Source organism: Labrus bergylta, chromosome 17 (genome assembly GCF_963930695.1).
Source record: "Labrus bergylta chromosome 17, fLabBer1.1, whole genome shotgun sequence".
Taxonomy (NCBI): domain Eukaryota; kingdom Metazoa; phylum Chordata; class Actinopteri; order Labriformes; family Labridae; genus Labrus; species Labrus bergylta.
The window spans coordinates 25,974,971-26,046,489 of record NC_089211.1 but is presented as its reverse complement, the minus strand read 5'-3'; the positions used below and the strand labels follow the sequence as shown (position 1 = coordinate 26,046,489).

General features: G+C 43.1%; 5 protein-coding genes across 6 annotated transcripts in view; 2 read left to right on the top strand and 3 right to left on the bottom strand.

The window, feature by feature from the left end:
• Positions 1-14,359, bottom strand: part of grk3 (G protein-coupled receptor kinase 3) — a gene marked incomplete in the record, with an annotated part of 65,673 nt that extends 51,314 nt beyond the window's left edge. Inside the window, 1 exon segment of the mRNA XM_065965490.1 lies at positions 12,710-14,359. Coding sequence (XP_065821562.1) covers positions 12,710-12,822 — 113 coding nt within the window.
• Positions 14,360-19,928: 5,569 nt separating this feature from the next.
• cryba4 (crystallin, beta A4) lies at positions 19,929-22,962 on the bottom strand. Its single transcript, XM_020657992.3, has 6 exons — positions 22,853-22,962; positions 22,093-22,136; positions 21,676-21,794; positions 20,579-20,720; positions 20,337-20,479; positions 19,929-20,187 (listed from the first exon to the last, which is right to left on the bottom strand). Exons 2-6 carry the CDS (start codon positions 22,129-22,131, stop codon positions 20,040-20,042), a joined length of 591 nt encoding a protein of 196 aa, XP_020513648.1. The 5' UTR covers positions 22,132-22,136; positions 22,853-22,962; the 3' UTR covers positions 19,929-20,039.
• A 4,852-nt stretch (positions 22,963-27,814) lies between these two features.
• Positions 27,815-33,817, top strand: crybb1 (crystallin, beta B1). Its single transcript, XM_029282186.2, has 6 exons — positions 27,815-27,973; positions 28,242-28,385; positions 29,536-29,654; positions 29,822-29,954; positions 30,893-31,035; positions 33,431-33,817. The coding sequence occupies exons 2-6, from the start codon at positions 28,263-28,265 to the stop codon at positions 33,606-33,608; spliced, it is 696 nt and encodes a 231-aa protein (XP_029138019.1). The 5' UTR covers positions 27,815-27,973; positions 28,242-28,262; the 3' UTR covers positions 33,609-33,817.
• A 1,488-nt stretch (positions 33,818-35,305) lies between these two features.
• acads (acyl-CoA dehydrogenase short chain) lies at positions 35,306-44,275 on the top strand. Of its 2 annotated transcripts, none has more exons than XM_065965567.1 (10): positions 35,306-35,464; positions 36,655-36,815; positions 37,687-37,836; positions 37,922-38,033; positions 38,168-38,319; positions 38,429-38,599; positions 38,826-38,963; positions 39,064-39,159; positions 42,071-42,127; positions 42,217-44,275. In XM_065965567.1, exons 1-10 carry the CDS (start codon positions 35,437-35,439, stop codon positions 42,367-42,369), a joined length of 1,218 nt encoding a protein of 405 aa, XP_065821639.1. In that variant the 5' UTR covers positions 35,306-35,436; the 3' UTR covers positions 42,370-44,275. The 2 variants fall into 2 exon arrangements, with proteins under 2 accessions (XP_065821639.1, XP_065821640.1); XM_065965568.1 differs by lacking the exon at positions 35,306-35,464 and adding an exon at positions 35,473-35,627.
• Positions 44,276-44,851: 576 nt separating this feature from the next.
• On the bottom strand, positions 44,852-48,168 carry LOC136183170 (nuclear factor 7, ovary-like). The gene has a single exon (XM_065965566.1). It carries the CDS (start codon positions 47,890-47,892, stop codon positions 46,504-46,506), a length of 1,389 nt encoding a protein of 462 aa, XP_065821638.1. The 5' UTR covers positions 47,893-48,168; the 3' UTR covers positions 44,852-46,503.
• Positions 48,169-71,519: the final 23,351 nt, after the last annotated feature.

Sequence of the window (71,519 nt, the reverse complement as noted above, 5' to 3'; positions counted from 1 at the left end):
CAAAGAGGCTCCTGCTGTGACAATGCACTTTGAGTGACAGAGTGACTGCTGGCACACAGTGATAAATAAGGCAATATTATCTACAGGGGATTGCCATGACGCTGGGAATGTGGTGGGCTGTCACGAAGTGGATGAATGTGGAACAAATGCTGGCATTCATCTTCTGTTATGTGGGGGGGAAAAACCCTCACTTTCCCTGAATCATAAAGAGATGAATGAATGCTCAAATGGGTCATTTACATGTAAACTAATCCTTCAACGACGACACTATCACTGCTTCCACCACGGAGGGTTGTCACAACACCAGGATGTGTAGAAGTACTAGGCCCCTGATATGTGGTCATCGCTTGTTTTTAGTAACAAAAAAAAATCCCATGCAAGATCACAGACATGAGGACAGTTTTTTTTTTTTACTTTTATTCACCAAAACGTGCATACACACACCCACACAATAAGTGTTTTGCAAGCAGATTTAGACAAAAACAAACAAACAAACAAAACAAAAGGAAAAGGGTCAGTAAATAAAATGAATGAATTAGAAAGAGGGACAAAATAAGTAAATGAGCAAACAGGACAAAGAAAAATATGGAGGACAGTATAGTAGCACAATCTTTATCTAGTAGACAAGATAAAGTGACAAGTGATGATTAAAGTGACTTGGTATGATAAATAGCAGCAAGTAATGTAAAGAGCAGAGAAGAGAGGCCGTGTTGTACCAGTGTTGTATGGGTGCTAACAGGATGATTGCCAAATACAGGCTGTTTGTAAATGATATTCAAATTGTTGTGCTGATTCCCTCTCTCCTCCTCGTTTAGCTGCCTGGTTCTGCCGTGGCATCAACTCACCGGCATCAAAATGGTGGTGAGAATTGTGGATTATATTTTGTTGAATTCTGTGAGTTGGTTTTTGTGTGTGGCTGATGAGGACGGTTTTTAACATTATAATCCTCTGAGCGCGCACACGAGACGATTCCGACCGCGAGTCACTAGTCACAATCTCACAGAACTACAAACATGGAGGACGATGGACGTGGTCAGCTGGCTGTGCGGTTTGTCTTCATGAGACGTTATAAAGACATTCATGTTGTTGCCATAGTTACACCAGCTGCTCCTCTTCTTCAGTATCTCACTCGGCTCAGGGTTCAGTTGTGTCTGCTCGCTCTCATTGGCTGCTGCGGGTATTCAGTTGTGGGGAAAGCCGGATCTACGATTCCAGATCCGGCTTTCCCCCGGAAATTGTAGATCTCAAACATTTTTGATATTTAGGATCCCAGGTCCGTGAGGCCCTGACTCGATCAGGAACACCAAAAACACTTGAGGATTATTTTGGAAAAAATACGTCGAGACAATCGTCAACATGCAGAAGAGGAGCCGCAGGCCGGATTCAAAACCTAGGCCGCCTGCTTGAAGGACTATAACCTCCGTACACGGGCCATGCTAGCTAACTCTCCTACACACCTGCCCTGTGAAGTAGTTTCTGTGCTTTTTATTCTATCGATCATTTAAATAACAGTTTTGTTTTTAAACTCGTGATATCCATTTTTTGGAGACCCTTACAAGCCGAGTGTTTGCTGCAGGGTTTGAGCTCCTTGTCCCCCGATAATCAGTTTGTAAAAGGAGAAAAGTTCAGTGTTGACAACGTCACATGGACCTGAGTTTAGGTTAGCACGCATCAGCTCAAGTTGGAAGCAACGAGCATCGGTATGTCCTGGAGCTTTGTTTGAGATCAACAGTCCAGCTTTATATGTCAGTATGTTCCTGATGTTTACATCATGTGCTGCAGTCTCTCTCTCTCTCTATATATATATATATATATATATATATAAAAAATATCATATATAATATCTCTTCATGTGTCCCATGGCTGCGGGCGAGTCTGACTCAAGTCACGGTTACACCAACTGACTTTGTAAGCCGTGGTGGAGCTCTGCAGGTTTCTTGTTTGTTTGGTGTTATGATGACTTGTCGTTAATCCTGAAGTTAATTTCCATCAGGAGCATGATGGGAAATAATGTCAACTCCAATGTGGACCCTTCAAGATACCCAGACTTTAACAAATCTTATATCTATCAGGGGAGTGATTGTTAGAGGATGAAAAGGCAGAAAGAAGACCCTCCTACCTTCCCACACACACCAATGTACAAATACATATTTAATATTTTAGTGCACAAATGCTGTGCTTTTAAATGAAGTAAATCAAAGCCCGTCGTTTTGAACGCGACAGCAGATCTTCTTCATGGAGAGAAACTCTTTTCTGCATTATAAATCTCTTAATAAGAACCTTTGGCACCATGTGAGTGTGCAGCTGTACTGATAGAAAAACAAGTCAATGAACTGAAACACGTCTCTGGAAGTTGTCGGCGTAAACAGATGGCGAGCTACGGGGACGGCAGAGCGGCGATGTGTTAAATCTGCGAGCATGTCGGGAGCGTCGCTGGTCATTAGGTGACTGCAGGGGGGGCAGGTTAGGAAATAGAAACAGATTCTGAAGCGTCCTTGAGCGACTCGGTTTATTTCTGTCTGAGGGAAACGAGGAGTCGTGACACTGTCCTGTTCTGGTACCAGCTGTACCACACACACACACACACACACACACACACACACACACACACACGAGGTCCGTAAGAAACACACTGTGCACCTTCCTCTCGGCTGCAGTTACATAAGTCTGCCTTCATTACATCTGCTTCAGCCTGAACCAGCTGTTAGCTCAGTGAGAGGAGAGCGTGTTTACCTCGCCAACAAAACGACTACAAGCCAAAAGCTGTGAGCATGACTTTACTGTTCCTCTGCTGACCTTTTCAAACCCCTCACAGCTGATGTCATAAATGTGAGACACTCTGACCTACTTACATGTCGTCTGTAATACTGTTGAAGGACCCTTCTTAAAGTCTTTATATGTGATGTTTTGATCCAGCAGATGTCGCCCTTGAGCACCAGCATGAAACCAAAACAACTGGCGCTGCATTGTTGTGTTAGCATGCTAATGCTAGCGATCTTTATCATGCTGGTATCTTCACACTGCATGTAAATTTACCTGAAATGAGCGTGATCTAGAAACACAGTTAAGCAGTGAGTACAGTATGTTATTCTTCTAAGTGAAGATAGGACTCTGAAAACTCTGAAAACATCACAGACAGTGGGACTCGGGTGTTACACCCATTGTACACAGTCATGACTCACAGAGTTATTATAGAGGAGATACTTGATTTCTATTTAAGTGTGAAAAATCACATTTAAAGACTTTAAGCTTCTAAACATGGCCACTACTTGTTTTGTACATTTAAAAAGCTTATGGGTCGTCATGTGAAAGACTTCAACGGCTGCAACATAATCTTTAGTAAGAATGCTCGTTGTTGCCACTGATGACTAGGATACCAGATTTTCAAACTTCTGTGCAGTAATTTTTTTACAGAAAGGATCCTGACAGAGCCCTCAGGACGCCATCGATAAAAACTTGGACTTTTTCCTCACAGAACATGGAAGTAACTGGTCAACTTCAGCAGAGGTTTTTATTCTTACGTCAGTGTTTCCACACAGACGAGACTCGGGCAGGACACACAGGTATATTTCCTAAACTCTCTTTTATCCATAGCCTTTCATCGCCATCCTGACCTCAAGAGCGTGCAAGAGAAAGAAACAAAGAGAGAGGGAGAGACAGAGAGAGAGAGACAGAGAGAGAGACAGAGAGACAGAGGGAGAGAGAGAGACAGAGAGAGAGACAGAGAGAGAGAGACAGAGAGAGAGAGAGAGAGACAGAGAGAGACAGAGAGAGACAGAGAGAGACAGAGAGAGAGAGAGAGAGAGACAGAGAGAGACAGAGAGAGACAGAGAGAGACAGAGAGAGAGAGAGAGAGACAGAGAGACAGAGGGAGAGAGAGAGACAGAGAGAGAGAGAGAGACAGAGAGAGACAGAGAGAGACAGAGAGAGAGAGAGAGAGAGAGAGACAGAGAGAGAGAGAGACAGAGAGACAGAGAGAGAGAGAGACAGAGAGAGAGAGAGACAGAGAGAGAGAGAGAGACAGAGAGAGAGAGAGACAGAGAGAGAGACAGAGAGAGAGAGAGAGACAGAGAGAGAGAGACAGAGACAGAGAGAGAGACAGAGAGACAGAGAGAGAGAGACAGAGACAGAGAGAGAGAGAGACAGAGAGAGAGACAGAGAGAGAGAGAGAGACAGAGAGAGAGAGACAGAGACAGAGAGAGAGAGAGACAGAGAGAGAGAGAGAGACAGAGACAGAGAGAGAGACAGAGAGAGAGAGAGAGAGACAGAGACAGAGAGAGAGACAGAGAGAGAGACAGAGAGAGAGAGACAGAGAGAGAGAGAGAGAGAGAGAGAGAGAGAGAGAGAGAGAGAGAGAGAGAGAGAGAGAGAGAGAGACAGAGAGAGACAGAGAGAGAGACATGAAAAGATTCCAGCAGCAGCTCAAAGTGTAAAGACACGGCGAGCTCAGCTGTCATGAGCTGCTGATCTCCACACCGACTGCTGGAACAACATTGTGTTGGAGACTATTTAACGCTGCAGGAAGTATGCTGATGTGTAAATATTTAACATATTAACAGGATGTCACTGACATGTCTGTGGGCATGTAATTGAACAGTGTTGATAAGAGTGTCAGAAGCCGAGGTGCTGACCCGCCGCTGTGTGTTTTAGACTCCTCTTTAATCCCTGCTTATTGATTCTGAACCTCTGTGTTTCTCACCATCGGCAGCTCCGTGTTTGTCTGCAGCTCAGAGCGAAGCCGACATACAAACATGTATGAGCACAGGAGGAGGACGCTTTATTTGAGCTCATTTAAGCCTCCAGACATGCTATTACATCGGCACCTGGGAAACTAGTCGGACTCGCAAACCGGTTTGTCCAGCTACCGCTTGGCGTCTGACTGCAACAGGTGGAGGATTTAAGGGGGTGTGAGTGGAGACGAGCAATTTTCAAACAAGCGATCATTTCCTCCTGATTCACAAAGGGACACAAATGATGCTTAAGTTTGTGAGTGAAAACGTCCTCAGCTCTCAATGGATTCCAGATTTCTCTATTTCTGCATCTTTAAACAACTTAATAATAATAATTTATACTTTATTGATCCTGCGAGGGGAAATTCGTTTTTACACTGTCTAGTTAACATGCTACACAAAGATAGGCTGAAATACACACACATGCACAAACAGGATCCTATGGACATGCACTAATGGAGAGGTCTCAGAGTGAGGGGGCTGCCCACAGTGGGCGCTCCTGAGCTGGTGGGGGGGTTAGATGCCTTGCTCAAGGGCACCTCGGCAGTGCTCAGGAAGTGGACTGGCACCTCTCCAGCTACCAGGCCAATTTCCGGACTTGGACCGTGCCGGGACTTGAACCAGTGACCCTCCGATTCCCAACCCAATGACCCAATGACTCAAAGGTTAACTGAGTTTGGTAATGCTCCAGCGAATCGCTTTAGCTGGAAGCCATCAGAATCAGAAATACTTTATTAAATTCAATCATTACAGTTGCTCCAAAATATACTGTATAGCAGTAGAAATATAGTAATACAAATATTAATCAAATAGAATAGGAATGTAAGTAAGATATCAATAATAGGTACAAGAAATATTTACAGGAATAAGAGTAAAATGGAATATAAACACACATTATCAAGATTATTGAACTGTTTGTTTCAATATTTCACTTTGTTATCATTAACATATTATTCATTATTATTATATTGCAGTTTTAATAAATAATGAGTTATGATGGAGGTTACAGGCTGAAATAGTGCAGGGTCAGACGGAGTGTTTGTCACTCAAAGGGAGGAGTTATAAAGTTTGATGGCCACAGGCAGGAATGACTGCGGTGTAATTCAAACCCTGACGTTCTCAGTCTGAGACAGTCTCAGACAACTTTTCAGACGGTGTCACAGAGAATCTTTCACTCTCTATAAAGCCACCAGACTGCTACTCATACTCAGCATCGTTTTATACATGACTGTATAAACAGTTACACGCCGTGTGGCCGATAGCTTCTATAGAGTTTACTCGCCAAATGGAAAATCAACAGATCAAAGTTGGTCCATCATCCATACGGACTGAACTGTAAAGAAGAGCCCATAAATGGTCTCCATGACGACCTTCAGACGACATGGATCAGCTCCTTCTATGTGATCAAAAGTATGATTTTTTTTACACTTCAGTTTAACACTTTTAATTTGTTGCTGCTTCCTGTTTGCATGTGAAGCCAGAGCAACGTTCAGATAAAGTTCTCTGGGAATCGTTTTAATTTGAATATCAACAACAGGAACTGATCTGGAGTCTGTAGCTGTAACTTCAGCCAAACAAAAGTCTCCCTAAGTGAAGATGTGGTCCCTAAACACTCCCTCTGCGTTCACACACACCACGCGCTGAAAGAGCCGCCATCGCAAATACACACACACACATCGGCTACATGGTCAGTGTGTGAGGGAATCTGAGAAACAACTCGATCCATGAAGAGAATCTATGATCCGATACACGGCCAGTTATTACCACATAAAGACAGAACACAGTGCAGGTAAAAGAAGTGGTTTTATAAAAGACGTCTGGCAGGATTAAAGAAAACGATGTAACAGCTGTTTCCTGTTTTTAGAAAAACAACATGTAACTGTTAGACAGAGAGGTCTTATCTTTTTCTCTCTCTGAAATGTTGTCACACACTCTGAATATCTGAGCAGGACCAGCACTTTCTGAGGACCGTCTTTCTTTTAGAGGTAACCTTAAAAACCTGATGTTCTGTTCCCAGAGCTCAAACAGGAGCTCTTCAGAGGAACAGTGCGACGTCAGAGTGTTGGCTGGAAAAACGGCAGCAGGAGTAACAATGTTAGTTTTAGGATTTAGCGCCCTGTTTGATTACAACACGATGGCACCGTCCACATTCATTCTCCAGCAAGCAAGATTATGCAATTACAAAAACAAACACGGGCTGTCCTAATTCGCTGCACTTCAAAATGAAATCTGTGAATTCCTCCACTGTTGCAGTGATTCCCCGGGATGCCCGCTCTGCTCTCGGTTTCCTTTTGTTGCAGTTGTTCTTTTACTGGTTTGTGAACAATAATGTATCCGTTATATAATTCATCATGAGGGGCTGGAAAAGTAAAAAAGAAGCCTTCATACAGAGTGTGTCAAATCCTGACAGAACACCTGATGACTGTTTGATGGATTTATACGTGCAGAGTTAGCACAGCTCTGTTTCTATTGTTCGGGGCGGGATCGCCTTTGAGGGGTCCAATGAGCCCGTCGGCACTTCTCTAATGAGTCATCGCTGCATCTCAACATCCCGCGAGTGCAACAGAATAATATTAAAAATGTTACGAGTTTATTAGATACATAAATTACAGTTATAGATCACACTGGTGAAGCAGGGTGATTTGAGAGTTATTATTCTATTGTGCTGCTACATATTTAACTGTCAGTACTTTCGATCAAGAAAACCAGACATGTTTAGACGTTCCATCGCCAGCCTTCCAGCCAGTGTGTGTGTGTGTGTGTGTGTGTGTGTGTGTGTGTGTGTGTGTGTGTGTGTGTGTGTGTGTGTGTGTGTGTGTGTGTGTGTGTGTGTGTGTGTGTGTGTCTGACTCTGTATGTGCCGCTCCCTGCTGTGCCATGAACTCACAGACTGAGACACCGCTATAACACCGTCGGGGAATCAGTATGACCGTACAACGGTGGGATGATGGCTGAACTTAGTTACAGCGCTCTTTCACCTCATTGTGCTTGAAGGTATAAATGTGGCTTTCTATTGGATGAAAAAGGGGTACAATCTTTTTCAGCGTTAACACACAGCTCTACAGGATCCTACTAAGTCAGAGCGGTGCTGTGTCTATCACCTAGCTTACAGTATTAACATAGAAAATACGTATTGACTGTATGGTGATATTTATTGTGCTGCCTGAGTCTCACATCTAAAGAAGGTCAGTTTCCAAATGGCTCCGACCATCTGGGAGCCGGCCTCGCAGAGTCTCCGTCTTCACTTGTATCTCCACCTCCTGGAGAACTTGGTCACGTCTCGTCTCCTCAACAGCGGGTCCTCCTCTCGCCCTCGCCCCCCCCCCCCCCCCCATCTCATCTCAACAGCCTCCAGTGTTGCTGTCAAAGTCTCACCTCGCTGCCAGAGGACACAGCCTCGGCCCGCCGAGAATGTGGCAGCACCACGCTATCTCCAAAGTGCCACATTTAACTGCCCCCCCGCCCACCCCCCTTCCTTCACCCGACAGCTAGCATGTGGCTTCAACCTTCCCACACGCCCCACTGCTACTGCTAAAACTGTGCATGTGTAAAAAGTTTGTCAGTTTTGTACACTATTTCTGCAGCTTTTGTTATTTTCAGAAACTGATTTCACAGATTGAATCCACACACGTCCGTCTCCTCTCACGTTTCCATCCCAAATTAAACTTGTTGCTCTAAAGCAAGACAACGAGATATGGATGGGATGAGGCTCTCCCACAAAGCGACCGTGTCGTCCAGTTATACTGGAGGCATTATTGTAATAATAATGACCTCACTGACATGTTTTAGCTGAAGTTTCCCATTACTGTGAGCCCTGCTAACTGATATACTCAGCAGCGGTGTATTCATGCTTTTACACGTCCATTAGCCGAGGCTTTTATCTCTGCAGCTCCAGCATCACGATGAGCAATAAATAAAAAAGCTCATATCCAGAAGAAATCATTTCATAAACCACATGCACAGAAGGATAACACATCACTGCTTGTTTTGATGCATCAATGTAGACACACCTGTTCCTGGTGCCTTCTTTTTAAACCTACAATGACCGTTTGTGCAGCCTAAATGACCTTCTCCTATCCCGCTGCTAATCTGATGAAGGAGGTTTTATCAACCGATAATCAGTGTTTTGTTCAGGTGGAGTTAAAGTGAATGTTGTCAGCAGCTCCTCACTGGTACTCGGTAGCCAATCGTTGGGATTAACGTCCGGCATCAGTCAGGGTTTGTGTGCATCTAATGAGGAGCGGCGAACTCAATTAGCATGGTGGCAACAAGCTTTACAGCCCAACGAGATGATCCTGATTATGTTCTCAAAGGTTAAAAACAAACCAACTGGACTAAATACCAATGATTTTTATTCTGCATGTGAGGCAGGATGCACACGGCAAGCAACACGATGTCGCTCAGTATTACCTCAAAGGATATTTCATAAAAGACTTCAGTTGTGTAGGAACACTTTAAAGTAAGTGAAGACAAGACAAAGGCAGCGTGCGATAGAGACGGTTTTGCTCGGTCAGGCGGCGTGCGCCCATTCACACTGGATCCGTTACTGGATGGTAATGGTATTCGGGACAGCCCTTGAAATAATACTAGGGTGTCTGGCCGGAGGAACTCAAGGTGAAGTCTGAGCGGAAAATGCGGATGTTTGCGTTCACACATGCAGCTCCTCCTGGAGATCTTCAGGAGATTCCTGCAAGTGTGAAAGCTATAAACTATTAGAGGAAGATTTGAGTATAATTTAATAGTGAGTGGTATCCAGTGAAGTCCAGGTACAGGTCTTTGTGTTGTGTGTTTGGGTGTAGCACTAAGCCTCTCGTGGTGTAAAGATCTTCATGTTGATGGACTCTTTATCTAAAGGATTAAAGGCTGCTGACTTATTTACTTCTCACGAGGGTTGTGTGTGTCTTAAAGCTAGAGAGGTGTGCTTCGGCACGCTACAGTATCTCATGCACGAGTACGCGACATGGACATGAAGTGTAATCGATCTGCAGAGTAACTCAACTATTAGTATTTATTATCATCCTTCTCTGTGCTCGAGAGCCAAACTGGAAGACAACGTTCCTGCAAATGTGGATTCATCCGCCACTGAAAATAGTCCCCAACACATGCAGCATTTCATTTTACTGACTTGATGTAAAAGAAGGGATGTGACCGATTAGCTACCTTAACGATTACACATCGTCACCCTCGCTAGTCCCCAGAAAAAGGAACCGAAACCTGCAAGATCATTTGATAACAAACAAACGTGAAACAAAACCAACGACTGCCTGGAAGAAGGAAACAACATTTCTCACCTTACTGAACATCGTCACAAATGATGAGCAGTCACGTAAACGAGACACAATATGCAAAAATATAGTTTAAAAAAAAGGAGGGGCAGAGGACCATAAAACCGTTATGTACCCGTTATAAAGCAAGTTGTTTGATGTTTGAGGAGAATCTGGTATTTTTAAAGCTCTCTTTTTGAATACTTCAGGGTTCAGACTACTTGTGGTGGGTGACGACGCTAAACGCTAAACGCTATGATGGATAGGCCGGGTCTTTGTAATATAGCAATAAGTAAGGTACTTTACCTGCTTTTTGTAAAGTGTCTCGAGATAACACTTGTTATGAGTTGATGCTATACAAACAAAAACTGAAAAAATTGAATTGAAATGAAACATTTTGGAATAGCTCCAGTAAATCGCTGAATCCTCAAAACAGGCTGCGATGGCTGCAACATAATCCTGAGAACCCAAATGAGCCGAACCGAATTACAATTTACAGAATGAAGACAGTGACACCGCTTCTTTTCTAGCCCAACGACAACTGTGCAACGTAAACGTTCTGTTTTTAACAATGAAGTCTGGCCGTGTTCGAGGAGAACGACATGGCAGCTGATTTTCATTGAAGAAATATCTTACTCTACAACAAGTGTTTCTATTTCTGATGGGATCTTTTCTGTAATGAAACAACAATCTGAAGTTTGGGGGAAATGTTGAAGCCATAACGGCCTGTTTCAGCGCTGCAGGCTGAACAATGAAAAACTTTTTCTGTGTCATTAAGAACCAACATCACGGCTTAAATAAGACTAACACACTATTACTCTTTCACCCATGTCGGTTAATATTGACATTTGTCAGCTGAGCAACATAATGAGCTGTTGTCAAGACGTGCCGGAGGGGGAGAATTCATTACAAACCCTGAGGGCCTTTTAAGCTGAGCACTGAAGGTGAAATGATTGTTTTTAAACATGTACAGGGGGCGGGGCCTCTCGCCTCTTTATGACATATTAATGGTTACAAGAGATATAGGAGGTAATGATTGATTCCACATCATTAAAACTCTGGTATATGAATGGGAATCAATGTAGGCCGTTATGTAATATCCCTTTATTCAATCATTTTAGGTGGAACAATCAACAGGCTTCAGATTCATTACTGTGTCTAACACACTGCGCGGATCACTGCGTTCTGCTGATCTGCCAAGACAAGCCCGTGAGTCAATGAATAGCTGACCTCCGCCGAAATCGCCCCGGTTCAAAATATGATGTCTGTTTTAACCCACATGTGCACTTGTAGAGCCTCTCTACTCGTGTGTGTGTGTGTGTGTGTGTGTGTGTGTGTGTGTGTGTGTGTGTGTGTGTGTGTGTGTGTGTGTGTGTGTGTGTGTGTGTGTGTGTCAGGAGCAGTTTGTGATTAATAAGGTGTAGAAGTGTAAACAAAATCTACACAAATGCAGTATGACTTTACAAAGCTGCTCACACACACACACACACACACACACACACACACACACACACACACACACACACACACACACACACACACACACACACACACACACACACACACACACACACACACACACACACACACACACACACACACACACACACACAGAGGGGTTTTCATTCGACTTACTGTGACATTTATAAACCTGGTATGAAATGCATCTATCTCATTAACCAAATACCAACCACATCCTCTTCGATTTTCAGATGCATGCTACATGAAACCTGTTCTGAAGAGACACATTCAAAGGCCTGATGAGCTGCGTAGAGGGGACAAAGGGATGTGCAATTATGTGTGGATGTTTGGGGGGGGGGGTGTATTATTTAAATCTGATGTCAGCTGTAGCCTCATCTGATGGCCTACTCGTACTGCAAACAGCATGGATGAGCACAGGAGCGATGCATGGTTTGCTCCACACAGCACTTACACAAACACAAAACAAGACTCAGCAGCTGGAAATAATGTGCAGAACATGCTCCACAAAATGTATAAACGATCTCAGTGTCACTGAAGCACGCCTGGAGGATGATGGGAATGTTTTACAGAATATAACAGATATATATAAACTGCATGCAGAAGCATTACAACCAGCAGCTGTGAGCTTCTGTATCAACATGCTGCAGCTGAAAGATGCTAATTCAGTGATTGCATGGTTGTTGTTTTTGCAAAAAGCTCTACAGTCATATTTCTCAGAGGATCCAAAGTACTATTCACAAACACCGATGGCCTCAATGAATGTGCTGCAAAGGAAACATATTTATGGTGTGGTTATAAGTGAAGGAAGCCTGGGAGGTATGGTGAGCGTTTGTCAGAATAATGTGACACTAATTGCAAAGGAAGAACTCCATCAACACTTCATATTGTTACCAAAAATAAAAGAGAAAATCATGGGAAATCTTCTGCATCACAACCTACTTTTCTGGTTTCGTTAGATTTTCTGAATCACTAGAATAAGTTGCTGATGCATTTTTAGGAGTAAGATGGTTTGAAAATTGCGTCTTGGCATCATTTTTTGTTGTTGTTGTTGTTGCATGTTTGCAGAAAGCTCCACAGTCACATTTCTGTGAGTATCTACAGTAAGTCACAGGTTTGAAGAGGAAGCACGCCTCCACCTCCCTACACGGCTGCAAAGCATTTACAATGTATATTGACGAAATTAGCAGGCAGACAGCTCAACACCACACCACAGCGCTTTGTTAATGTGCTTACCTGGGCTCAGGCAGGATGATTTTCTTACTCGCCCGGGCCGCTGGAGTAGATTTGCTCTTCTCCATCGCCATCAAATAACTGACATCGGCGAGCACTGCTTCGAGGTCCGCCATCTTTCGACCCTGGTGCGACCAAATCAATAAAAATAAAATAAAACCCGGGGCTGGGGATGGGTTCTGGTTTTGGATGATTATACAAAACAATGTCCTCCTCCAGATAACATGAAGCAGTGAAGGTGCGTGACGGGGGGCCCAGCGGAGCGGACGGCGGGGCTGACCATCGACTGGAGCGGCTGGTGTCGTTGTCTCCGGCTGCCCTCACACTCCCATCATTGTGACAGAAAAAGGGAAATTGAGGAGGGTAGACATTTGGGTGACAGGTTACTGCAGAAATAACACACAGTCACCATGCAGGGCCGCCTGATCTCCGTCGTTGTAATCCCATTTAGTGCAGAAACGCAGGTTTCTCCATGCAGGGCGTATTGTGAGAGAAATGCTGCAAGAAGGGAAAAAAAGGGGGCCAGATGAGATCTCGTTTTTTTAAGGCTTCCTCGCTTTATAGTCTCACAGAGATGTACCAGATGCTGGATTCTGGAGACAGCTGTCAAATCCTACAGGTCTCTGAGGGGGGGGGGGGAGGTGGGGGGGGGGGGACTCTCCTGGTCCTCTTGGTGGAAATCCGCCTGGACGACTGGTCTTTCTCCAGTGCTGCATGTGTTTCAGTGTCTTTAAAATGTAAACACTGCGCTTTCAAAAAAATAAAATAAAAGAAATGCTCCAATTTCAGAGGCTGCACAGTGACAGCAGAAAACAATAAAACCCGGACACGTGTTGCAACCGGAAAAAGGGAAAATTAGGAGGTGACAGGTTGAAATGTGTCTCAGTGAGGAGGACACTGCTGCTGTTTGTAGCAACAACTAAAAAATGCAAATCTCTTAGAAGCGTTTTGGCACACAAGCTCAGGACTCCATGAAATCTTCAGAGCGCTTCTTGTTGTTTATGTTGCCGTCCTGCTCCTCCTCCTGCTCCTCCTGCTCCTCCTCCTGCTCCTCCTGCTGCTGCTGCTGGCTTCCTGTAAGACTGAAATGTCCCCCAACGGCTCATCAATCATACAAAAATGTCCTTACAGATGTAGTTTAACACCTCTGGATGGTTAACACCGAATCCAGTAGGAGAAAGAAGGTGAGAGGAGCTAATAAAGATAAACCCGACACGACTCTCTGGGAGCTAACGCGCGTTTAGCCTGCTGCCAATATCGATATCTACTAGTTAGCCGCCACGCTAGCTTAGCAAAATGAAACCTGCTAGCCTCAGTGGGCTAACTATCGAGTGAGGTGTGGAGTGATTTATCATCTAGTTTGAATTATTTCCGTCCAGAAGACACACAGAAACGCTCCCGTTGCCCAGCCGTAAACACACCAACAGAAACACTGGCTCGATTTCAAAACAGTAAAATATCGTGAAGCTAACGGCTGCGAGTTCAAACGGCTGCTCGTGTCGGGGAAGTCCTGCACCGTTTCCGAGAAGTCTCCAAGAGTCCGAAACGGCTTTAAAAACCAAGAGAACCCCGCAGGAAGTAATCCATAGCTTCTTGTTGAGTAACCCCGGGCGTTGGGGTTGAGGGGGGGGGGGGGACACTCCTCGCCTGCAGACCCAGCACAGAGCGACTGACTGTGGGCTGATGGTGACGCTGATGGTGGTGTTGGTGGAGGATAGTGATGGGAGTTCCGGTTCTTTTCGGTGATTCGGATCTTTTGGCTCGACTCAGCAATAAGAGTCGACTTTTTCGGCTACTAAAGTTTCTTCATTTAGACCTAAGGAAGAGGATTAGGGCAACACATTAAAACAAATAAAACAAATAAAAAATAGAATTCTGACTTTATTCTCAGAATTTTGAGAATAAAGTCAGAATTCTGTTTTTTGTGTGGCCCTAATCCTCTTCCGTATAGACTCAGTGGTGTCCAAACTTTTTTTCTTGCGGGCCAAAATTGTCGTGTTAGAATCGCTCGTGGGCCACAGGTTTTTTTTTTTTTAATAGAGTTGAAAAGATAGTCAGGCTTTGTAGATCAGAACCAAAAGGCTCGCTAAAGAAACCCTTTAATAAAAAGAAATCAAATATTTAGATTTCTTCGTTCTACTTTATTTGTTTTTTTCCTCAGAATCAAGCCTGTAACGTGGTTCATGTTTTTGGAAAAGCTTTCTGCATTTAGCTCAGGTCATTAAATGGTTAAACAACAGTCCGCTAGTTTACAAAAAATTTGGAAAATAGTAAAAGCTGTAGATTTAAAAAAAAAAAACAACAACATACATGTTCCTGAACATTTTCTATTTTAGGAATATTGTTCATCCCTTGTTAATATGAAAAATAAAAATAAGAAAATGTGCCGATCTTAATCGAGGCCTCGGGACAAAATCTTCTGATTCTTCATTTGAAGTCACGGGCCACAAAAAATCCCCCCAAGGGCCACAAATGGCCCTCGGGCCGCACTTTGGCCACCCCTGATTTAGACCAACTAGAGTTCCATTAGTTTCATAAATAATTACTGTTATGTGTTTTCAAAAACATATATCACTCATCTTTTATATTTATTACACTGCTTCTATGCTACCAGTTAAAAGCTAGTCACGAGCCCTTTTCAGACCGCCGTTTCAAATCTCGGTATTCACATCCCCGTGCCGTTTCTCCTTCAATATGGATGTCGCTGAGGCATAATGGAGGGTCCTCTGTACCGTCTTCAAGAAGTAGCCTAACAAAGTGCGTTAAAGAGGCGAGACGGGAAAGGCGGAGCCAGAGCTGAGTGTGTGTGCATGTCTAACTGTGTGTGTGTATGTGGAGCTCCCTCTGTGCTCTGCGCAGTTACCCGATGTGAATTTACAGACTGGGGCACCGATATCACACCGTTAGGGATTCAATAAGAATGTACAAAGACATTGACGGCTTGGCTAAGTTACAGCGATGTTGCAGAAACACAGTTTAACCCACATTCTAACATATTGTCTGCTAGATACTAAATCAGTACTGAATACTAACTTGACTGTTAGTATGGCGTTAGCAACAGACTAAATAATGGGTCGTGACGTTCTTTAAATCCAAGCTAAGTGGGATAAGTTCGCGTCTAGCTAGCACAACAATTGGTCCGTACCATAGACTGTTTGAATCATTTTAGTATTATTGGACAACATATAAAATGCATTACAGTACAGTTACTTTTAATTTTGGCTGGCTGGCGAGCTCTGCTGCTGGACAGTCTGAGACCGGCAATGTAGGGCAGTTTAGTACGACTTGTGTGGATATACACAAAATTGCTTACTATGATTCAGATCGTACGTCATACTCAATGTGACGTCATATTTATTATGAATAGTAGGAAAGAAAGCGGTTTCGGACACAGCCTTTGACACTGTGTTGGCTAAAGTAGCCCCAAATAATAACACTATCTCTTAAAATGTTTATTTAGGCTGATTACATTGTGATAAGTTGCAAGAAAAAAACCTACTAAATAATATGGTTCCTAAACACAACATAGAAGGATAGATGGAAGGACGACTGGATGATAGATAGTGATGCATTTAAAGGAGTCGTTTCTTAAAGCAGATTCGTTCTTGAACGGCACATTACTCGTGAAGGAGGGGGAGGGAGCGCTGGGAGATGTAAATTAGCTGGCAGCGGTTAGTTTGACTGTTAAAGTAACCTGTTACCTCAATGATACAACTTATGCAAAACATTTTCTTAACCACATTCTTAAGTTAAACAGCAAACACAAAACGGCACTCCTCTCTCCTACCTCTTCACGGTTTATAGTTGGTAAATTAATTATGTATTTATATTTAAAATACTTTGTAGCCTATTGATTTTACAAATAACTAATAATAATGAGAAGAAATCTGCTTTAGAAATAAAGAGATTTCCTTATTCACATAAAAGAACCGGCTCTTACAGCTGACTCGTGTTCCCTTCAGGTGCTCCCAAAATGCTCAGAGTTTTCAGGTTAAAGAGCCGTTCGCTAAACCTCGGTGTGTTCTAAAGCTTTTAATTTGAGTCTTGAGTCGTGTCTGGTTGTTCTGTGATGTTTTAAACAAGTGTTAACCAGTGAAGTGTGTGAACTACACTGCAGATTGTCTACTCGGTGGTGTAGCTGTGGCTCAGCGGTTGATCGTTTCTTAACCGGAAGGTCGAGGGTTGGATCCCCAGCTCCTGAAACACGTCAGAAAAATGGCAAGACACTTAACCCCAGGTTGCTCCTGCTGCTTCGGCAGCGGCAAATGTCTATGCATGGGATTTAGCTAATACTGCAACCTCTGCCATCAGTGTGTGAATGTGTAAGTGTGACCTGCGTTGTAAAAGCACTTTGAACAGTCAGAAGCAGCCAGTCAGTAGAAGTGGTTTGGCCTCTCCTTATCCCCCCTAATGGACGGCTTTAAACGTTGTTCAAACAGCTCTACACGCCCTCTCTTCACCCTCACTGCTCTGTTTATTATAAACAAGAAACCAACTGTAAATTGGTAATAGTCCACGTCTGAACTCTCACTATGACGCTTGTGTAAAATGTTCTTAAACCAGTATGAGATGTTGCAAATAGAGAATACAATACAGAACATCACAATTAATTAATGCTGTACAGCACATGGTATGACATCATCATGAAAACTTCTCTCAGCACCCCGACCTGAAAGTGACCGCGTCCCTGGGGTTCACTTTGGGGAAAATAATAACACATCATGCCCCCTAAAAAAGATTAACCAAAATGTATTCGACAGCAATGAACTGTTACAGCCTAATATCTCATTTCAACGTACAAACGACCAAATTAAGAATTTTCAATCCTTTTCTTTTCCCCACATAAAGGCATTTACGTTGGTCACCCATGAGTTTGCCTAAAGTGACATAAGTTTTGTCAACTCGGCAAGTCATTTTTAGTTTCTATTTTTTTTACATGAGGGAGGTCATTTTCCAAGTCGTGTATTCACTTCTCCGATTATTCCCTCAGCACCTGAAGGCAGCAGGCAGCTCTTTCCTTCCGCCCGTTAGAGGGGATTCCGTCCACTCGGTTTTTTTGTCTTCATTTGTCCGTTTCCAAGCACACGACCTTTTATGATAAGTTAATGTAACATATATTTATGTTCATATATTCTTTCTCACAGTGTGGCACCGCTTGTTTTGTGGACCAACTTCCTCCCACTGCGGCGGGAAGGCAGCTAGCAAAACCCGGAGAGGAACCGGCTGACTGGAGCGGGACCACAATGGAGGACAGGGTTTGTATTTTCGATTTTTCTTTGAGATTATTCAAGCAAAATCAGCATTTGATTCATTTTTTTTTATAACAAGTAATGAACCCCACATCGAGCTGCATGTACAGGTAAATACAGAAACAGTTTAAATAAGAGAAGGTTTCTGTTTTTAAAGGGGACATATTCTGAAAAATCCACTCCTACAGTGTTGTTGAACATATATTTGGGTAACCTGAGAGTCTACTGACCCACAGCATGTGAAATAAATCCATCCAGTCCTTTGTTTGTGGTCTGCATAAGTCTTACAACACAGAGAAAAATGCTCTGTTTCTAATGTGCTCTCCTTGTGATGTCACAGTGGGATTCTGGTAAATAAAAATCCCCTCCCCTCCCCTGATATCTCCACCCATAGACTCCACCCCCAGACTAGAGCTAAACTTTTGCACGTATCCGCCATTTTTATTCTCTCTACAGAGGATTGATGTCTACGGGGAAAACTCGGGGGGGGGGGGCTCATTGCATTTAAAGAGACACACACACCAAAACGGAGCGTTCTGAGAGAGCTGGTTTATACAGGGTCACAAACCTCCTCTGGTGCTTGATTCATGTTAGATTTTGATCAAAGCACAGCACAGATGTTTCATTTAGACCACAGGGGACCGTTTGAAAAGGTGGAGGAGGGGGATCATATGTCCTCTTTAAAGATGTGGGGCTAATTTGGCAGTTGATGATTAACGACGTTAACTGGGAATAGCATCGACCAGTCTGTCTGTAAGGAAATTCCCACAGGGAAGAAATAAGGGAGGGTGTACTTAGCTCTATTTTTAATTGAATGAGTGAAGGCCTCACCGCAGGACAATAATCATGCACTAAATCACCACTTTTACTCGATGTCAGCAATAAAAGCGTTGTGTTTGTTCCCATTGAATGTGCACAGTCACGGAGCAGCAGCCCCTGTCAGTGAATGTACCAGCAGAGCTCGTGGTTCTCTGTGATGAACCAGTGAGCTGGATGTGTAGTTAAAGTGGAAACACAGCGCCGTCCCCTGGCTAGTAGCGGTACTGCTCCTCATACACTTCAATGGAAAGGCCTTCTGTAAGACAACCACATAAAAACACACACATCTAAAATAGATATTTTGAAATGTAATTAATTGGGGGAAGTGTTTCTACGGTGGCTCTGAAGGTCAACTGCACAAGAATTTAATGCTCAAAAGAATGCAAAAGAAAATCTCACCAGACAGCTAAAACGTTCAGCCTCAGCTCCAGCTCTCAGCATGTTTTTAGGTTGACTGAAAGTTAGGGTGCATTTGCAGCACGGAGGTCGCCACCAAGGGGGCACTACGTTCCTCTCGTGTGATAAATGAGTAGCAGTACAAACAAGCTTTGTCAGGTGGATGAGCATTGTGGAAACCCCAGACACGTGTGGTCGTGCACTTTTGGCAAACGTTACGGTCTCCAACGCTCTCCAAAACAACGCTAACCAAGAGGCGCGGACCCAAACCGTCTAACCGGAAAGTTACTCCCATGATGCTTAGCTCTCAAGTGGATAGTTCCTCTTCATAAAGTCCCCAGAACTGTTCGGTCTCAAAACCCCTCATAAGTTAACATACTGTAAAGTGGTGCTACTAGCAGCTAGCTTTGAGGAACATGTATCATGATTGCCCTCGTCTGTGTTCTTATGACATGATTTTTGTTTGCAGACCCTTTGGCCCAGCTTCTATTTGGAGCTTTTTGAATATATGACCCAAACTGTTAGTAGATCATCAAAATAGTGAAAAATGTGTTTGTGTTTCTGCAGCTAAATTTAGCAGAATGATTACGCCTTTTATATCTTCTTTACAACCCAACCTTTACTGTTTAAAACAGACAACAACATGCACCCTCCATGTTTCCTCATGTGGGATGTGCAGAGGAAATATGAGTTCATGAAAACATGGACTGTGTGGAGTCTTTATCTAGAAGTGAAACAGATACTTTGGTGGAAGTCAGTTTGGTTTAAAAGAAATACAGTTTATTCAGCACTGGGGAGCAGCAGGTGGGAGGGTGGGGGGGGGGGGGAGGGAGGGGGCATGGGAGTAAAGGGGGAGGAGGGGGGGGGTGTTACTGCTGAATACGGCGGATGGACTGGATCTGAGGGGTCTGGCAGTGAGAGCCGAACTCCCTGAAGTGTTTGAACTCCCCACAGTGACGATCACACTCCATGATATACTGGTAACCACGGTAACCGGGGTACTGGTAGCACACGAATCTGTTGAGAAATCGCAGAAAGAGGAGGAAGTAGTGATTAGATGTTGCACAAGATTGTGAAACTTCCTAACCAGAGATTTATTTTTATGAGCTGCTTTCGGAAAAAAAAAAGTATAAAAAAAAATAAAAAAAAGTGGAAAACAAACGTACGCTCCAGACTGGATCTTGAGAGAGCCCACTTCGTTGTTGCACCAGCCCATGGCCTGGAGGGAGGGATAATCGTCGCTAAGCTCGCCCTTACGGCCCAGGAAGTTCTCACGCTCAAAGATGGTCATACGACACTCTCTGTGGTTCTGCAGGGGGGGAGGAGCAAGAGGAGGAACATAAACAAAAAGAAAACACACAAAGCATTTCAGCCGTTTGTCCAGTCAGAGACAACAATCTGAACTCACAGCACAGGCGATGGGTCTGAAGGAGGTCAGTCTCTCGATGTGGTAGGCGTTACTGCCACCGAAAGCGTCGCACTGGGGGTACTCTCCCCTCTCCAGGACGAACTGCTGCCCCTGGTAGGAGGCGTGCTCGTATCCCACCCAGCTGTGGAGACACAAGGGGAGAGATTCAGAGTTAACAGATGCAGAATCCTTTTTCTCTTTCTTTGAACGGCCTAATGAGCATTTTTTCTACAGAAGCCCCGAGAGGCAAGTGAGAGAAAAAAAAACAGATCTCTCCCGTGTTTAAGACTTTAAGATTATTTACTCGTCTCTTATTCATTCATTTTAATTTTTTTATTTGTTCTGTACATGTCAAAACACACAACAGAAAAAAAAAGAAAAAACGATTCACACTTTATCCCATGTACAGAAAGGAGCAGGGAGGAGAATAAATCTTGTTTTGCCTGCCCTCTTACTCAAAAAGCAAACAATAAATGTCTGGATGGTCTGTCCAAATACAATCAATGAATGAATATCACCTAGAAAATCATCATCAAAGAAATCTGACAATTCAGTCTTGACTTCCTCAGAAATAAGAAGGAAAACACACTAACTGTCAACTTCATACCGTCTGATAACTTTGCTCTTATATATTTTCTTAAACTGAAATATCTGAACACAACCCTTCAAATCATTATTTAAAGAATTCCACAATTTAATTCCAATTACAGAAATACATTTCTGTTTTAAAGTTGTCCTTGCAAACTGATGCTTAAAATTTAAATTTATTTATTTATGCTCTTCATCTTCTGAGCTAAAAACAAACATCTTTTCTAAACTCTCATTCATCTCAACCTTCTCATCATTTTACTTCTGATTAATATGTTGACATATGTTGTCTGTCATGTTTTTCAGGTCCTTGTTTGTTGTTGTTATTGTTGTTATTACACATTCCAGCCACAAGAGGCAGAAGCGTGCCACATGAATGACTGAAGCGTTCCCGTTTAGTTTTGAGGTGTGCTGTAGTTTCAGCTCGTCCTCTTTGCATTTCAGTCAGACAAACAGATCTTAGATATCAGATATTTCAGAGCATGTTCACAGTTTCTACGAGTACTCACGCTCCACTCTCGACCCTCAGGGAGCGCACGGTCTCGAAGCCGAACTCCATCACGTTGCAGCACTCGGAGGTGAACTCATGGCGACGGCCCTGGAAGCACTCCTCGTCGAAGACAATGATCTGAAGGGGAAATACAGGCATGCAAACATTTTTAAAAAACAGCAGGATTTATAAATGTGTCACACTTTAAAAAATGGTTATTTTGCACCCTGACAAACATATGAAAATGTATTTTTTAAGAGTCCTAATATTGTCTGAGCTGCGGATAAACTCTGCTCTTTCTACGTTTTATTAAAATGTCAGAGTCATTTCAGGCAGAGACGGACCGATCACATCTCAGAGATAATAAAAACTCTCAGCTGCAAAAGGTCCTGCAGTGAGGCGATGTTTGAATCTGTGTTTCCGTCTGCAGACTCACCTTCCAGTGGCCGGAGAACTTGGTGCAATGGTGAGTCATCTTGTCTGGAAGGAGGAAAAAACAGAAGATGGTTGAAAGAAGACCTTCAGGGACGAGACGACGGCTGAGACTTTAAAGTCTGAGAGGTAAAGTTCAACTTTAATGCAAAAAAAGAATGCATTAAAATGAACAGAAAGGCGACTGAAACGTGGAAAGAAGTGGCCTGAAGTCTACGACTTGCACAATAAGAAAACCAGGATTATAAGTATTTCATCACAATTTAACTCAAGTGTTATTTTATGCAGATAACCAGCGGACTATGTAACACCAACTGTGTCCATTCTAGCAGTTTGAAATCACCATAACCGCTCTGCTAAAGATAAAGATAAACTTTATTGATTCTCCATTGGGGGAAATTTCTTTGTTAGAACAGCTAAAAAAACAGAAGTATAATTAGTAAAAATAGCAAAAAGTTAAAAAACAAACATATTTACATTAATTAAATAAATTAAGAAATTACAATAGAGATAAAATAAATTACTGCTCCTCGAATTAGCTCCAATGAAAAGTTGTCGATCTGAAAGCACCCGACTCTATTTTCACATCCTGCACAAATAAAGACGAGGGTGATTTCTGCCTCTCTGCCGCCGCCACCGTTTATCTCCCCCCACGGGCCGCAGTGACGGCCTGTGGGCTCCTGTGTTCGGGGCTGTTTGTGTGTGTGTGGGTATCTGGCTCTGCGCTGTGCCGTGCTGGGTGAAGGACAGCTACAGGGACTCACCTTGCTTTGATGCCCTTCGGTTGCCTGCTGTGAGAGTGAGAGGAGGCACGCGCCCCCACCCTTTTAAAGCCTCCCCTGGCAGGGGGCCATGCTGAAAGCACCGGCTCAGCAGCGAGGGAGGGGCCTTTTTTTTTTTTCTTTGTCCCCCCCCCCCCACCCCCCTCCGACAAAAGCGTTGTTAATCTGTGCAGAGGCCAGAAGTGCAGACACCACATTATCACCACCCCGAGCAGTGGACACGGAGACAGAGGCGTTTTAAGAGAGACGAGATGCAGGACAAGTGGAGGAGGAAGAGGACAGACTCTGAATTCAGATCGTTATTTCATCCCAAACACAAAACCAAACTAAAAATGGTTTAGTTTTCCATAAATCTGACAGGTAAAGCATCTTTATCTCTAACCTTTGGATGCAGCATTCAGGGGATTTCACTGGAAAATTCAACCCAGTTAATAATAAATCAGCAACAAATTGGATTTCTGGGGCGCCGAGAGTCTAGCACCAAATGTACGGAGGCTATAGTCCTCAGAGCAGCGGCCGTGGGTTCCAATCTGACCTCGGCCCTTTGTTGCACTTCATCTTCCACTCTCACCTCCAAACATGTCCACATTCTCTTCAGCTGTCCGATCCAATAAAAGGCCCAAAAAAATAACTTTGGATTTCTGGCCCATTGAATGGAAATCAAACTGTAAAGTGAAATGTTTCCGCCCCTTACCAAAAGAGTTCCATTATTTTGAAACTTGGGGGTTATCTGACTCGTGGGTTTTAAAGGAGTTTGATTGTTCCAGTAGATCAGAGCCAGCAGTTGTAACTGTTGTGGTTTTTGTCACTGACAGGCTCAAGTTGAGGAGAAGATGCTTTTTTTGGGGGCCATTTAGCCTTCATAGGACAGACAGAAGAGAAGAGAGACAGGAGACATGTTGGGAGGAGAGACAAAGGCCCGACATGCAGCAAACAGCCAGGTCGGATTCAAACCCACGACCGCATACGACACAACAGTGGTTACATACAGTAGCTCTCTAACGTTGGTTTCACATAAGGGACCCGGGCCTTTGTGGCAGCTGTTTTTTAATTCAAATTCTGAATTTAACTCCTAAATAAAAAAGGTCTCTCTCTGCAGGACTCCTTTCTGTAACGATGTCAGACACTCAGAATAACAATCTGAGCCTGTCAGGCACAAAACCAACAACTTTTAGTGAACGGGGAATATTTTTTGGCAAAGTTGTGTCAATAGTTTTAGCTTGAGGTGAGATTATTTTCACTTTAGTTGTTGTGTTCTTATCAAACACGTTCAAGTATATAAGATACAGACTGAACAACAAGGAGGAAGGATTTCATCAAGGCGCCGTAACTAGATGCAAAGCCGTACTGGCAGGTCTTCCTAAGCTCACTATCAAACCTCTGCAGATGATACAAAATGCAGCAGCACGACTGGTCTTCAACCTTCCTAAAAGAGCACATGTCACTCCGCTGTTCCTCTCCCTCCAGTTACTGCTCACATCAAATTTAAAACTCTGCTGCTCGCTTACAAAACAGACACAGAAACGTCTCCTCCTTACTTTAACTCTCTGATCCAGGTCTACACTCCCCCCCCCCCCCCACTACACTCTGCCAATGAAAGGCGTCTGATCCAACCTTCACAACAGGGTCCTAAGTCTCTGACTAGACTCTTCTCCTCTGTCGCCCCCCGGTGGTGGAATGAACTTCCGAACTCCATTTGATCTGTAGAGTCCCTCTGCACCTTTAAGAAAAAGCTAAAGACCCAGCTCTTTATGAACACCTACCACCTTCATGATGATCTGTCACCGTTGTGCTTTGTCTCTGGTCCCTTCCTGTCAGCACCAGTTGTGTCCAATCATATTTAAAACTGTTTGTTTACACTTCCTGACGTTGTTTCCTCCTCTCTCTCTCCTTGCTTGTGTTGTTCTTACTCTCGGATGTTCTTCACTTTGGATGAAATCAATTGTAGTATTGTAACACACACACAGCGCTACCGAACCTTAAAGGTCACATATTCTGTAAAATCCTCTTCCCCATGTTCCTCTAACTCTAACATGTGTCTCTAATCTGTCTACAAACCCCCCAATGATGAGAAAAGTCCATCCTCTCTGTCTTCTGCCTGCTCCACTTTTCAGAAAATGTGTGCTCAAACAGGCCGTTTGGAGATTTTCCCTTCATGACATCACAAAGGGCAGTAGCCCCTCCCCCAGGTGGGTGACACTCCCACAGCTAGGTGTTTGTTCTGCCCTCTGAGTCTGCCTTCTCACCGTAAACAATAGGACATGGAGAGAGAAAGCATCGAGTACACTCAAGCCCTTCCAGAGAGGGGGCGTGGTCAGACACAGCTCATTTACATATTTAAAGGTACAGACACAGAAACAGTCTGTTCTGAGCAGGGCTGAAATAGAGGGGTTTATAGACATGATCAAATACAGGATCAGAGTGGATTTAGAACAAGAAACTTCACACACATGTTTTGAGGAGCTCTGACACTTATTTACACTGAAGAGGAGGAGGAGGATATGTCACCTTTAAAAAACAACACATCTTCAGTCTGCCTCAAGCCAAACAAAAGGAGCGCTGTCTGTAAATTGTACAAAAGCGTTGGGAACGTTTTGGCACTGAAACGTTGCCAATGTTTTTGTGCAGTTTAGACAACTAGCAGGATTTTGCCTAAATAGTTCCCGGTAATAAAAAACATTTAACCAGAGATGTTAGAGATGTTATGTTATCTTCACAACTATTCAGATTCAGCAATTAAAAAAATATATAATTTGACAGCACTGATTTTGAGAAATATTCAAACTGAGATCTCCAGATTTCTGCGTAAATAACAATGTGTCCTCATTAAAACATAAAAACTCTGTTGTCGTCCTTAAACTATTTTTAAAAATGTTTATTTTGACTCAAACTTTAATTCTGTTTTTCTTCGACTGTTTTAGGAAAAGTCTGAGACTCTTTTTACATCTGTGAGGTTTTTCTTAAAGATGTCTCTTTGAGGAACCAAAGGGCTTTGAGCTGAGAGGAAACCAGGAAGTACAGAAAATGAAAGGAGACTTTTCATTGGATGGACAGATAATAACACGTCTTGAATAAAAACCTGCGACACTGACAGTTTTGTCTTTTTAAAATCTGGATCGGTTTGGTCTCATTTTGGACGTTGGAGTCGTTTTTGGACGCCGGCTCCTCAGATTTTGCCAAAACGCTGAGATTTGATACCCAGCCTCGACATGAAGCGCACAGATTACACGGCGGGATTAGTCCACACCTAATCTGCACATATCAAACACTTTGTAATCCTGCTTCCACGGTGGAAATAATCGGGTTTGAGGTGACCTAATCCAGACAAATAATCCATCTGTAATCACAGAATTATCAACAACAACAACAACAACAACAACAACAACATCCTTTATCTCACCCTGAAACACCTCCAAAGACGGCTGCTCATTTCTAACAGCGCTGCAGGTTAAAGTTATGTCAGAGAGCTGCAAACAGTTTAGAGACATTTAAGACACCGTGCCCGCTGTGCAGCTTTTCTCTTCTACCACCAACGCTTTAAAAACATAACTTGTGTTCCAGAAATAAACTCTTTTCTAGGCCTACTTCTTATTTATTTTTTAAGATTTATTTTTCCTTTTTTTATTTTCCTTTTTTGTAAAGTCAGGATGGTGGATAGAGACGGAAATTGGAGAGAGAGAGGAGTAATGTGGGAAGGGAGCCACAGGTCGGATTTGAACCCAGGCCGTGCACTTTGAGGACTGCTGCCTCTGCAAGCTAATCACTTGGCCACCGACGCCCCCCAGGCCTACTTCTGAGTGTGTTTACATGGACATGAGTATCCCGGTTTTGATCCAGTTCTTGTGTCTGTACATGTGAACATCATATCCCGATCATGAGATACCAGATTTTGCTAACTGGATCCTGTGGCATGTAGACGCCTTACTGCGGTTTCTGACAGCTGACGACTACCTGCAAAGGCGCCGCCTCCGTCAAGTGACATATCAGCAAAACAAACATGGCGGCGGCAGCATGAGCCTCATTCTGGAGCTCTTTTCTCTGGTTGCTGGAAATGAGGAGGATACGTCATATCTTCAACGCCATGTCTGCATTCACGCATTAACCAGAAGTCGTCTCATTTTTCACAAATTTGCTGCAGTTTGTGTTTAGAAATAAACATCACAGGCGCCTGCACAAACAGGATGCAGTAATCAAAAAGCAGGATGTGAGTGTTTGTCATGTACACAGGGAGGTGAAGAACCGGGTTTCTCTGTGTGCATGTAAACACCAGATCCTGAATATGATCCAAACCGGGATAACGAAGTCCATGTGAAGACCCTCAGTGAATGCAAACCTGGAGCCATGTGTCAATTAGCTTAGCTTAGCAAAAAGACCTCCATCCCAACCACGAGAAGAAGGAAAAGGAAAACAGGAAGAAGAGCCTGCAGAGTCTGGAATAAACTCTTATCGACTTTCTTTTAGTGGTTACAGAAAAAAAGATTAATAAGTGTGTCTGTGTTAAATTCACACCTGTAGCCATGAGGCAATTAGCCTAGCTTAGCACAAAGACTGAAAGCAGGCGAAGTTTGTGGGTTTGCTAAATGTGTGTTTTTGTCGGTTCTCTGTAGGATTTTCTTGTTTTTCTCCTCAAAACCAGATGTAAGGATGATGAGCAGCTCTTTGTTTTCAGAGTGTGTGTTGTGTTTTGTGTGTGTGTGTGTGTGTGTGTGTGTGTGTGTGTGTGTGTGTGTGTGTGTGCCCGTGTAGGTGATAGAGGAGGGATTATCTCTTTGTCCCCCTCCTGGACCTTTGCATTCCTGCTCTCTACATGCATCTAAAGCTTACAGCCCCACCAGCCCAACACACGGACAAAATGCCTCAGTCAGTGGTTTCCTTTGACAGTAAAACGCTTACAGGCAGGGCCAGAGGGGCCGGTGGCGTTTCTAGGCTATGCGATGACCCGGTGGCTTTGGCGCGGGCCAACAGTGATGACGAGAGGTTTTCTATTGTGCGCTGAGCCTCGACGTTTGGCCTTTGCCAGAGTATAAAAGCTTGGGTCGAGCGTTGACGGGACCAGCACGAGCCAGCCTCCCTCACACGGCACAGCAAGCTATACTAACGCAGGTAAGGACACACACACACACACACACACACACACATCTATGACAGTACAAGGGGGGACACATGCAGAACCGAAGGGCCAACTCCCTGCCCTCCACACCCAGGAAAACCACCCTCACTCTGGGGGAAAAAGACCCAGTCAGAGTCCCAAATAAGCCTCCCACATGAACAGCTTTAGTCCAAATTGCAAAAAACAGACCAACTTTCACCCCCTCTGATAACTCACACCTCTCTCCCTCTTCCATTTACACCTCTATTTCTGCTCACCCAGACTCTCCTGAAGCCCCTCACCATGTCTCAGACTGCCAAGTCCGCCTCCAGCCAGGGCACCGATGCCAAGGACAAGGGAGCTCCCGCCCCTGCCGCCTCCAGCAAGGCCACCAAGACCGGAGAGCCCGGCATGGGAACCTACAGAGTGAGTCAAACGCTAAAGCTGCTTTTCTGCTTTTCAAAAGTTGTATTTAAAGGGAGAGTTCGCTCAAATGATATAAAGGAAATATATCCTCCCAACAAGCCTCTCTGGGGGTTTTGGTTTTACCTGCTCAAGTTTAAGATATTTAAAGATGAAAAAAGAGTTAAGCTGTCGACACAGAGACTCACTTTAGATGAGCCTGGACAGCACAGTTATTGTGAAGTTATGGTTACTCTTTGACTTTGCTTTATTCGTTTCCGTTCATTCAAAAGACTTAATGAAGTATTTAGATTCTTACTTTAAGTGAATGTTCAGCAGAAATACAAACTGTGTAAAAAATATTCTGTAACGAATGCTTAAAAGCGTTTAAAGTGAACACAGCGATCGTGCAGAAACGCCAGCTACAGACGCTTAGATTCATTTTTAAGGTTAATTATTTGGGCTGTTTAGCAGAGACAGGATAGTAGATAGAGTCAGAAATCAGAGAGAGACAGAGAGAGAGAGAGAGTAAGGAATGACATGCAGGAAAGGAGCCGCTGGTAGGATTCAAACCCGGGGCCGCCCGTTGGGGGACTACAGCCTCCATTTATGGGGCACACGGACTAACCACTAGGCTAGGTTTGAGGATGCATTTCATGGCTTTGGCTGGCTAAGGTGGAGCTTTTATTTATCTGAATGAATAAGTGTATTCATGCAGATTTGTTCTTTGTGTTTTTGTGCATAAAAGTAAAGAAAGGAAAAAATCAAGTAAACATTAGTTCTCCTGCTGTCGCCTTAGATTCAATAGAATAAACCATAAAAACATGAAGATATGGATACTACGAGGGCTGGAGAAGTCTTGCAGGAATGTGACAGATATTTCCGAGGGGGGGGTTTGCAAACGTTTACAGTATGAGGGCATGAAGAATGTGCAATGCACCGAGATAATAAACGAGCATTTCTTATTGTCAGGTTACGATAACATCACTAAGATCATTATATTTTATATCCTGGTCTCAAAGTAGACAGCAGCTGCAGATTTAAAGAACTTTTACTGGAGTTCAGAGTCAAACTGCTTCCTCTAAAATAACAGAGCAGGAGACAGTAAAGTCCTTCTGATTCTGATTCTGATTCTGAGTCCTGGGCTAACCTGTGATGTCTCCTCTCTGTGCAGATCATGCTGTTCGACCAGGAGAACTTCCAGGGCAGGATGATCGAGGTCCAGAATGAGTGTATGAACGTGTGTGACCGTGGCATGGATAAAGTGCGTAGTATCATCGTGGAGTGCGGCCCGTAAGTCAACACACACACATCTGGTACAAGCAGCTCCGGCCGGGCGGACTCTGTGTGTTTGCCTCTGTTACTCGCAAATATATTTAATTGTTTTTTCTTTCTCTTGTTTCTCCTCTCCCGTCCTCCTCCTCTCCCCCCCCCTTGCCCCGGCGGCCCCCCTCCTCCAGCTTTGTTGCCTTCGAGCAGACTAACCTCCGTGGGGAGATGTTCATCCTGGAGAAGGGAGAGTATCCTCGCTGGGATACCTGGAGCAACTCCTACCGCAGCGACTGCCTCATGTCCCTCAGGCCCATCCGCATGGTGCGTCCATCCCTGAAAACACGATTTACAAATCATTTTACACATCAAGAGTTTAGAAAACTAGGCTCTTTAGTTTGTATGAGATCCTATTTCACAAGAAAACAAACCCCTTTATGACAGAAATAGAAACATTTTGGAGCTGCAACTCTGAAATAGTTTAAGAATTATTCATGTATGTTCCCTCAGAGCTCAGAGTCGCCGATTCAAAGACATTCTGTTTACAAATGACAGAGAGGAGCTGAAAATCCTCACATTTAAGTGTGACACCATCAAACGTTTTGCTTTCAAAAAAGGTCATAAACCGTGAATCGATTATCATAGAAGAGCCAAATTCTGTTTTTTGTCCATAAATCAAAAAAACTGAAAGTTTCCTCTCTGGAGTTCTTCTGGGGACGTTCACAGCAGAGGCTTTGTGTGTTTTTATCTAAAAGAAGACGATTCATCCTCTGTACGGTGGCCATTAAAGTACATTTTGAACTTGGCATTTCACACATGCACTCCTGAAAATGTATAAAGAAAATGTCAGCCAAGGTTGCCCCTGAAACCTTCCTCCTGATCTCAGGATGCAATACATGATGATGACAGTTTACTTTTATATCAGTGCCACTTCATTCAATGTATTTTATCACCGAGATCGCACTGGTCGCGTGTCTGTTGCAGGATATAAACATCACCACCCACTTAAGGCTAACTTTCCTGAATATGAATATGGTGCTGCGTTCTCATGTCAGCTCACACAGACTTCACTGGGACTGTTTTCCAGGACACTAGCAGGAACAATTCTGGGAAAAATCTGAGTGAAAAACTCAGCTACCCTCGTCCACACATGCTGCTCACCCCAGAATTTTCAGGACCTTTTCAGGATTTATTTTTTCACATGATCGATGTAACATGAGAACTAACTCTCGATGCCCTTGTGCTTTGTTTCCTCTCTGCAGGACAGCCTGGAGCACAAGATCTGCCTGTATGAGCTCTCTGACTTCAAGGGCAACAAGATGGAGATCCAGGAGGATGATGTGCCCACCCTCTGGGCGCATGGCTTCTGTGACAGAGTGGGCAGCGTGAGGGTGCCTGGAGGAGCGTGAGTACACACACACACACACACACACACACACACACACACACACACACACACACACACAAGTGATGGTGAAACATCAGTCACAGAATAAGGCCGTGTTTTTTTTCCAGTTGCGTTAAAATGACATATCTATTAGCTTGTTTTAACTGAAGTGAATTCTCTGTCATGACAAAGCTTCAGAGGAAACCACAGGCCTCCAGGCTCTCACTACAATGTGGTTGTTCATAAAAAGTAGGATGGCATGTCATCACAACAAGGCCTCGAGCTGACGGCTTCGTGTCAGATTTGTCCTCAAATGTTTATTTATAGATGGGAAATTTTCTTCGCATTTCAATGATCTCTGAATACCGCAGATAAAAAAACACATGTGACAAATAAGAACCATCCTCCCGAGAGATTTCCCACATTTGTTATTTGGATGTTAGCTCTAGAAAACAGCCACATAGAAAACCTCTTTGATGTAGTCCAGAACCTCCTAGAAATGGCAGTAGGGCTTTTTCTATTGCCACTAGATTCTCTTAAAGACCACTAGCAACTCCTCAGTGCCCCCTTAAACCCCTAAAACCTCCACAATGACAACAGAAACTCTTAAAGAACACCCAGCCTCCCTGAAGGACCACCACCTCAATAACATCTAGAACCTCTATTGTGATATGTGGAGCCTCTTGAATGACCTTCTCTATGCAACTGGAATCTCTTAAATGACCCTCCTTGAATATCCAATTACTCATTCTGTACTGGAGAAGCACATCAGTGACTTCTATTAGAACCTTAAAGGGACTTCTAGACCACCAGACCCTCTGAGAGAACTTGAAAACTCCCTCTTTGTGGTCACTTAGGAGGAGGCTATCGGTCCTCTGTAGCCTCCATTCAGGCCCCTCTTGAATCGCCTTAATGCACCAAAATCCTTTTTACCAACACCACCCAGTGAAGGACCCTCCTGATGGGACCTCTACAAACTCCTCAATGATCCTCCAATATTTTCCATAAACCACTAGAACATATTTAACCTCTCCAGTGAGCAGAATAACTTAGTGGAGGACACATGGACCCTCCCAAGTCCCCACTAGAACCCCTTAAAGGAAACCTTCTCAATGACCTCTAAAACATCACCAATGACCAAAAACCTCACCAAGGACTTGTGACCAGTGAACCTTTGTTTAAGACCCAACTGCCCTGGTTACCTCTAAGGACACCTAGAACTCCAAAATGACCCTGCAATTAGTCTGGTGACAATTACCACCATTTAAGGACACCTACACCCCTCTTACTCAGGACTAGAACCTCTTTCAGGGCACCTAGTTACTCCTCGATGACCCTGGGAACCTCCTGATGACCTCTCAACATCATGGACTCCTAGAAGCGTTCAAAAGACTAACTTTTAGCAAAACTAGATCCTCTCAAATGGCCACTGAATGTCTTAAATTATGACAGTTTTCAGAACACATAGTACCGCCCAGTTGACCTCTAGAACCTCATCGATCGATCACTAAACCTCCTGGACCTCTACACTGCCTAGGGGACCACTAGATCCTCTTATGACCTCCTTAATGACCCTTACATTTCCATCAGATCAGTTGAACTTCCCAGGGCAGTCCATACAAACCCCAAGTAACAATCAGAACCTCTTTAAGGATCCCTTAAAGCGCCCAAGTGACCACTCAAACCCTTTAAGGAAACCTGAAATCAATGAGTTTGGTAACAACCAAAAACCCTTTAAAGACGCCTAAACCACCACAGTCCTCTTAGACCTCTTGAATCACCAACAACAGTATGCATGAACCCAAGAACCCTTTTATAGAAAGTAGATCTTCCCCATTGACCTCTTAATGAGTTTGGTAACAACCACAGCCCCATGAAGCCCCCCTACATCTCCACAGTAACTACTAGAACCCTTTAATGGCACCCAGTTCCACCTCAAGAACATTGCCAACCCCCAATAACCTCTAAAATTATGGACTAGAAAGTTTGAAAAGGCGAATTGAACAACTTAAACCACTCCAATGACCACTAAAAGACTTTGGTGACTCACCAGTTTAAGAACAGAAAGAATCCCCTTAACTGATCCAGAACCTCACCAATGACCACCGAACCTCCTGGACCTCTACACTGCCTCGGACGCCCCTAGATCCTCTTAAAATCCAACTCAAGAACCTCACTATGACCTCTTAACCTCTTTGACTTCCAGAAGCTCAGACCACATGTAGGACCACCAAACTGACCTTTAAACCCCATCAGTGCTCAATAAACCTCATGGCCATCTGGATCCCTCTCAATGACCTCCTAAAGGACCTCTAGTCTCAAAAGAATCCAATGCAAAAGCAACAACCACAAGACCCGTTGGGAACCCTCAGGTGGCCCTCTGTATTAACGTCTCTCACCCGTGTGTTCTCAGGTTTGTGGGTTACCAGTACCCTGGATACAGAGGCTACCAGTACCTGTTTGAGTGCGGTGATTACAGACACTACAACGACTTCAGCGCCTTCCAGCCCCAGATCCAGTCCATTCGTCGTATCAGGGACATGCAGTTCCACCAGAGAGGATGCTTCACCTTCACCTCCGCCAGCAAGTGAACCACACCTGCCGGCCGTCTGGTGCTGCGGTAGCCATGCAGCCCCTCTCAGCTTTTTATCTCTCCAAACGGCCACTACCAAAACTTTCCTAAATTTCCACCATCGACGCTCCATCCCAAAGGAAAGAAACAATGAGAGCATAAACACGGGACAACATTCACTGACTTTTTATGGTGCTAAAAAATAAACATGTTGTGAAAAACCTCAAACCTCCCTGACTGGATTACCTTTATTTTTTTCTTCTGAAAAGTCTCTCACATGTTGGGATAATATTCTTTTAGGAATTAGTGATGTGTATGTGACGACCTTAAATCAGACCTGTAACTTAAACTGATTGGTTTTAAAGTTTTGCTTCTTCTTTGGTATGACATAAAGTATTTTTGTGGGATTTTTTTAACTTCAGAGTGACATAAAGTTTTGATATATTTGCTGTATTTCTTGTGCAGTGATCGTCATTCTTTATATATTCACAACCTTAACGGAGAATCCTCATTTTTAATTTAGCCACGGTAATAGAGCCGCTACGGATTAAATCAGGCAGATACAAAATAAAACGTAAATTAAGAGGTGAGAGGGCAAGAGCTAACAATGAAATACAGAAAATGATTATTAAAAAGGCAAGAACACTCAAATATGTTTACATGATGATATCAAAGTCCATCCATTATCTATCTGGCTTTTCCTGTTGGGGTCGCGGGGGGCTGGAGCCAATCCCAGCTGTCATTGGGGCGAGAGGCGGGGCTACACCCTAAACTGGTCGCTTTGCAATCACAGGCTGACATATCGAGACAGACAACCAGCCAAACTCTGGCAGGAATTAATGGGTTATAAGGCAGCACAGGGACCTCTTCAGCTGCTGCTAATAATCTACTAACTTCAGTGAAAAACAGGATTTTTGATAAAATGGACTGCACCACTAGTTGGGCCACCGCAGTCCAAACAGTCTGGACACGCCCCTGGCCCAGACTGTGGGTGGGTTGGAATTGTCTTTTTTGTTTAGGAAGGTTCCTCACTGAGTGAAATGAAGCATTTAAGTGGCGGCCATGATAAGAGCCGTTTGAATTCTCTAAAAGTTAAGGAAAGGTGGGTCAATGCTTCCTTTATAACCTCCTTTAGGATACACTGGACCATCCTTTAGGAAAGGAGATGAGATATGACGTCCCACAACATTTAAAGCGAGTCGCTCATCCGACCGTTCAGGAACATTAACGATGATCGTAAAGAGATAAAAGATAAGAGACATTTTTATCAGAGGATGTTTGATTCAACATATTTCATTCTCTTGTTTTGTGCTGCTGTACATTTGTATGTTGAAAACATTTTGTGTATCTTACATTAATGTAACAATTCATTTCATCCAATCATATTGATGTTGATGTTGATTTCTGATTGGACAGGAAGCTGATGGTTTCACTTTTCTTACTTTTCTTACTCTATATTTCTTTTATTTCAATCCCAACCTCGTGGTGATCAGGATTATTGTTCTCTTAGTTGTTGTTTTGTTTTTGTTGTTTCCTGTCAAAGCGTCTTTTAGTATTTAGAAAAGCGCTAAATAAATCTAATTTATTATTATTATTATTATTATTATTATTTCACCGGAAGTGGAAATGTGGTCGGATTGTCAGAGCAACGAGATCTCCTTTCCCTAAGTCCTTTATGACTTCTCCTAACATCTTTCCTTAACCTCATGACGTTTTCCCGGGGTTAAGGTGAAGTATCGTCACTGTCAGTGCTCCCACAGAGCGACACACAGGTTTCCCACAGCACGTGAAGGCAGCATGTTGCGTCATCAGTGGTTGTAGCTGCAGCAGGTTGAGAAGAGGACAACATGGCGGCTCTGTTTAGAGCAAGAAGAGGTGAGCACATTAAGAATAAAAACACTAATAATGAGTGAAATGCTCTCGTGAAGGACCGCATGAACCCGAACTACAGTCGGTGAAAAAGTGACGTAGCTGTAAGAAGACGTGACGTCAGCTAATGGTTACCTTGTTTCTGACAGCTAGCTCCTCGGCTGGTTAGGTAAGGTTACAAGTTAGCCAGTTAGCTTCAAAACATTTACTGACAGACTAAAATTCAGTGAAGACATTATTTTGAAATAGTTGTCAGGTACTTTAAGACCGGCTCTTCTTTATTTTAAGGTGTTTTAAACCTGTCAAAGTGACACGAAGGTGACTGAAAGTGAGGTTAACCTTTCACCTAAATAAGATAAAGCTAACCGGTGAGCATGTGAGGCGTTCAAGGACTCGAGGAAAGTGGGAGAAAAGAGCAGCAATAACGGAATAAAGAAAAATGCAGAGAAAGTGACGAAAAGTTAAATATTAATATATTTATCTTTGCTAATCGCGTTTAATAACCATTTTGACCCTTAAGGCGCACCGTCTTCACCGTCAGAAAGTTGAGGCTAATGTGAAGCACCCTGTGACACAAACATAAGAGCTGTTATATTACACTGCCAACTATCCTCTCCGTGTTTCTAAACGTAACACCAGCTTATTGATAATATATCAGTAACAGCTGAAGCGTTATCTCTACTCGCTCTATCTTCAGACCTAAACTGACCCCATCACAACATGAACCAAACAAACATGTCTTCTCACATGATGTGAACACGATCAGTGAGCCAGACTGTCTCTGCATCGCTGGATTATTTGAAGAGAAGTGACAGATCGGATCAAATATCCGTATCTGGTCTGACATTGATGTAATTTACATGTCGGACTGACGGCGCTGATCCATGTCACCGATGAAGACGGATCGTTGGGTGCTTTCAATGTTATCAGCTCACAAAGTCTCTCTATGAAGACGTTCAGACAGAACTGTAAGAAGTGTCCATAAATCGTCTCCATGACGACGTTCAGATGAGATAGAGCATCTCCTTCTGTGAGATCAAAAGTACAACTCTTACACTTCAGTTTCAACCTTTTAATTTGAAAAACCTGACAGTTGTTGCTGCTTCCTGTTTGCATGTGAAGCCAGCACAACGTTCAGTTGTCTGTGAATCATTTGAATTAGTATGCAGTGTCTGGACTCTGTTCCTCTCCCTCAGCTCTGGGCTTGTGTCTCAGCGGTTGTCGCAGTTTCTCTGCGCTGGCCGAGTTACCGGACACTCATCAGATCCTCAGACAAACCTGCAGAGACTTCGCCGACAGAGAACTGACCCCCATCGCTGGCAGACTAGACAGAGAGCATGCCTTTCCCCTGAAACAGGTATACACACACACACACACACACACACACACACACACTCACACTCACACTCACACTCACACTCACACTCACACTCACTCACACTCACACTCACACTCTCACTCACTCACTCACTCACTCACTCTCACTCACACACTCACACTCACACTCACACTCACTCACTCACTCACTCACTCACTCTCACACTCACACTCACACTCACTCACACTCACACTCACTCACTCACTCTCACACTCACTCTCACACTCACACTCACACTCACACTCACACTCACTCACTCTCTCACACACACACTCACACACACACGTTACTGTAATTGAGTAGTTTTTTGCTGTACTTACGACTTTTTAAGTCGTTTTTAAAATCTGTACTTTTACTTAAGTAGGTTTTCTGTTAAGTTCCGAGCGATAAACACATTTAGTTCGGGAAAGTTTTTCACAATAAAAGTCCCTAATTGCCATCTCTGATGTGCTTTTATTTTGAAAAAGACATGAGGAAGTTGGGTGTTATAAGCTGCTGTAATTTAACACATCTCAGATGTGTGAAAATAAATACTTCAAACCAAACAGATTGGTCAGAAGCTTCAGGAGCTAAGAGGTAAACAAACAGAGAATAAAACATCTAATATTTAAACTCATAAAGGCTCATTTTAAAACAATAAGTGGATTATCTTTCATCTCAGGTTTCTTTGAGACTAAACAGCCTCAGAATAATAAAACTAAAAACACTAAAATACTCTTTACACCTCTGCTGGCTACACACCAGACGATCATGAGGCCCGTTTTGCGCCCCAAACGTTCGGGGTGGTTTTTTTTTAAATATCGTTTTGATACTTTGGATACTTCAGGAAAAACAAACAGTTCTCTTTCAGGTTCAGGAGCTGGGAGCGATGGGCGTGATGGCCATGGAGGTCCCGGAGGAGCTGGGCGGAGCCGGGATGGACTACCTGGCGTACAGTTTGGCGGTGGAGGAGATCAGCAGAGGCTGCGCCAGCACGGGATGCGTGGTGTCCGTTAACAACGTGAGCCCGGTCGGTCGCCATAGCAACGTATCTTTGTGTTGTGATGTTGTCGTGTTTACCTCTGTGCGCGTCTTCTTCCTCGCAGTCACTCTACATCGGACCCGTCCTGAAGTTCGGCACAGAGGAACAGAAGACGGAGTGGATCACGCCGTTCACCACCGGGGAGAAGGTGGGCTGCTTCGCCCTCAGCGAGCCGGGTAAACGCCACGCCTCACGCACGTGTTCACGCCCCTAATGAGACGAGGGATAAAAACTGAGGAGTCTTAAAGACGCCATTTTAAAATAAAGTTAGCCACCTGTGTCTCTAAACTGATCTGCACGTCTCCTCCAGGTAACGGCAGCGACGCGGGCGCGGCGTCCACGGTGGCTCGTCAGGAGGGAGACGAGTGGGTGCTGAACGGAACCAAAGCCTGGATCACCAACAGCTGGGACGCCGCGGCCACCGTCGTGTTCGCCACCACGGACAAGAAGCTCAAACACAAGGTGACACACACACACACACACACACACACACACACACACACACACACACACACACACACACACTCAGAACGCAGTGTGACCACAGAGCGTGCCCTCGTTGTGTCTGCAGGGCATCAGCGCCTTCCTGATCCCGATGCCTCACCCGGGCCTCTCTCTGGGGAAGAAGGAGGACAAGCTGGGCATCAAAGCCACGTCCACGGCCAACATCATCCTGGAGGACTGCAGGGTGCCGCTGGGGAACATGCTGGGTCCTCGAGGTGCAGGATTCAAGATCGCCATGGTAACTAGAGCAGCCAACATGTCGGAACGAGAGCTGAATCCTTTGCCAAATAAATTCTGATTCTGATTCGGTTAGAGGATTCAGATTCCCCGCCTGGCGAGTCGTTAAAGACCGTATTCAGGAAACGCAGTTGACAGCGGCGTGCTAAGTGACCTGCAGCGAGCACGTGTTTTGTCTAATGATAACATTACGATTAGTGAAGTCTTCACCTCTCTGCCCCGCTCAGCAAACTCTGGACAGCGGGAGGATCGGTATCGCCGCTCAGGCTCTCGGTATCGCTCAGGCCTCTCTGGACTGCGCCGCAGACTACGCACACAAACGCATCGCTTTCGGAGCGCCCATCGGAAAACTGCAGGCCGTACAGGTAACCACGCACCTCATCAGTTTTTAGAGAATGGAAACAGGATCTTTGATGTTCCTGCTTCATAGATAAATCATCTTGAGTTTTTTTCCACCTGGTTTAGTTCAAACTTGCCGACATGAACGTGGCGGTGGAGAGCGCTCGTCTGCTCACCTGGAAGGCCGCCCTCCTTCGAGATTCAAAGAAACCTTTCACAAAGGTAAAAATCTCACTTGATGCTTTGTGTAGAAAACTGTCTTTGGGTATCACATTTTGTGTTGCTTTCCCTTTAATTCTGTGTTTTATTAGTGCTTAGTGTTCATTGGTCCAGGAGCAATCCATCATAGCAGTCTCCAATTATATTGTGTTTAGCGTTAGCTCCTCCCTCTTTTATAATGGCTTCTCAGTGGAATCGTTCTTTCTGGCCTTTCTCCTGGACCAAGTTAGATGTATAGACTGGTTACAAGTTTCCAGAGTGGTATTGTTTGCGTCCTCGTGGTTCCTTTGTGTGCGTCTCCCTGACAAGAAAGTAAGTTTTATCTATTTGTGTGTATTTAGTACATTTCTGTAATATTTTGATACAAATCGTTGAGATGTCATGTCTGCCTTGATTCCCTGACCGAACTTTGTAATGGGTGATTTTAATCATTGTAAACCAGAGAAGTCCTTATGTAACTTCTACCAGTACATGACCTGTCCGACACGTCTCACAAAAACACTGGACCTTTGCTATGGATCTGTGACAGGAGCGTATAAATCCCTTCGGAGATCTCCGCTTGGTACGTCTGACCACTACGTCATCTATTTGGCTCCGTCCTACAAATCGGTCCTGAAGAGGAACAAGCCAGAACAAAGATTGGTTCCGGTCTGGTCGAAGGAATCAGTTAAATGTCTCCAGGACTGTTATTCTTGCACAGACTGGGACCTGTTTAAAGTTAACTGTACTGACATTGATGAGCTCACAGAGACTGTGTCAGCTTACATCACCTTCTGCAAGGATTTGGTCATCCCCCAAAAATGAGTCTCCATCTATCCAAATAATAAGCCATGGATTTCTAAGTCTGTCAAGAGCACAATTATCCAACTAAATATCAGTTTTAATAAAGGGGATATGACTCAGTACAGGGAACTACAAAAACAAAATAATATCGAAATAAAGCTTGCAAAGCATAGCTACAAGGACAAAGTAGATGAAATGTTCATTTCTGGATATTCACGACCTGCATGGGAGGGTGTGAAATCTATAATGGGGATACAATCTAAGAAATGTACAATCTCCCTTGATGACAAGCTTGATGTTGAACTGTCCAATGAACTGAACTTTTTCTTTAATCCATTTAACGACCGCGACTTCAGTAAGGAACAGTCAACTTTTAAAAACGTTTCCCCAGGGCAGGCCAGCATCGATGTTGATGAGGGCATGGTCCTGAGACACTTCCGTAGCGTCAGGGAAAGGAAAAGTCCAGGACGTGATAGAATTGGAGGGCGCATCCTAAAGAACTGTGCTGTAGAGCTGGCAGGGATCTTCTGTTTTATCTTTAAATTGTCTCTCCACATTCACAGAGTTCCTTGTTTATGGAAAGATTCCATAATTGTACCTGTGCCCAAAAATCCTTTTCCTAAAGCACTCAGTGACTTTAGACCTATAGCGCTTACCTCTCTTGTAATGAAGTAATTTGTGAAGATTGTAAAGGACTGACTTTTAAAAACTGTGGAAGCAGATTTGGATCCATTACAATTTGCATATAGGTCAGGTAGGGGTGTTGAGGACGCAATGGGCACTTTGTTAAACACAGTCCTGACACACCTTGAGGGGGCGAAGTCCCTCACACACCTAGTTTTTATTGATTTCAATTGCATACAACCACACATCTTAGCAGATAGGCTCAAGTCCATCCACAACATTGACAGTGGTCTTATATGCTGGCTGATGGAATTTTTAACAAGAAGGTCACAGCGTGTGAGAGCAAATGGCATCGTATCAGATGTTCTTGATTCCTCCACTGGATCACCCCAGGGATGTGTCCTTTCTCCCCTTTTATTTGTACTATTCACAAATGAGTGTCAAAGCAGACGTGAGAACCGACACATCATCAAGTTTGCAGATGACTCTGTGATCGTTTCCCTCCTGAGCACTGATGACCCAGATCACGGCCCTGTCCTGACTGAATTCACAGACTGGTGTAGGTCATCCTTCCTGGACATTAATGTTCTAAAGACTAAAGAAATGACAGTGGATTTCAGGAATAATCCCTGTTTTTATTAACAACCAGGCTGTTCAGGTGCTGCACCAGTACAAGTACCTGGGGACTATCATTGATGACAAACTCACCTTCGAACTCCAAACTGAAGCTGTCTGCAAAAAAGCTCATCAGCGTGTGCACTTTCTGAGGAAGCTTAGGAATTTTAATGTTGACAGCACTTTTATGAAGATGTTTTATTCCTGTTTTATTGAATCAGTTTTAACATTCTGCATGGTGACCTGGTACGGATCACTCAGCATCAAAAACCGCAAAATGTGTGTCAGAATCTCAGGATCGTCCCTTTCTGACCTTTCTTACTTGTATAAAACAAGGTGTCTTAAGAAAGCTCAGTCAATCTTGGCAGAACAAAGTCATCCTTTGTCCAAGGATTTGAAGTTGCTGCCGTCAGGCCGCAGATTCAGCCTGCCAGCATGCAGGACAAAGAGGTTGAGAAACTCATTTGTTCCTGCTGCCGTCACCTTTTTAAACCACTAACTGTGTGTTGTGTTTCTTATCTATTGTATTTATTTACAGTCCTTTCTATGTTGTTAGCTCATTTCGGGCTGTCTGTATGTGTGTGTTTTTACTGCTGACTGCAAAACAAATTGCAGGGATAATAAAGACAACCTTGAACCTTGGTCCAGGAGAAAGGCCAGAAAGAACGATTCCACTGAGAAGCCATTATAAAAGAGGGAGGAGCTAACGCTAAACACAATATAACTGGAGACTGCTATGATGGATTGCTCCTGGACCAATGAACACTAAGCACTAATAAAACACAGAATTAAAGGGAAAGCAACACAAAATGTGATACCCAAAGACAGTTTTCTACTCTTTTTTTTCCCTCCAATTTAACAGACATGAACCCTCTTTTGTGTTTTCCTGCAGGAAGCAGCCATGGCCAAACTCGCCGCGTCAGAAGCCGCCACATTCTGCTCTCATCAGGTAAGAAGAATCGACCACGCAGACGGTTAAGCGTGCAGAAAGAGACGGGACGTTTTTAACTTTTGGTGTGTTTTGCACTTTTACATCAGGCGATCCAGGTTCTGGGTGGGATGGGCTACGTGTCAGACATGCCCGCTGAGAGGCACTACCGCGACGCTCGCATCACAGAGATCTACGAGGGCACGAGTGAGATCCAGAGGCTGGTGATCGCCGGCCAGATCCTGAAGGAATACCAAGCATAGACGCCGCACGCCACAATATGGACGAGTAATAATCACGCACACTGGGACATCACCTCATTCATTCAGATTTAAAAGGAGCCGCGTTGATCGGGTGAGACCTCATTTGAGTTTCACGTGATTGTGCGTGCCCGTTACCTCCGCCGTCTCGTGTGTCGTACTACAGGAGACGCCACTTACTGTTTGGAAAAGAGCGCCGGTGACTTCAACAGCGCCTTCCTGAAAAGTTGAGTGATTTTCAATTTGACGGATGGAGCGGGTGGAGCGCTCAGAAAAAAGACGCTGGCGTTTGATTTTTCTCAAGGCGGCTGCTTTCTCCTGAGAACGATCTCAGACGCTGCCGCTCAGAAAAAAAAAAACACCAGGTGGACACGGGGCCTTCGATGTCATTTTATAACACATCTCTGCAAAGAACTTTAAAAAGCAACTCATAAAAACGTCCCCTGTCGACCTTATTTTACTGACTGACATGTTGAGTAATTTGTGAATGTGAAGAGCTGCAGATTAAAGCGTCACTTTCCCGTTGTGGTTATATCCATAACTTTAGAGCGCTCGCCTTTTAAATGAAACACATAGAAATGTTGTGGTTTGTAAAAGACGAAACAGAAGCTGTGTGGTTGACCTTAAAGGAAGAATCTGCAACTTTTTTTGATCCAGTAGATGTCGCCCATGAGCTCCAGAATTAAACCAAAGCAAACTGCTGTTAGGCCACGCCTCCTCCAGAGACACACCTCCAACCCCCCCGTCCCCTCACGCTCACAGGAAGGAGTTGTTGATTAAGAACGCACCATAATTAAAATGGTCCTTATCTCGAGCTGCAGTCACCTGTGTCCTGCATTGTTGTGTTAGCATGCTAATGTTAGCGCTCTTTAGTTAGCTCGTAGCTTCACATTGTTGTGTTAGCATGCTAATGTTAGCGCTCTTTAGTTAGCTCGTAGCGTCACATTGTTGTGTTAGCATGCTAATGTTAGCGCTCTTTAGTTAGCTCGTAGCTTCACATTGTTGTGTTAGCATGCTAATGTTAGCGCTCTTTAGTTAGCTCGTAGCTTCACATTTCATGTAAACTGACACAGAATGAGCGTGATCTAAAAACTCTTACTAACATCCAAATAATCAGTGAGTATGTTCTTCTTCTTCTCTCTAGTTCTTGACTGAAACAGCTTTTATACACAAGGGGAGGAGCCGGCCGTCCCGTCCATGTAAACACGGCTCTGACAACAACACAGCCAGCGGGACTCGAGCTTCTCCCTCATTGTAGACAGTCAGGACTCAGAGACACATTTACACAGGACAGACTTTATGATTTATTTATGTGAAACATGTCGATCATTCTTCCTTTAAAGGTGCTAACGATGTTCAGGTTATCTGCAGTTTGTGAACGCCACTTTTTCCCCAATATTACCTGTCAAACATTGCAGAAAAAAAGTTCCTCCAGGTGTCGCCTTTTCAGTGATAAACATCTAAAATGTAGATTGTAAAAGACGAGACGGATGCTCCAGGCTCGACCTTAAAGGTGCTCAAAAGTTCTGATTATGTGGAGAAGAAAAGCTTGTGTACTGACCCTTTAAGATCCAGTCTGCCTACATGAGGAAAAACACCTTCTTCTTCTTTTCTTGCATTTTGCAGTTTGGCCAGCAGAGGGCGACGGCATGCTTTCATATGTGTTGACCTACTTTTTCCTGCCTCACAGATTCATGAATGAGTGGAAATAAAAGCCAGAATGTGCAGATGAAAAAAAAAAACCTCCTTCAAGCTGGAAGTGAACAAACATGTGATCACTTTATGAAACGGTTTGAAACACTTCACGTCTGTTTTCTTTGTTTTTCATCTCAGACTTCTTGTGCCTCGGTAACGTGTACATATTTTACTGTAATTTATAGTGTGATGATTAAAACATAATTACAGCTCAGAGGAGTGATGGATTTTATTTTAACATTTAGAATTTAAAGAGGTGAAAGAAGATGTTGGACTGAAGTTAAAGGTCCAATCAGTGACAGCCCCCTCCCCTCTGTGCTCCCTCTAAAGCCACGCCCCCTCACTTACATACACGAGCGCCGTCCCTCCAGAAGTGGACCTCAGCTCATCTCTGTCATTGTGTAGAAACTACGTCGTCTCATGTCTCATTCAGCGGTCAGTAAACTCACAGTTTAAACTCCTAAAGTCATCGGTGACGCTCTTTGAGTGTGAGCTAGAGCACGCAAGAGGTAGAGAGCGAGCAGGGAGACAGGGAGGCGTCTGATTGGTTCATCAGATTGGTACCTCGTGGCAGACATTGGTCAAAGTTTTTACAGACTTACAAACTGATACAGATGATGGATTTACTTTGTTCCTTTTTCAGAGAACATGAGTTATTCATTTCTGTCAGCACCTAAAGACAATTTACACCAGAATCTGAAGAAGTGAATCTGGAGGAAATGACCAACCCTGACTTTAAATAACGCCTTAATGCAGCACGTTAAATAAACCTTAAAGGTGGAGTCAGTAGCATCACGTTCTATAATTTAATCTTTGAACACATCAAGTCAAACTTCCCCTTCAGGACTTTTTCTTCTTCCTGTCCGACCTGACGGACGAGTCGGAGACGACACCGATCGTCTTGATCTGAAACTTTCAGACGTCACAGCTTTAGACTGGAGTTAAAGAAACACCTGAATGAATCAGAATAACTTTATAATTACTGACAGAGACAAACTCCTCCTCTCAGGAGAGACACTCCTCCATGATGACATTTACAAGATCAATAAAACACAACAGCAGATAGAAAGAGGGATTCAGATCAAGTGTAGAAACTTTACTGATCCCGAGGGAAATTCAAAGTATCCAGTATCAGGTTACAAAGACGTACATGACATGAAACATTTGTTACAAATTAACCACAAACAGACGCCCCCCCCCCATACATATATATTAACCTGAAAAAAAAGATTTAAAGAATCCCCCTAGATGAATCAAACTTAAACTGTGCAATTTAAAATAGAAAAAAAGAAAGAAAGTCGTAGCGACTATATGACATATGAATGAAATGATAAAAAGATTAAGTGATAATAAAAGAAAAAGTAAACATATTAAGTAAATTATAAATTGATTAAATGATAATAAAAGAAAAAGAACATATACGATAAAAACAAATTCAACAATTGCATAACTCTTTCTGATCTCTCAACAACTGTGGAGTGATTTCAGATCACCGTGTGCAGATTATAATCTCTCCCTGCAGGGTAATAACTCCAGCACACAGAGATACAGACGATGATGCCTTCAGGGACTCCTCAGAGTTCAAGTGAAAAAGAGACGACAGTTAACCAGTTAACACGCTGAGCAGATTATATTTAAAGACACTCCAACAAACCGACCAATCAGGATCATCTTCATCATCATCATCTTCCTCATCATTATCATCATCATCACATCATCATCATATCTTCATCATCATCATCATCATCATATCTTCATCATCTTCATCATCATCATCATCATCATCTTCATCATCACATCTTCATCATCATCACATCATCATCATCATCACACCATCATCATCATCATCACATCTTCATCACATCTTCATCATCATCATCACATCTTCATCATCACATCATCATCATCACATCTTCATCATCATCTTCATCACATCATCATCATCATCACACCATCATCATCATCATCACATCTTCATCACATCTTCATCATCATCATCACATCTTCATCATCACATCATCATCATATCTTCATCATCATCATCATCATCATATCTTCATCATCATCATCATCATCATCATCATCTTCATCATCACATCTTCATCATCATCATCATCATCATCATCACATCTTCATCATCATCATCATCATCACATCATCATCATCATCATCATCATCACATCTTCATCATCATCATCATCTTCATCATCACATCATCATCATCATCACATCTTCATCATCATCATCACATCTTCATCATCACATCATCATCACATCTTCATCATCACATCTTCATCATCATTATCATCATCATCATCATCTTCACCATCATCTTCACCATCATCACATCATCATCACATCTTCATCATCATCATCATCATCACATCTTCATCATCATCACATCTTCATCATCATCATCATCATCATCATCTTCATCATGTATTAGATCTTCTCTGGTAAAATCTTCAGTTTATCATAAGTGATAATGAATGGAAACATCCTCTCAGTGTGTGTGTGTGTGTGTGTGTGTGTGTGTATGTGTGTGTGTGTGTGTATGTGTGTGTTAGTATCAGGATCAGAGAACGACAGCTCTCCTCTGTTACAGTCCAGATTCACTCTGATCCTCTGAGGATTCTTCTTCACTGAGAGAACAGAGAGTGGATGTGATGGGGAGTCTGCTGCGTATTCACCATCATAGAACCATATTGACCAACCTCTAGACCGTATGCTTCCCTTCCTCTCTACAGACTCTGCTAACACACCCAGTCCCCAGAATGTATTGTCTCCAACCTGGACGTCCCAGCTGTGAGTCCCTGAGTTAAAGCCCTCAGAGCCCAGGACAGACCAGAAATAATCAAACCTCTCTGGATTATCAGGAAGCTGCTGTCTCTCTCCTCGTCTCACACAGGTCAGATCTTCAGACAGGAAGAGTTCTGGATGAGCAGTGTTTGGGTCCAGAATGACCGGACTGTAGGAGACCATGTCCTTCATCTTGTTCCAGATGTTGAAGCTCAGGTTGCCCAGGTGTTTGGCCTGGTCTATCAGAGCTCCTGAGGGCAGCTGTGGATCCTCCAGCAGGGGGCGCTGCTGGACTCTTTCCACTGCAGCCTTGTAGTTTTTCAGGAATGAGACGTCTTCAGCTCTCAGCTCGTCCTCTGTGTCTCTGACTGTGTGTGAAAGAGCTGCTATCTCTCTGCTCAGAGCCTCCATCTCCTCCTTCATCCTCTGACTCTTCTGCTCCTCTTCCTCCCTCAGTGCACACAGCCTGGCCTCCTCTTCCTCTTCTAGAAACTGGTGAAGCTTCTTAAACTGCTCCTTAATCTGCCTCTCTGTGTGTCGGGCCTGGACCTGAATGTGTTCTGCTGTTTGATCAAACTTCACTTTAACTTCTTTAAAAACATTTAACTTCTTCTTTACCGGCTCCAGAGTTTCCTGAAGTTTCTTCTTGTGTTGTCCAGCAGCTTCATCGATGGGTCTGAATCTGTGCTCAGAGTGTTTTTCTGAATCTCTGCAGATGTGACACACCGGCTCCTGATGGTCCAGACAGAAGAGTTTGAGTTTCTCAGAGTGCAGACTGCAGAGATCCTCTGAAGCTCTCTGATCTCTCTCCTGCACAAAACTCTCACTCAGGTTCTTTAAAGCAAAGTTAACAGGTAATAAATCCTTTGAGTTTCTCCTCTTACAGAGTGGACACTCCTGGTTCTCCTTCTCCTTCCAGCAGTCCTTCACACACTCTCTACAGAAGCTGTGGCTGCAGGACAGCATCACTGGATCTTTAAAGATGTCGAGGCAGATCGGACAGCTCAGATCTTCTTCAAACTTGGACGCCATTTTATCTCAGAGTCAAAACACGCAGCAGAAAAAAACAGGAAGCCACTCCCCGTCCCCGAGAGTTACTTTCACTTTGAAACTCTCGTTCAGTTTGTGGATTCAGCAGCAGGTTGAAGTGTTTGTATTCCCAGTATCCCAGTATAACAAGTACTCCCAGTATCCCCTCCTCCTCCTCCTGTCCTCTCTCAGTGGAAGTCGTGCTGGTTTGTGTCTGCAGGTCGGTCCGTCTGTCAGCGTGTGTGTGTCTCTTCAGGGTGAGGCAGAATAACAGCCTGTTTCCTGGTTTGTCTCAGACGAAACAGTTGAGGGGGCGGAGCTTCTTCAGAGCAGGAACACAGAGAACAGTCTCATTTCTCTGGGGGGGGGGAGTGTCATGGATCAGCTGACTGAGCAGACAAACGTGACAGTCTTTTTCTTTTCTTTTTTTAACAACTTTATTGTAAACACAGACAATGTTACAAAGTTAGATTAAGGAACAAAGGAACATGCCAGGGGTTGACAAAGACTAAGACAAGTAAAAACATAGGGAAGGGTAGAAATGGAAGGGTCATCAGTTTACACAATTAAAATAAATACAATATTCAAGAGTCTTCAGGGCCTTGGGGTTCTCAGAGTGCTGGATGGTTTTCATGTACTGCTGCAGCTCATTAAAATAATGTTTGAAAATAGGTTTTCTGTTTGCAAATTTACTTTTATGGATATGAAATTTAGCCAAAATGATAAAAAGATTAATAATATGGTACTGTTTTAGTTCCAGACAAACGTGACAGTCGTCTCTAGCATTGTCGTGACCAATGACGTGTTGAACCTACGCCCGCACGCCGCTTCGTCTTAACCTGTAAAAACTAACTTCCACGCTAAAATAAAAATGTAAAAAGTGGGAGAAAGTAGAAATTCCCAGCTTTCCAGTGGTACCACAAATGTGTCATTCAGACGGCTCCACAGTACGATCGCGTTGTGCAGCACATTTAAACCATCAGGTTATTAAAACTGTTAAAGTTTCTCATAGTTTCTGCAGAGTGTTGGGCATACAGCTCCCATCTGCTCACAGCTTCTATATCACTGTGCACATGCTGAAGTGTTTCTGAGAGGTTTGTTTTGAGCAGCGTTGAGTGAGTTTGTTTTACCTAAACACACACGGTGGTGTGTAATGAAAGTAACGTAGGCTAACAGAGGGATTTGTGACAGAAAACAACATCAATTGAGTCCCGGTCCTGGTCTTGCTGACTTTATGAGCAGAGTCAGCTGGTCCTGCAGGCTCAGACCACAGTGCTCCGCTGCAGGCTGAAACGACTTGACTCGGTGTCTCTTTAACCGACCGCAGCTCAGGTTAGCATCTTCATCACAGGTAAAGGTGTGTTTAAAGTGATGCCTCGCTGTCTTAAGTCCAGGATAACTAAAAGAAGGGGGCTGTGGCGGTGACTCAGGATAAAGTGAGCGGCTGGAAACACAGTAGAGTCCCGACACAGTGTCATCGAGAATCACCTCCGCTAAAGCTGCGTGATAAACACTTTGTACTTCCGACAAGTTCTTCAAAATAAAAGTCCCCGGCCTATCTGAAGTTGTAGTGCTTTTAATGTGAAACATCCATATCAGGAAATGGGGTGTTTACAGCAGAAGCAACTTAACACAACTTGTCTGAAATAAAAAGGACAGAAACAAAACTTAACCTGAACAAAGGTCACAGCTAAAGACTACAACGTCCTGAGAAGAGAACACACAGAGACTTAAAAACATCTTTCTCTCTTATAATAAACTAAACACACAGAGACTTAAAAACATCTTTCTCTCTTATAATAAACTAAACACACAGAGACTTAAAAACATCTTTCTCTCTTATAATAAACTAAACACACAGAGACTTAAAAACATCTTTCTCTCTTATAATAAACTAAACACACAGAGACTTAAAAACATCTTTCTCTCTTATAATAAACTAAACACACAGAGACTTAAAAACATCTTTCTCTAGTATAGAGTTTTTTTCCAATTGCTAAAACACAATTTTACAAACTAGGCTGGTTTTATCAAAATACTTAACACAATTCACAAAACCACAAACTGCAAAATACCTCACATATCCTGCAAAATGAAGCACTGCAACCAAAACTACATATAGCATTATCAAAATCAAACTTTTGCACCAAATGGCACACACTTCATTCATATTACCAGATTTTTGTCTAACCAACTACACACTGTTGGGCATAATGAAAAGCACTCTCATCTTTAGTATGCTTTGCCATAATACTAAAATAGTTTGAAGTGTAGACAATTCTTCAGATTGTTCACATGCACAGAAATATTTGCAGATACACACACATGCTGTTGAAACATTTATTTTTTTATTTTTCACCAAACAAGTCAGTGCTACTGTAGCATGTGGGCTAATTGTGCATTTAAGTCAAATTTAAATTAGGAAGAAATAAGGTAGGTCTCTCAGAGCTCAAATGTGAATACCAACAAAATCCAAACACAGGTAAATTTAAATAATAATTATTGTATTTCACATAAAAAAATACTTCCAATATAACAAAACAATAAGTTCAAACAACCAACATAAATATCCTCTTAATCAAAAAACCCTTCTTGGGTCCATCCAAAAAAAAGTCAATGTCTTTCGATCCGTGTTCGAATGTCTTTTTAGATCCTACCAACTTGTAGGCAGAGTAGATCTGGTAGATTTTAGCTCGCCATCTCCACGCTGTAAGGTTCATACACAAAAAACCTGACCGCTGTGGAAATCATAAACTCGTTGTCCCGTCTTGGGCAACCAAACAATTCTGCCTCTGCAACATGCCATGAGATGAGGTGAGGGGAAGTGACCTCGTGAACCGGATGTTTATGATAAGTGGGAGGAGTTCTGATTGGTTGAAGATTTTAGCGGAGTTCAGGTGAGATTATGGAATGTTTTAGAAAAATAAAATAGGGAAATAAATAAATACAAAATAAAATGAATGTTTTTTCTTACCACTGTAACTTTTGCTGCTTTGCTAAAGTGCTCATGATGGATAGGCCGGATCTTTGTAACATAACAATGAGTAAGAAAAAAAAATAGAGGGCTAATATTTAATTCAGTTTAATTACCTGGGTTACACTACATATACCAGTGCAGTAAAACGGCTCAAGTTGGGCTGCACTCTCTGTCCAGCCTCTCGCATTGTCAGCCCATGATGACATGATCAACTAAGGTTGCTCTGATTTCATTTGAAAGTTGTTTTCTTCTTTGGCCATGAACTCCTCTACCAGCTCTACCTCTACCTCTACCTCTACCTCTCACTCTCGCTCTTCCTCTACCAGCTCTACCTCTACCTCTCACTCTTCCTCTACCAGCTCTACCTCTACCTCTCACTCTACCTCTACCAGCTCTACCTCTACCTCTACCTCTACCTCTACCTCTCACTCTTCCTCTACCAGCTCTACCCCTACCTCTCACTCTTCCTCTACCAGCTCTACTCCTACCTCTCACTCTTCCTCTACCAGCTCTACCTCTCACTCTTCCTCTACCAGCTCTACCCCTACCTCTCACTCTTCCTCCCCCTCTCATTCTCACCCTCCCTCTTCCTCTCTCTACAACCTCTTCCGTTGTTGTTGTAAAAATAAGGTGCTCACTTGTGGTCTTTTCAGAGTGCTTACTTCCTGATTGAAGTGATAACAATTAACCATTGAGGTGTTTGGCCAGGTGGCACATACATTGACCAATTAGCTCATGTAGTGTCATTTTGAATGGCAGTGTTTTGAAATGGCAAACATGTGACTTTATGTCTGATTGTTGTGTCTTATGCAGAGAACCGTGTTCAGTGCATTTAAAAAGTGCCATTTTGAATTGCAAAATGTGTGTAAAGCAGAAAATGTGTTTAGACTTTCGGAGACTTGAGAAGAGGTTTTGCTCTCTGTGTGTCAGTTTAAATAATTGTGCTATGCATGTCATTTTAGTGTGTTAGCAATTGGAAAAAACTGTAATGTGATGATATTGTGCTCAATAGGGGAGAGGTGTCACCTGCTGGTCATATAGTGAATTACATCATGTAGTAATGAGCAGTGTGCATCAGTTGATGACAGATGAGCCATCAGTGTGCAGAGTAATCACTTCAGAAGTTGGTTGTGCGTGAATGAAAAGAGTGAGTACTTACCTGAAGTCTTATATGTGACATTATGTGTTCTTTAATGTTGAGACAAAGTTATTAACTCCCACGGAGCCGGAGTTTAGAGCTTAGATGTTCGGCGTATTCTGGATATAATAATACATTTTTATTTTATAAGCGCCTTTCAGGACACACAAGGACACTGTACAACAATCAACATTTTAAAAACAGCAATGGATAACAAAAACAGCATACAATAAAGAAATGGAATTGTGGACAGTGGAATTGCAGTTTAAAGTGTCAGAGTGAGTAGGCGATCTTGAACAGATGGGTTTTGAGTCTGGATTTGAAGATGGGGAGAGAGTCAATATTGTGAATGTCAGGTGGCAGAGAGTTCCAGAGCTGGGGAGCAGAGCAGCTGAAAGCTCTGCCCCCCCATGGTGTTGAGGCGGGCAAAGGGCACGGTGAGGTGGATGGATGAGGAGGATCTGAGGGAGCGGGCTGAAGTGCCGATGTGAAGGAGGTCAGACAGTTATGGGGGGGCGAGGTTGTGGATGGCCTTGAAGGTGTACAGGAGGAGTTTGAAGATGATTCTTTGCTTCACTGGGAGCCAGTGGAGTTGCTGTGGGATGGGGGTGATGTGATGGTAAGAGGGGGTTTTGGTGACAATACGGGCAGCAGAGTTTTGAACCAGTTGGAGCTTATGGAGGGACTTATGAGGGAGGCCGAAGAGGAGAGAATTACAATAATCAATACGGAAGGTGACAAGGCTGTGGACAAGGATGGAGGCAGTATGGGGGGTGAGGGAGGGGCGGAGACGGTTGATGTTTCGTAAGTGGAAGTATGCAGACCGGGTTATTGATATGGGATTTGAATGATAGTGTGCTGTCGAGGATGACACCCAGACTCTTAACCTGAGGGGAAGGGGAAACTGAGGAGCTGTCAATAGTGAGGGAGAAACTGCCAACTTTGGATAATATGGATTTAGTGCCGACGAGAAGGATCTTGGTTTTATCACTGTTTAATTTAAGGAAGTTTGAGGAGAACCAGGATTTTATTTCAGATAAACAAGAAGTGAGGGAGGAGGGTGGAAGTGTGGAGTTTGGTTTACTGGAGAGGTAGAGCTGGGTGTCATCCGCAAAGCAGTGGAAAAGTATATTGAATTTACGGAAAATACTGCCAAGGGGGAGAAGGTAGGTGATGAAGAGAAGGGGCCCCAGAACAGAGCCCTGGGGCACACCTGTAGTGACTGGGGAAGGCTCGGATTTGAAGGATTTGAGCTGTATGAACTGAGTGCGGCCTGAGAGATAAGAGTGGAACCAGGTAAGGGGGGTGTGAGTGATGCCAATGGAGGAGAGTCTACTGAGGAGGATGGGGTGTGAGATAGTGTCAAAGGCTGCACTCAGGTCAAGAAGGATGAGGATGGAAAGTAAGCTGGAGTCAGAAGCAATGAGGAGATCGTTGGTGATTTTTAGTAGAGCAGTTTCTGTACTGTGACGGGGGCGGAAACCGGACTGGAAGGGCTCATAGAGGCTATTTTGATTTAAGTGAGACTGTAGCTGGGTGGCGACTATTTTTTCCAGAATTTTGGAGATGAAAGGTAAGTTAGAAATGGGGCGGAGGTTATTGAAGTTGTTAGGATCTGAACCAGGTTTTTTCAATATAGGAGTGACAGCTGCAGTTTTGAATAATGAAGGAACAATTCCAGTGGTGAGGGAGGCGTGAATGATGGCAGATATGAGGGGAAGCAGAGAAGAGAGGCAAGATCTGACCAAGGTTGTGGGCAGGGGATCAAGCTGACAAGTGGAGGGCTTGGATTTTTGGATGAGGTCAGAGATTTCAGAGGGATCAGGGAATTGAAAACAGGAAAGCGACTGATAGTACGGGAGAGATTCAGGAGGGGAGATAAGCAGTGGGTTTGGACATAAGTGCTGGTGAATATTGTGAATTTTCTCATTAAAAGAGATGAGATGAGATGAGATTCAACTTCATTGTCATTACACATATACAAGTATAGAGTAACGAAATGAGGTTTGGCATCTCACCAGAAGTGCAAATAAGCAGAAAGTGCAAGAGTCTGTGCTATGTACAGTAATTATAAAATTTACAGATGTAGACTAAAAAAAGTGAATTATTAGGTATATATGGATGGCTGGATTAATGGGATGCTATAAATATAAATAAATGCTATAAATATAAGTGTATTCTTAGGATTATAATATACAGATTAAGGTGCAGTGAGCATGCTATACTAATAATATACAGATTAAGGTGCAGTGAGCATGCTATACTAGTTTACAGATAATATAAAGAATATGGACATATGAACATACTATAATACAATAATACAGGTGGATGAGAGATGTGTGTGTGTGACCAGGAGGAGTGGTGGGGGGATGATGGGTGTGAGGTGATGTGCAGGGGAAAGGGGGGGGTCAGCAGGGTGCGGAGAGAGAGAGGGATAGAGAGCGAGAGACAGAGTTCAGAGTTCGGGGGGTAGAGTTCAGTAGAGAGACAGCTCTGGGGAAAAAGCTGTTCCTCAGTCTGTTGGTTCTGGTCCGGAGGCTTCTGAAGCGCCTACCGGAGGGCAGGAGGGTAAACAGTCTGTGGGCAGGGTGGGAGGAGTCTTTAAGGATGCCGTGAGCTCGCCGCAGACAGCGTTTTCTTTGGACATCCTCAATGGCAGGAAGTGGACACCTTGTGATGCGCTGGGCGGTTTTTACCACCCGCTGTAGTGCCTTACGGTCTGCGACAGAGCAGTTTCCGTACCAGACTGAGACACTGCTGGTCAGGATGCTCTCCATCACACAGCGGTAGAAGTTCATCAGTACAGCTGAAGACAGGTGGTGTCTCTTCAGTGTCCTCAGGAAAAAGAGGCGTTGATGAGCCTTCTTAACCAGACTGGAGGTGTTAGTGGACCAGGAGAGGTCCTCTGTGATGTGGGTCCCCAGGAACTTGAAGCTAGCTCAAGCCAACTTGAGCTAAAATCAACAAACAGCATTCGTGCGTATGTGTTGTTATTGTCCAGATGTGTGAGCACAGAGTGCAGCGCAGTGGAAACTGCATCCTCTGTACTCACACAATCACACAACCTAGATTTTATTGACAATTTTAACCTGTTCTGGAACCATGCTACACTTTTTAAAAGCGACGGGATTCATCCAAATCCGTTGGGCAGTCAAATGTTGTCCGCTAATATCCAGCACGCTGTCCAGTCCTTAACACCTGTATGACATCCATCTGAGCACACACCCACTTCCAATCCCCTCTCACCTGTTTCACCTCAGAACAATCTACTCACAGCAAGCCCCTCCCCTACTCCTCACACCTGGTGTCACTCTTTTTCTCATTCTTCTCTGTCCTCCAATAACTGTCATACACTCTCTACTGTCACAGACCACAGCACTGAATTCATTATCCCTGTACACGTCACCTGTAGACTGTCTCATCAACATCTGTCACCTGTCAATTACTGTAACCACTCCAATCTCACCCAAGTACGCCTCCAACCTCTTCCACAACCAACCTTTAATTGCACTTCAGCTAACTTTGGTCTTTTAAATATCAGATCCCTTAATAATAAATCTTTTATCTGCCTTGATTTTATAAATCATAATAATCTGGACTTTTTTATTGTCACTGAGACCTGGTTGACCATGGGAGATTGCAGTCCTCTGATTGAAGCAACCCCCCCTGATTTCACTCACCTTCATCAGCCCAGGATGTCAGGCCGGGGAGGGGGGGTTGCTGTTATTCATAGAAAAGATTTTAAATGCTCTCCAATTATTCACACTCATTTTACATCATTTGAGCATCTTGGTTTTATTGGTAACTTAAAAGATCCTGTGTTAATTTTAATCATCTACAGACCACCCAGACCTAACAATGTTTTTATCACATTTTATTTCTAAGTATGATAAAATCCTTGTTTTAGGTGATTTTAACATACATGTCTGTTGCCCCTCTCAGTCCCTTGCGGGTGATTTTATGGATATTCTAGAATCTTTTAACCTTACTCAGGCAATACAGGAACCCACTCACTCTAAGGGCCACACACTTGATCTTGTTTTATACAGCGGTCTCTGCCCTAACAACTTTGAGACAAAGGATATCTGTGTGTCAGACCACAAACTGGTTTTATTCAGAGTGGTTTTATCTCAGCCCCCTTTTATTAGCAAGGCACCTGTCTGCAGCAGGGTTTTTAACTCTACGTCTGCTAGCAAGTTTAAGGAGCTTTTTATTTCTGTCTCTTCAACTGCCTTTTACCAACATTTTAACACAGAGGAGCTGGTCTCCTCTTTTAATCTCACCTGTCAAACTGTGCTGGACTCTGTTGCTCCCTATAAAGACAAAAAACCTAACAGAGTCCCACAGCCATGGCTAAACGAACTGACTCAGGATCTAAAAAGAGACTGCAGAAGGAAAGAACGAAAATGGAAAAAAACAGGCTTGCATGTATTTTATGAAATATGGAGAGATTCAATGAAACAATACCAAAAGGAAGTTAAAGACGCAAGAGCAGCATTTTATTCTAATCTGATTTTAGTCAATCATTCTAACCCCAGAATTTTATTTAAGGTTTTAGAATCAATCACCACCCCCTCCCCTTCTTATTTTACTGATCCTTCTCAGGATCTATGTGAGAAGTTTTTAACTTATTTTACTAATAAAGTCAAGGACATTAGGCAACAAATCATCCCCCCCAGACCGTATTTTAGACACCAGCAGGGAAGTTAACAGTTATTTTAGCAGTTTTGAGCCGGTGTCCTTGACCTTTTTATCTGACATTTTAACCCATATGAAATCAGCTACGTGCAGCCTTGATTTTATTCCCACAACATTTCTCAAAGAGGTTTTTAACACAGTTGGACCCAGTATTTTATCCATTATTAATAGTTCCTTGGCGGAAGGTGTAGTCCCCTCTGCTTTTGAACATGCTGTGGTCCAACCACTTTTAAAGAAAGCCGACCTTGATCCCACTGATTTTAACAATTTTAGACCAATCTCAAAACTTCCATTTTTATCAAAAGTTTTAGAAAAGGTGGTTTCAACACAACTTTTATCTTTTATGACTGAAAATAACCTCTTTGAGAAATTCCAATCCGGTTTTAGAGCTTGTCACAGCACAGAGACTGCCCTCCTCAAGGTAACCAATAACCTTCTTTTAGCAACAGATAGAGGGGAGGGCACAATTTTAATTCTTTTAGATCTTAGCGCAGCTTTTGATACTGTTGATCACACAATTTTAACTGATCGTCTCAGACATTGGGTTGGTTTAAAGGATACTGCACTTAGCTGGTTTTACTCTTATCTTTTAGAAAGAACCTTCGCGGTCACCATCGGTAACTACTCCTCCTCTACCTCTAACATTACCTGTGGTGTACCGCAAGGTTCGGTTTTAGGTCCCATTTTATTCTCCATTTATATGCTGCCTCTTGGCCAAATAATTGAACGCCACAATGTCTCCTTTCACTGCTACGCAGACGACACACAGATATACCTTCCTTTGAGACCTGAGGACCCTAGGAGCCTAGCTGCTGTCAGAAACTGCCTAAACGATATCAACTGCTGGATGGCGCAAAACTTTCTCCAACTGAACAATTCTAAATCTGAAATCATAGTATTCAACCCGCCAAACACCACTCATATCTCAAAGAGCAGCCTCGGTCCCTTATTCACCAATGTCCAACCCACCGCCAGAAATCTAGGAATAACATTCGATTGCAATCTCACCTTTGAATCCCATATCAAAACAGTTGTCCGATCAAGCTTCTTCCATCAACGCACCATCTCCAAAATTAAAACAATCCTAACCCAACGAGACCTTGAAAAGATCATCCACGCCCTCATCTTCTCCCGACTTGACTACTGTAACTCCCTCTTTTCCGGAATCACAAATAAGTCACTGTCTCGCCTCCAGCTGGTCCAAAATGCAGCAGCTAGGCTTCTTACTGGTTGTAACAGACGACATCACATCACTCCAATTTTAGCTTCATTACACTGGCTTCCTGTACGTTCTAGAATCGATTTTAAGATTTACTCATTACTTTTAAAGCACGGACGGGGCTGGCTCCAAGCTATATAACAGAGTTACTGACACCATATGAGCCAGCCCGCAGTCTTAGATCCTCGGGTGGGAGCCTCCTGGTCGTTCCAAAGTCGAGACTTAAAACTAAAGGTGACCGGGCCTTTTCAGTCAGGGCCCCTCGACTTTGGAACGACCTCCCTGAGGAGATAAGACTTGCAGATTCCCTCAATTCTTTTAAATCCCTTCTTAAAACATACTTTTACAGACTTGTTTTTATGTGATGTCGTCTTCTTAATGTCTTCTCTTACTGGTTTTACTATTTTTATCTTCTTCTACTTCTTACTGTCTTTTATTTATGGTCTTATCTCGTATTTATGCTCATATCTTAATCTCCTCTTGTGTTTTAACTTGGTAATTTCTTATCTTACTTACTTTGTCTATTTATGTTTCGTATTTATAGTTAATTTTTATTTTTATTAATATTATAGTTTTGGGTTTTTTGATCCTTTAACCACTTGTTTTTATTTCTTTTACTGCGCTTACCTTCTCATTGCTTTTTATTTGCAAACTGGTATGGGTCCAGTGTGGGTGGGAGGCAGTTTTTCAGGTGTGCTAGGACCAGTCGCTCAAAGCACTTCATTATGATGGGTGTGAGTGCTACAGGGCGGTAGTCATTCAGGCCTGTCGGGCTGGAGTGTTTCGGCACTGGGACAATGGAGGTGGCTTTGAAGCATGCTGGCACAGCTGCTTGGGCGAGGGACAGGTTGAAGATGTCCGTAAAAACCCCAGTGAGCTGCTCCGCACATGCTCTAAGCACGCGCCCGGGGGTGCCGTCTGGACCAGCAGCCTTTCGAGCGTTGATCCAGCTCAGTGCAGCGTGGACGTCTGTACAGGTGAGTGAGAGGGGCTGGTTGTCTGCAGGAGGTCTGTTCGTGGTCTGCGTCTCTCTGTTGTCTCTATCGAAACGAGCATAAAAGTGATTTAGCTCGTTCAGGAAGGAGACATCTGTGGTTATCGGGGTGGAGTTGCTGGGTTTATAGTCACTGATGGCCTGGATGCCCTGCCACATGCGTCTGGGGTCGGAGTTGGAGAAGTGTTCCTCTACCTTCAGCTTGTAGCAGTGCTTGGCCTTGATGATGCCCCTCCTCAGGTTTGCCCTGGATACACTGTAGGCCATTGCATCATCTGATCTGAAGGCGGTGTTGCGGGCCTTCAGCAGGAGACGCACCTCCTTGTTCATCCACGGCTTCTGATTTGGGTACGTGGTGATCTGCTTCCATGTTGTAACACTGTCGATGGTGGTATTGATATAATCCAGCACAGAAGAAGTGTAGGTGTCAATGTCTGTGTGAGAGCCCAAGGTAGCCTGAGAAGCAAACATACTCCAGTCAGTGTGATGGAACTTGTCCTGAAGTACAGAGTCTGTCCCCGCTGGCCACACTTTAATCGTTGTCACTGATGGCTTCACACGTTGGATGAGTGGGGAGTACTTGGGGATGAGGAACAAAGAAAGGTGGTCTGACTGTCCCAGGTGGGGGAGGGGGGTCGTGGTGTAGGCTCTTGCGATGTTTGTGTAAACATGGTCCAGAGTTTTGTTTCCTCTTGTATTGCAGGAAACATGCTGGTGAAATTTAGGGAGCACTGTCTTTAAGTTTGAGTGATTAAAATCACCTGCAACTATAAATGCAGCCTCCGGGTGAGCAGTCTGTTGTTTACTGATAGCGGTGTAAAGTTTCTTCATAGCAGCTTTTGCATCGGCATCAGGGGGGATGTAGGCTGCAGTGACAATAGTGGAGCTGAGCTCCCTTGGCTGAAAAAAACCCACTATATGCTAATTAGCTGACGTCACGGCCCCGACATGCTCGCTAACTGTCCCCCGGCTTAGTTGGAGCCACACAGTAGTTGAAGAAGAGTCATGTCGAATTCATTACATGTTTGTGCTTAGCCTACCTAGTGCTAATTCTTTCCCGTGTTAATATTAGTGTTATTTTAGTTGCCTGTTAGTTACGAGGTTTGCTAACTGTGTTGCTCTCTGCACGAGGAGGAAAGTTTGATGTCCGTCCTTCACAATAAAAGCATGGTAGTATTTTTACCGTGCTTCACAATAAAAGCATGGTAGTATTTTTACCATGCTTCACAATAAAAGCATGGTAGTATTTTTATAGGGAAATGATTGTATGACTGTTAAAACCACAACAAGACCCAATACAAAAGCAACAGACTAGTGTCCCAACTTACTTTATTACCTTCATCACACACACACACACACACATACACCACACACACACATACACACACACACACACACACACACACACACACACACACACACACACACACACACACACACAGAGACACAGAGACACACACACACACACACACACACACACACACACACACACACACACACACACACACACACACACACACACACACACACACACTCACACACACAAACTAGGGATGCTACAATACAGTCAGCCCACGGTTCAATACGTACCTCAGTTTTTTGGTCACGGTTCGGTTCTGACGGGCCGGGCCGTTAAAATGTTTCCAGTATTTTAGGCAAATTTTACAGAACATCAAGGGATTTAGAAAGAGAGTTTACTTAGAGTTACTTTTTTATTTATTTTAAAACTATTTATTTGACTTTGAAGCAAAATAAATTCAGGTGCTCTCCTTTCAGCCTATTGCAAAGTCAGATTAGATTTGAACATGAAGTAAACTACAATTAGCTCAATGAATGTCAACAAAAAAGTTAATTGGTGGCACACTGTCATATTTCTCTTTTAGTTATGATTATCGCTCCTCTTTTATTCTTGTAATAGATAGATAGATAGATAATACTCTTGTAGTGGTTTCTTCGGTCTTCTTAGTAAATCTTATGTTCTTAAACTGAGTTCTTTCTTAACCACTCTATAGTGACGACATTACACTGTTTTACGCGTTGAGTTGGCTTCACACATGTTCCCATGTGTCCACGGTAAAACTACCGTGTTGCTCCACCGTCACTCGTTTATTTTACTTAGACAGCGTAACACATAACAATACACTTCACTTCCTGTCTCCTGATCACATGACTACGGAAATCTTACAGAATCACAACAAACCTTCAAAATAAAATAGGAATAATCTCAGTAAATATTCCCAAGATAAACACAAACATATCATCTGCTATGCTCTAGCAAATCATAATCCAAACAATAATAATCAAATTTATTAATGCAAAAATGGCACTTACATTCCGGCCCCTAATTGTTACTGCAAAGCATAACAATTATATCTCAAACATTAAAGTGACATTTAACTTCAGATCGGGAATAATTTGACTGACTTGTTTAACATAACATATAGTCATCACTGCTAAACAACTACAAATGTCAAATTCACTTTTCGTAGAACTCAAAAATTCACTCAAATGTAATATGTTACTCACGCTAAGTCTCACACTTTAAACACAAGCATATCACTTAACACAATGAACTTAACTTATTCATCCATTTCAAGCAACAGACATAACTTATCTATTGGCCTTTCCAAAACATTAGTTTTAGTTTTAACAAATGCACGTCTGACAAGTCCGTTTGAGTCAGAAACTGTCCTTTCAACTTTTGCCATCAACCAGGAACCTCTGGGTGCGCTCTCATCCACAATAAGAACAACATCTCCTGATTTCAGGTTTCTTCTGGGTACTAACCACTTCTGTCTCTCTTGTAGAAGCGGCAAGTACTCCTTAGTCCATCGCTTCCAAAAAATGTCTGTCAGGTATTGTACCTGTTTCCACCTTCTCTTCACATACAAGTCCTCCTTCTGAAACACTCCAGGAGGTAGTACTGGTTGTCTCTTAAGAAGAAGCAGATGGTTAGGTGTAAGTGCCTCTAAATCGTTTGGATCATTAGAGACTCTTGTTATCGGCCTGCTGTTGACAATTGCTTCGACTTCACAAAACAATGTGCGGAGGCGTTCATCATCTTCAAGTGGTTGCTGTTTCAGGATCTGGGTAAGAATTTTCCTCACAGAACGAATCTGTCTCTCCCAGACGCCACCAAAATGTGAACCCACTGGTGGGTTAAACATCCAGGTAATGCCTTTCTGCGTTAATGTCTCTGTTATTTTTGAATGATTCCAACCTTTGATCGCTTCACGCATTTCTTTTTCTGCTCCAACCAGGTTAGTACCATTATCTGATCTCATAACAGATACTTGACCTCTCCTTGCTATAAACCTTCTAAATGCATTTATGCACGAGTCAGTATCAAGTGAATGGGCAACTTCTATGTGAATTGCTCGAACAGTAAGACATGTGAACAAAACACCGTATCTTTTGACTCTACTCCTCCCTTGTTTGACCTCAAATGGCCCAAAATAGTCTATGCCCACATTTGTGAACGGAGGCTTGTCAGGAATCAGTCGATCTGGAGGCAAACTTGCCATTCTTTGCTCACCTGGTTTCGCTGAAGTCTTTCTGCATGCAACACACTTGGACAGTATTTTTCTCACAGCTGAGTCTGCTTGTGGAATCCAAAATCTTTCTCTCAGTCTTGACAACATGTAGTTTCTTCCACTGTGTCCTGTTTCTTGGTGAATGTGTCTGAGGATCAACGTAGAAACATGATGATCTTTAGGCAGGATCACAGGATGCTTTACATCTGCCGGCAGTGAAGACTGATGCAATCTTCCTCCAACTCTTAACATCCCATCTTGCACAACAGGATCAAGCTTTACAATGTGACTGTTTCTTTTAAGCTTGTTACCTTTCTGAAGAGACTCAAGTTCATCACTGAAGCTTTGACTTTGACAAAGTTTGATTATCTCAACTTCTCCCTTTGCAACATCTTCAACAGTGAGAAGAGACCCTTTAATAGTTGACCTGAACTTCTGCATTTGACTTGCAACCATTTCAGTTTTCTTTTCCAGACTCACTTCATCACTTGCTTGTGAGAATAGAAGCTTGCGATGTGTGTTCAGCTTGTGAAGCAACTGTTTGAACTTCATCATCCAGGATACTGCCTTCTTTAAACAGTTCCAGTCTGAATAATGACAGATAAACTTGTTAAGCAGATTCTCATGCACATTTGTAGCATTCACAATCACTGCTGCTTTAACTTCCACATCATCCTTTTGTATTTCTCTCATGTCCGGTGAAACTGGCCAATGTCTGTTGTCCTTTAACAAAAACTCTGGTCCACAAATCCAGTTTTGACACTCTATGAACTTGTCTGCATTCATACCTCGTGATGCATGGTCAGCTGGGTTCAGCTCAGAACATACATACATCCATTGACTTGTCTTTGTGTTGTCTCTGATGAGCGACACTCTGTTTGCAACAAAGGTTTTAAATCTAACACTTTCACTGGCAATATATCTCAACACAGTGGTGCTGTCAGACCAAAACACAGAATCTTCAAGCTGCATTTGCAGCTCCTTTCTCATGAGCCGGTCTATTTTAACAGCAACAGCAGCTGCTGTTAACTCCAGCCTCGGAATTGTTGTTTGCTTGAGTGGCGAAACTCTGGCCTTGCTGATGATGAATGAACAGTGAGTTTCTCCTTTCTCATTGGTTATTCGAAGGTAGGTAACAACACCATAACCTTTCTCGCTGGCATCAGCAAAATTATGCAATTGTGCTGATGTGATTGTTCCAAATCCAATCGGTTTCAAACACCGCTCCACTGTGAAACCATGAAGCTTTGTAAGATCTGAAATCCACATTTGTGCTCTTTTAGCCAGTTCAGTGGGAATGTCCTCATCCCAGGAGACTTTTCTGCCACAAAGCTCCTGCAGAATCATCTTTGCTGGAAGGATGACAGGTGACAAGAATCCCAAAGGGTCATATATGGCACTTACAAATGAGAGGATGCCACGTCTTGTCTGAGGAGTTTGCTTTGCATTTATCCTAACCTTGAAAACATCTGTCTCAGTACACCAGTTGACTCCTAGGACTCTCTCATCAGGTAAAGCATCATGACTAAGATCTAAATCTTTAACCTGTTTTGCTCTTTCTGTGTCAGGAATGGATGCGAGTACAACTCTGCTGTTAGTCATCCATTTTGTAAGATGAAATCCTCCACTCTCACACACTGTTGTTAAATCTTTGACCATAGCACATGCTTGTGTTTCACTTGACACCGATAAAAGACAATCGTCTACATAAAAGTTGTTCACAACAGCTTTTACTGCAGCAGGTGTCATCTTGTCTTTAGCATCTTCAGCTGTCTTTCTGAGCGCAAAGTTGGCACAGCTGGGGGAGGATGTTGCACCAAACAAATGCACAACCATCTTGTACTCTTGAAGAGGTTCATTTATGTTTCCATCTGGCCACCAGAGGAACCGCAGGAGCTCACTGTCTTCTGGTGGTACTCTTACTTGGTGATAAATCGCTTCTATGTCTGACATTAAAGCAATGCGGTCATGTCTAAATCTTGTTAACACTCCAACCAGTGAGTTGGTCAGATCTGGACCTTGCAATAGTTCTCCGTTCAGTGACTTGCCTTGATATGATGCTGCACAGTCGAAGACTACACAAAGTTTTCCTTTTTGTGGATGATACACCCCGTGATGAGGTATATACCAAACTCTCTCATTTTCAATCACAGTCTTTTCATGCGATACTTTAACTGCGTAGCCTTTGCTTAACAGGTCAGACATGAAGTCTTTATATTCTCTGTGAAAGTCTCTGTTCTTGACAAGTTTCCTTTTCAGGTTTTCTGCTCTCTGGACAGCTACACTGCGATTAACAGGCATTTTTGTGTCTTTGTTTCTCAGAGGAAGACCAACACTGTAGTGTCCATCAACCTTTTTCACTGTTTCATTAACAGAGTTCATGAACTGAATATCTTCTCGTGACATTTCTTGTTTTTCTTCACAGGCTTTCTCTGGAAAATCATGGTTGAACTGTTGCACTAGGAGGTTCTCTACATTAGCAATAGAAATGCGATTCACAGAAACACTGAGTTCACTTTCAGATGAAGTAGTGCAATCATCTCTCCTGAGAGGACCATTAATTACCCAGCCTAGGACAGTTCGAACTGCATATGGACCGTTGTCTTCACTGTGAATGACTTCCCATGGTTCCATAGCTTTGTGCACATCACATCCTATTAACAAACCAATGTCTGCATCAATCTGTGGCAGCTGAATACCATGAAGATGTGGCCACTTTTCCAAATCCTCTTGCACTGGAATGTTCTCCTTGGAAACTGGAATGTCTTTATGAGTGTAAATCTCGGGTAAGTCAATGTAAATGTTCTCTTTCAAACCACACACCTCTAATCCAGTAAGATGGTAGCTTGGCTCTAACTTTTCCTGGCCCATTGTGCGAAGCAGGATCTGAGTTTTCTTAACTTCAAGGTCAAGCTGCCTCATTAGCTCCTCGGAACAGAATGTGGCTTGGCTTCCATTATCCATGAATGCATAAGTCTCTATTATCTTGTTGCTTTTCTTTGACTTGACACACACAGGAACAATCGACAAAACACGACTGTCTGTTCCGGCCCCAGTGGCTCCACAGGTCCCACCTGAGATGTGTGTTGATTCATCAGCTGTTGTCTTTTCTGTGATGTTTTTCTGACTGCTGTCAACCTTTTCATTATCTTCTTCTTTTGTGAAATGAAGCATGCTTGGGTGTTTCTTTGAACAGAACTCACATGAAGCTCTTTTTCTAGTCTTTACTTAAATGTCCTGATGTCAAACATCCAAAGCACAAACCTTTGCCTTTAAGAAAATCAAGTTTTTCCTTGTAAGGCTGATTTCTGATTTTGTGACATTCTGCCAATGTATGTTGTTTTTCACAGTACACACATGGTTTCTGAAATGCACAGCCTGTGTAACATGTAGAGGAGTACGAGTTTTTACCATGATCATGTGTTTTTTCATTTGCAGAAGGTGCTACACTTGTGGCAAAAGCACTTCCCTTTGGTCTAGATGTTCTTGTCGTTTTCATGTTTGCATAAGGTTTTCCCTTATCCTCAGCATCCTTTATGTCTCCAAAAATAGGATCAGCAGCTATTCTACCTTGTCTGCTTATGAATCTAACTAGATCTGAAAACTTTGCTCTTTGTCCAGTTGCCTCCTGAATGTCAAAAGCAGAAACTCTCCACTTCTCTCTTATCTTGTAAGGTAACTTGGAGACAATGATTCTGAGATTAGTGGGATTCTCAATTTCTTGAAGCTGGTTGATGTCTTGCATTGCGTTGTTACATCCAGTGAGAAACAGGGAGTAACTCTGAAGAGCCTTGGCGTCGTCAGGTTTAATCTGTGGCCAGTTGAATGCTCTGTTCATGTAGGAAGTTGCAATTTTCAGCTCGTTACCATAGTGATAAGTCAACAGCTTTCTTGCCTCATGATAGCCTTGATAAGGACTCATGTGTTGACAACTTCTTACCAAGTCTCTGGGCTCACCTCTGGTAAACTGTTCAAGGTAGTATAACCTATCACTGTCACTATCTGTTCTGTCCTGAATTGTATGGTCAAGAGCTCTTATGAACGATTTAAACTCAAGTGGATCTCCACTGAAAACAGGAATGTCTCTTTGGGGCAAATGTGACAGTCTCTGTTGTTTGACTAACATCTCAGTGAAGCATCACTTCACACAGATCTACTGGGTCATCATTGATGCCATTCTCCTGTGTCTGGTTTTCTTGTTTCATTTGATGATCAGTTACCTTTAACCATTCTGAATGTCCAAGCTTTGTTTCTGGAAGCTGGTTCCTTTGCGGCTGATTCACTGAAAGTCGTACTTCAGGATCAGCAACTGCACCACTCTTACAACTTTCATATTCATAGTTTTCCAACACTTTTATTTTGGCTGTAGAAGCAGCAATAGCTGTGTCAATCTCAAGTTGTTCCCTTTTTGCCTTCAATTTGCATTCTTCAAAGTCTAATACTTGTCTCTGTTTCAAGGATGCTGCACGTGCAAGTAAAGCGGCACGTTCTGCTTGTTCCTTCCGACGTACAGATGATATGGATGAAGCTCTGGATGATCTTGATGAACTGCTTGTGGCTGTGCTTCGTACAACACATGATCCAAATGTCGTTTTTAAGGGTGCATCAGCAACAGACACACTATCATCTGGATTCACGTCATCTTGGTGTTGTTGTCTTATATTAGATGTCCATCCCTCAACCTCAAGCATGAATTTATTAACTTGCTCAATTTTTGGCTTGAACCAAAATGTTTGATCAGCCTCTTTTTCTTCTTCGGGTAGCAGCAACAGAACATTATCATTTGTATGAATAAACTCATTCTGTAGTTTTGAGCATTCATTCAAGAGATCATCAACAATGTCTGGACTCTCATTATCTTTCATAAGTCCATTAATCTTATTTGTTTTTGCTGTTAGCTGTGAGAGCTTAGATCGTCTTGCATTAATGTACCTGTTCAGGCACTCTTCCAAACCCTTTTCTGTGTACTTTGGCGCCCTCTTCTGGTCAGCCCTGCTACTGCAGCTCTGTGCGCCAGGTCCGGGATCCTGCGCGTCGTCGTCCGCCATGATGCCTCTTTTACACAACTTCTAGTTCAACAAGTGTTCATGAACGATGGTCTATGACACAAAGCACGGCCTGCTTTCATAATGAGTGTCATCGTAGTAAAACCAAACATCCTTGTTGTCTTATTTTCTCGAGAAGCTGAGTATCTTACATTTATTCTTGTGCCGTCTTGTACAGTTCTTGCGTCATCATGGCGTCCGACGTCAAGTTTGTGAGCTGGTAGTTTTACTTAATGTAGTGGTTTCTTCGGTCTTCTTAGTAAATCTTATGTTCTTAACCTTAGTTCTTTCTTAACCACTCTATAGTGACGACATTACACTGTTTTACGTGTTGAGTTGGCTTCACACATGTTCCCATGTGTCCACGGTAAAACTACCGTGTTGCTCCGCCGTCACTCGTTTATTTTACTTAGACAGCGTAACACATAACAATACACTTCACTTCCTGTCTCCTGATCACATGACTACGGAAGTCTTACAGAATCACAACAAACCTTCAAAATAAAATAGGAATAATCTCAGTAAATATTCCCAAGATAAACACAAACATATCATCTGCTATGCTCTAGCAAATCATAATTCAAAACAATAATAATCAAACTTATTAATGCAAAAATGGCACTTACACTCTATTGTCAGACGTAGTCTGAAATTTGCCTTGCGTCATAGCGGCTCCGTTTGCGGCACAACAATTAAGACAGGAAACAAAGATACAAACATTTGAAACAACACTCAAACACAACACAACGCTCAAGATATAAACATTTGAAACAACACTCAAACACAACACAACACTCAAGATACAAACATTTGAAACAACACTCAAACACAACACAACACTCAAGATACAAACATTTGAAACAACACTCAAACACAACACAACACTCAAGATACAAACATTTGAAACAACACTCAAACGCCAAGCAAATGCCCAGAGTCCCTAAACGTGCTTTGGTCGAGGATTCAGCTCCACATTAAATTTTAGGATTGATTGGTGAACAAAAGAGTGTTTCAGTCTGACCTTATCAAAACGTGGGACCCTGTATCTCCGGTTTGATGGTAACAGTTCATACTCCGTGTTCAGAGCGTGGTCAGGGTCAGAGGCGATGCAGTTAGCCAGTCTTGAAATGCTTTTGTTGTAGGCCGAGTCTTTGCATGGATTGGCCTACAATCTTAGAGCAGATGTTCACCTGCTGGAGCAGTTTAGACTTCAGAGTGGTGGACAGACACATATACCATGAGGTGTTACAGGACTGTAGGACACTTAGAATCACAGAGGTAACGAACAAAAGAAGAATCTGTCGACTCGCCCCAAAAGATCTCAGACGGCGGAGGAAATAAATTCTTTGTTTTGTCTTTTTACAGATGTAGTCGATGTGATCTTCCCAGGACAACAGATGGTCGATCATTATACCCAGATATTTATAAGATGACACTTGCTTGATTTTTTCATCATGAATGAGAATAGGAGCTTTATGAGCATCAGACGGTGAACCAAATACAATTTCCTCTGTTTTCTTTGCCTTGATCTTTAGAGCGTGTTTATCACTCCACATAACCATTTTGTTCACAGCATGTTGGTGCAGTCCAGGGTTGTTAGAGTTACTTAACAGAGAAATCAGAGCTGTATCGTCAGAGTACTTCAGAGTGTTGTGTATCAGACCGACAGTCATCTGTATAAAAAGTGAAAAGCACAGCTGAGCGCCAACATTAGTTGTGATAGCAGATGAAAGGGTGTTATTCACCTTCACAAACTGGATTCTGTGAGTGAGAAAAGAAGCATACCAAAGAGTCAAGTAGGGGTTAAGTTTGTGTTGAATCATTTTTGATACTAAGATGTCTGCTTTTATTGTGTTAAATGCTGATGAAAAGTCTAGAAAGAGGGCTCTTCAAATGTATTTGGCTTATCTAAATGTTTGGTGATGATATGGACCAGAGTGGCAACAGCATCCTCTGTTCCACATCCTTGCTTATAAGCAAATTGGTATGGATCAAGTGTGTGATTTGTTTTGCTAACAAGATGTTTGAGCAGTATTCTTTCTAGAGATTTCATGATCACTGAGGTAAGAGCTATTGGTCTGAAGTCTTTATGATCCCTTGGACATGGAATCTTAGGTGAAGGTTTTATGTACAAAGTTTTCCATGACATAGGGACCTCGTGTGTCAACTGAAGACTGAAAAATTGGTTGCCATACTGGAGCCAACTCAGCTGCAAAGTTTTTTTTTGCAGAAAACCGCTACACTTATCAGGTCCCGCTGCTTTAATTTGATTAATTTAATTTTTTTAATGTTCTATTTTAGTATTTATTTTCTTTCCTCTGTCATGATGCTTTTGATGTCTTGTGTGAAGCACTTTGAATTGCCTTGTTGTTGAAATGTTATATAAATAAACTTGCCTTGCCTAAATACGCACAAATAGATAAAACTTAACTTCTTGTCAGGGAGACGCACACGAGGATGCAAACAATACCACTCTGGAAACTTGTAACCAGTCTATACATCTAACTTGGTCCAGGAGAAAGGCCAGAAAGAACGATTCTACTGAGAAGCCATTATAAAAGAGGGAGGAGCTAACGCTAAACACAATATAACTGGAGACTGCTATGATGGATTGCTCCTGGACCAATGAGCACTAAGCACTAATAAAACACAGAATTAAAGGGAAAGCAACACAAAATGTGATACCCAAAGACAGTTTTCTACTCTTTTTTTTCCTCCAGTTTAACAGACATGAACCCTCTTTTGTGTTTTCCTGCAGGAAGCAGTCATGGCCAAACTCGCCGCATCAAAAGCCGTCACATTCTGCTCTCATCAGGTAAGAAGAATCGACCACGCAGACGGTTAAGCGTGCAGAAAGAGACGGGACGTTTTTAACTTTTGGTGTGTTTTGCACTTTTCCATCAGGCGATCCAGGTTCTGGGTGGGATGGGCTACGTGTCAGACATGCCCGCTGAGAGGCACTACCGCGACGCTCGCATCACAGAGATCTACGAGGGCACGAGTGAGATCCAGAGGCTGGTGATCGCCGGCCAGATCCTGAAGGAATACCAAGCATAGACGCCGCACGCCACAATATGGACGAGTAATAATCACGCACACTGGGACATCACCTCATTCATTCAGATTTCAAAGGAGCCGCGTTGATCGGGTGAGACCTCATTTGAGTTTCACGTGATTGTGCGTGCCCGTTACCTCCGCCGTCTCGTGTGTCGGTGGACTACAGGAGAGTCCACTTACTGTTTGGAAAAGAGCGCCGGTGACTTCAACAGCGCCTTCCTGAAAAGTTGAGTGATTTTCAATTTGACGGATGGAGCGGGTGGAGCGCTCAGAAAAAAGACGCTGGCGTTTGATTTTTCTCAAGGCGGCTGCTTTCTCCTGAGAACGATCTCAGACGCTGGCGCTCAGAAAAAAAAAAACACCAGGTGGACACGGGGCCTTCGATGTCATTTTATAACACATCTCTGCAAAGAACTTTAAAAAGCAACTCATAAAAACGTCCCCTGTCGACCTTATTTTACTGACTGACATGTTGAGTAATTTGTGAATGTGAAGAGCTGCAGATTAAAGCATCACTTTCCCGTTGTGGTTATATCCATAACTTTAGAGCGCTCGCCTTTTAAATAAAACACATAGAAATGTTGTGGTTTGTAAAAGACGAAACAGAAGCTGTGTGGTTGACCTTAAAGGAAGAATGTGCAACTTTTTTTGATCCAGTAGATGTCGCCCATGAGCTCCAGAATTAAACCAAAACAAACTGCTGTTAGGCCACGCCTCCTCCAGAGACACACCTCCAACCCCCCCGTCCCCTCACGCTCACATGAAGGAGTTGTTGATTAAGAACGCACCATAATTAAAATGGTCCTTATCTCGAGCTGCAGTCACCTGTGTCCTGCATTGTTGTGTTGGCATGCTAATGTTAGCGCTCTTTAGTTAGCTCGTAGCTTCACATTGTTATGTTAGCATGCTAATGTTAGCGCTCTTTAGTTAGCTCGTAGCTTCACATTGTTGTGTTAGCATGCTAATGTT

Coding starts and splice junctions, on each gene's coding strand:
- LOC136183170 (XM_065965566.1), bottom strand. CDS start 47,892: ATGGCGTCCAAGTTTGAAGAAGATCTGAGCTGTCCGATCTGCCTCGAC.
- acads (XM_065965567.1), top strand. CDS start 35,437: ATGGCGGCTCTGTTTAGAGCAAGAAGAG. Junction 35,465..36,654: donor TCTGTTTAGAGCAAGAAGAG/GTGAGCACATTA, acceptor CCTCTCCCTCAG/CTCTGGGCTTGTGTCTCAGC. Junction 38,964..39,063: donor GAAAACTGCAGGCCGTACAG/GTAACCACGCAC, acceptor CACCTGGTTTAG/TTCAAACTTGCCGACATGAA.
- crybb1 (XM_029282186.2), top strand. CDS start 28,263: ATGTCTCAGACTGCCAAGTCCGCCTCCAGCCAGGGCACCGATGCCAAG. Junction 29,655..29,821: donor ATCATCGTGGAGTGCGGCCC/GTAAGTCAACAC, acceptor CCCCTCCTCCAG/CTTTGTTGCCTTCGAGCAGA. Junction 31,036..33,430: donor GTGAGGGTGCCTGGAGGAGC/GTGAGTACACAC, acceptor GTGTGTTCTCAG/GTTTGTGGGTTACCAGTACC.
- cryba4 (XM_020657992.3), bottom strand. CDS start 22,131: ATGACTCACCATTGCACCAAGTTCTCCGGCCACTGGAAG. Junction 21,795..22,092: donor AGTTCTCCGGCCACTGGAAG/GTGAGTCTGCAG, acceptor TTTCCCCTTCAG/ATCATTGTCTTCGACGAGGA. Junction 20,721..21,675: donor CTGAGGGTCGAGAGTGGAGC/GTGAGTACTCGT, acceptor GTGTCTCCACAG/CTGGGTGGGATACGAGCACG.